Source organism: Elaeis guineensis, chromosome 8 (genome assembly GCF_000442705.2).
Source record: "Elaeis guineensis isolate ETL-2024a chromosome 8, EG11, whole genome shotgun sequence".
Taxonomy (NCBI): domain Eukaryota; kingdom Viridiplantae; phylum Streptophyta; class Magnoliopsida; order Arecales; family Arecaceae; genus Elaeis; species Elaeis guineensis.
In genome coordinates this window covers 134,478,480-134,550,568 of record NC_026000.2, presented here as the reverse complement: position 1 = coordinate 134,550,568, position 72,089 = coordinate 134,478,480, and the positions used below count along the sequence as shown (strand labels likewise).

Here is a 72,089-nt window from a genome sequence, read left to right as displayed (position 1 = left end):
CTCTAAGATATATTTTTAATATTATTTTATGTATTTATGTGGATATTTTTTATGTATTTATATGGATTGTATTTTCAATGTTGTTTTCTATCGAAGATGAACTGTATTGTGTGTTTAAGTTGTATTATATGATAATATTGTGTTTAAAATATATTTCTTATAAAATTAATGGCTATCATATTTTTTATGCTCTAATACACTTGAGATAATATCATTATTTTAGATTCATTAGCATACTATGGCTTACGATCTGTAATATCCAGGTCCTCGAGACACGAGTATTTTTTCATTACAAAGCACCATCGGTCACAGACTATTTTAGATGATGGCGTAAGCATTCCAATCCTACTCTTACTATTAATATTTTTTTAAAATTATATACATCATCTAATTATTATATCTTATTGTAGGAGCCCAGACACCTTAGACTATGACGATCCGATGCTGACTTTTAGAGTACAAAGTATATCCCACTCAGAGTGGTAGATTATTTACGATATCTTGATTCTATGAGTGTATCGATTGATCGCATACAGATGGACGTTGGTCTTATTACTGCTTGCTTGAGAGATTGCATCCAGAGATATACATGTTTCATCTTTCATTCGGTGAGACGACCATCACGTTATAGAATGTCAGCATTCTTACGGACTACAGGTTGATGGCGATCCAGTTACCAGAGTTGATCCCACGCTTACCATTTCAGAGTGGCAGGCTTTATGCTTACAATTGCTAGGGTTTGAGCCCGACGTCCAGTTTTTCGATCATTCACAACTCAGAATAGAGTGTTTGGATGATCGTTATCGATATTTTTACATTGGAGATGATGCACCAGAGGAGATGGTGCAGTAGTATGTCAGGGGTCAGGTGCTGCGGTTGTTAGGTGGTTTTTATTACTTGATATTTCATCGAACAAGATGAAGTTGATGTTTTTGTCATTATTGGAGGATTTAGAGTTCATTCGTAGGCTCAATTAGAGTAGTGCAGTACTAGCTTGCCTGTACAGGACTATATGCGAGTTCTTATATCGATCAGAATGAGATTGGTGGTTATCTTGTATTACTAAGGTATATGAATTAAAAATTTATATTTTTAATTTTTTAAAAATTTAATATTGTAACTCTAATTTGATATATCAGGTATGATTTTTTTGAAATTTGAATATTTTGACATAGGAGAGGATGTCAACTATTAGTCCATTATGACGACAGTTACTCGAGATGCCACCAAAGCAGCATGACCTGATATTTCATTCAGACTAGACGGACTATTGGGATATAGGTATAAAAATATTGCTTCATTTATTTAAAATTTAGTATTGTTTTAAATCTGAAAAAATTTATTTAACATGAGTAGATTGTCAAGCAGATGGAACGTTGCATTCAACATTCATTATATATCGACGAGAGTGGCACGGATTTATAGGTGCCAGCTGGATACATTAGTTGATATATATAGATGGATAAATTTTATTTATTTATAAATTTATTTTACAATATTCATAATTTATTAAAATTTTAACTTACTAATTTTTTTATTTTAACTCTGTCAGTTTTTATGGGAGCCATATACATATGAGATATTGGCTATATTGCCGCAGATGTGTACAGTTGGACATGACATATGGACTGCTAAAGTACCACTTATTTATTTTGATGTGGTAGAGTAGCATCTTTCCGATCGTGTCCTGCGGTAGTTTGGTCAGATTCAGGGTATCTCAGAGCAGTTTGATACCAGCCAGCAACTTCATCGTATTGATCAACGAGGGAGAGCTCGTATTGACTGGTGTATCAGACATACAGAGTACATCGATATTTGGGATGCATGTCGAGATCACATTGTTCATGGTGATCCTATTTTGAGAGGTCGTCCATATATCGAGGACTACATGGTTTGATTTTTTAGCATTACAGTGCGAGTCATTAGACAGCCTCGGTATGCAGTTCAAGATACGAGGGCGAGAGTTCTGCTGTGCGTCTTTTGATAAGATCATAAAAATTATATTTTATATCAATATCTTTACTTCTAATAATTAAGTTTGAAAAATAGTTTATATTGTTTGTGTTATATTTTTATTTTATATTTTATAGTATATTATTAATTTTATTTTTATTATGTAGACTGATTCTATGTCGAATCTTGTGTTGGATACTCGTCGTGCTTTATCTACAACTGATGAGGACGAGCGGATTTGGATTCTGCATGAGATAGAGAGAATAAGTTTGGAAACATTGGTAGCGATTGGTATTGATTGTATTGATCCAGATAGCTGTGCACCTTGGTATGGAGCAGCCGATGTGCCAGATATGAGATATACACCATCACCATATATTCCACATATGCCATCATCGCATATTCCGCAGATGTCATCACTATATACTACACAGATGCCGCCATCTTTTGATTCACAGATGGCAGTGCCTTCTTTTTCCTACATCCCCCAGATGACATCATCGGGTACCTGTTGGCCACATGAGTATGATACTTTCTTTTCAGGTCCATCCGTATATCCAGATGAGAGGGTTGAGGGGGTCATTCAGTTCGTAGATGATCCGATAGCATCAGTTATTTCTGAGCAGCATGACCAACAAACTTTCACTGATGTAGAAGAGAAGCCATCACAGCAGATATAGGAGCAGCCGTTGAGGACCTTCTTGAGAATGTCCAAGCGACCATGGACACCACGATGTTCTTGTGGGACTTAGTATTTTTTAGATTTATATTTAATATTTTTAAATTTTTTATTGTATTATTTTTTGTACACTTGATATTTTTATTCTATTTTATATTATTAATTATTGATTCTATTTTATATTATTTAATTTCAAGTGATCGGATATTATACTTTGTGCACATGGATATACATAGTCTAATGTGTCTCAGAATATTAGGAAAGAAAAAGTTATGCTAAAAGAGCTATAAAATTATAACATAAATAATAATAATATATCAATAATTTAATTATATTTCTTAAAATATCTAAAAATAAGCTAAATCAGATAAGTCGGTGGGGAACCAGCAAAGTTCGAGTGATTTTTCGATAAATGAGATGAATCGGATCGCATTGGTACATCTTGATCTGCTACGGGCACGAACAGCTACGAATGGTGTGTATAGGCCGGTATAGATCGATAAGGCTCCGATATATTATGGTGCTTTTACCAACCCTCGGTGCGATGCGGTTTGGACTGCTATAAGTTGATACGGAGATGATACGGATTGATTTTTTATTTTTTTTCTTTTTTTAAATTTATTTAAATTAAATTTAAATTTTTATTTTATTTTTTTTTGAATTAAAATTTATTTTAATTAAATTTAAAATTTTTATTTTTTTAAATTTAAAATTATAATTTTTATTTTTTTTTCTATTTTTTATTTTTATTTTTATTTTTTATTTTTAAAATTTAAAATTTATATTTTTTTATTTTTTTGTATTTAAGCTTATTTTTGAAAATTTCATTTCAAAGGATCGGATATTATGCTTTGTGGACTTGGATATACATAGTCTCATGTGTCTCAGAATTAAAATTTTTATTTCTTTTAAAATTTAAAATTTTAATTTTAATTTTTTTTATTTTTTATGATATTTTTTATTTTATTTATTTTTTAACATATTTTTTCTTTTTTGAGGTATTTTATTAAAAAATTAATTTAAATGGAGAAAGTAATTTAAATGATATTTTTTGAATTAAAATTAAATTTTTATTTTTTTATAATTTAAAATTTTAATTTTTTCTCATTTTTTACTATTTTTTTATTTTTATGATATTTTTAAGATATTTTATTCTTTTTTAGGATATTTTTTGAAAAAATTAATTTGAAATGGGGAAAGTAATTTGAAATGGTGTTTTTTATTTGAATTAAATTAAAATTTTTATTTTTTAAAATTTAAAATTTTATTTTTATTTTTTTAATTTTTTCCTTTTTATGGTATTTTTTATTTTTTTATTTTTTGAGGTACTTTTTTCTTTTTTGGGATATTTTTTTAAAAAATTAATTTGAAATGGGAATACTAATTGAAATGGTGATTTTTATTTGAATTAAAATTAATTTTTTTAAAAAAATTTTAAAATTATTGTTTTTATTTTTTTTCTCATTTTTTCAGTTTTTTTTTATGGTGTTTTCTATTTTTTTATTTTTTTGAGGTATTTTTTTGGGATATTTTAAAAAAAATTAATTTGAAATAGGGATTGTAATTGAAAATGATGATTTTTATTTGAATTAAAATTAAAATTTTTATTTTATTAAAATTTAGAATTATAATTTTTTTCATTCTTTTCTCCTTTTTTTTCTTTTTTATGGCATTTTTTATTTTTTTAGATCCATTTTTTTTTTTTTGGGATATTTTTTTAAAAAAATAATTTAAAATGGGGATACTAATTTGAAATGATGATTTTTATTTGAATCAAAATTAAAATTTTATTTTAAAAAAAATTAAAATTAAATTTTTATTTTTTTTTCATTTTTTTCTTTTTTTTGGAAGTAAATAAGTAAAGTCGCCATTTAAATGGTATTTTCAAAAATACCATTTCAAATGGCAACTTTAATTTTTTTTTTTGGTCGTCCACGTAGAGCAGAGAGGGTGGTGAGGTGGATACTATAAAACATCATTTCAAATGATATTTTATATATTTACATTACTTTTATAAATAAGTCAAAAAGTATATTATTTTAGCAAATAATTTTTTTTTAAATTACTTAAGTAATGAACTCGCATTAAATTAATAACAATAGGATTGTGCACCAGATGCATAAATTAAAAATAACTATTCATTCTGACTGAAATAATTTTTATATTTTTTTAAATATTATAATATTATATTATCATAATATAATATTTTTTTATAATAAGCTAGTATTACATTATATTAGTCTAGTATTATTTTATAATAATACAGTATTACTTTATCATATTATACTAGTACAATATTTTTTTATAATAAGATAGTATTATATTATATTAATGTAATATTTTTTGATAATAATATAGTATTATTTTATTATATTATATTAATATAATATTTTTTTTACAATAAGATAGTATTATATTATCATAGTGTAGTATTCTTTTATTGTAGTATTACTTTACAACAATATAGTGTTCTTTATAATAGTATAGTATAATTTTATAATAATATATTATTAGTTTATAATAGTACAGTGTTTATAATTATAAGAATAATTGGATCATTTTATCCCCATTTAGCTAGTTACTTGTAAGTTATGTTTTAAATGGATAGCTGCTTTTACTTGAAACTTAAATAATTTTTTTGAATTCAAATTAAATTTTTATTTTTTTTATAATTTAAAATTTTAATTTTAATTTTTTCTATTTTTTACTATTTTTTATTTTTATGATATTTTTAAGATATTTTTTTAGATTTTTTGAAAAAAATTAATTTGAAATAGGGAAAGTAATTTGAAATGGTTTTTTTATTTGAATTAAAATTAAATTTTTATTTTTTTAAATTTAAAATTATAATTTTTATTTTTTTCATTTTTTTCTTTTTTATGATGTTTTTTATTTTTTTATTTTTTGGAAGGTACTTTTTTTTGGGATATTTTTTTAAAAATTAATTTGAAATGGGGATACTAATTTGAAATGTAATTTTTATTTGAATTAAAATTATTTTTTTAAAAAAATTAGAATTATAATTTTATTTTTTCCCATTTTTTTCAGTTTTTTCCTTTTTTTATGGTGTTTTCTATTTTTTTTAAGATATTTTTTTGGAATATTTTAAAAAAAATTAATTTGAAATAAGGATTATAATTGAAAATGATGATTTTTATTTGAATTAAAATTAAAATTTTTATTTTTTTAAATTTAAAATTATAATTTTTATTTTTCTCATTCTTTTCTTCTTTTTTTCTTTTTTTATGGCATTTTTTATTTTTTTAGATCCATTTTTTTGGGATATTTTTTTAAAAAATAATTTAAAATGGGTATACTAATTTGAAATGATGATTTTTATTTGAATCAAAATCAAAATTTTTATTTATTTATTTATTTATTTATTTTTAAATACCATTTCAAATGGTGACTTAATTTTTTTTTTTGGTCGTCCACGTAGAGCAGAGAGGGTGGTGAGGTGGATACTATAAAATATCATTTTAAATGGTATTTTATAGATTTACATTACTTTTATAAATAAATTAAAAAATATATAATTTTAGTAAATAATTTTTTTTTTAATTACTTAGGTAATGAACTCGCATTAAATTAATAACAACAGGATTGTGCACCAGATGCATAAATTAAAAATAACCATTCATTATAACTGAAATAATTTTTATATTTTTTAAAATATTATAATATTATATTATCATAATATAATATTTTTTATAATAAGCTAGTATTACATTATATTATTTTTAATAATATAGTGTTATTTATTGTATTATACTAGTACAGTATTCTTTTATAATAAGATAGTATTATATTATATTAATATAATATTTTTTAATAATAATACAGTGTTTTTTATTGTATTATATTAATATAATATTTTTTTACAATAAGATAGCATTATATTATCATAGTGTAGTATTCTTTTATTGTAGTATTACTTTACAACAATATAGTGTTGCTTTATAATAGTACAGTATAATTTTATAATAATATATTATTAGTTTATAATAGTACAGTGTTGCTTTATAATTGCAAGAATAATTGGATCATTTTATCCCCATTTAGCTAGTTACTTGTAAGTTATGTTTTAAATGGATAGCTACTTTTACTTGAAATTTAAATGAATAGTTACTTTTAAGTTTAAATTTAAATAGATTATTTTTTTCTAGTTTATCCTTAAAAATTTCTATAGAACTATTTTTTCTTCCTGTGATCGAAAAACTAAGATTTAAATTGGACTTGGATGAGCTTTTAGAAGGGACAAAATAGACAGGTCAAGATTCCCATAGAATTTTTAATCCAATTCCATACGAAAATCCAAATAGATTCTAATATGAAATTAATCCTATCCTCAAGGTGGCATGGGAAATAGAAGCTGTTTGAATTTGTACCATAACTTAGGGCCAAGGATATCACAGTGCCATTCAAATTTATTGAATTTCCAACTACTAATTGAGCTAACTCCATGCCTTTGCAAGAGAAAAAATGTGTAATATATTTGTGCATTTATAAAACACAAAGTAATACGTCTTTTAATCTATATATAAAATATAATATTATTAATTATGTTGCCTGTCCCATACGTACTGAAATATATCATGGGCTTTTTGTGATCAAGTGTCATCATGGTGCCAATGACAAATTAATGGACTACCTCCTTGATCCTAAATTATAGGTGTGAGTTATCTAAAGGACACGAAACCTTAACAAAACAGGAAAAAAAGAGTAAGAAATGGAAGCTTTGCATCAAGAAATTCGACATATACATATCAGGAAACACGATCCACTCAGATCATGAAAACGTAATTCTTTGGCGCTAGTGTAAGATGAAAATATCTATTATAAGCATGAAAAGTAGATGGTAGGTCATTGGGGAGTCACAACTTGTCCATGGTTCACAACTTTGCAATTTTTTTTTTTTTTTTTCAAGAAGCAAGGGATATCCTCTATATTCTTCTTAAGTAGATGCAACCTTGAGCATCAGAATATGAGGAAATTGAGAAAGCCATGAGGAAGTACTTGGGTGACCATGAGCCAAATGTGCAAGAAGATATTGTCCCACTTTTCCCTTTCGCAAAGTCTTGTTGGTCTAAGGTTCCTAGCTACTTTACCAACTTCACAACTAGTTAGGAGGACTTAATCTTCAAAAAAAAACTCATTAGGAGGACTAGTTTTCTCTGCTTAAATAGCAATAGTAGAGTAATACAAATTTAAAAAAGACCTCACTTGTTAAAGGATCTATCATAAATAGAAATTTTATTCATAATTAAGAAAAAATATTAAGTTCATAGATATATCGTTCCTTATATATAAAACCATCAGAATAATTCCTAAATCAAATAGAATACCTATAGAACATTCCCAACCAAAACCGTATCATTTAAAACTCTTAATTAATCAAAATTAAATAAAAAAAAGTCTCTCATGAAACAACTCAAACTTAACAATAATCCTATTTATAAACTCCGAGCCAAATTTTGATCCTGATGATAAATAAATGAGCTAAAATTCATAATTAAAACTTTGCAAGGCCGGAGTTAGCTTCAAAATGAGTATCCATCATCTAATTGGGCATGCATACCTCAAGTTATGTCTTAGAAAAGAAAGCTGACTTAGAAGACCAAAATAAATAATATAATCATAGGTACATTAATTCACATCATGAAAAAAAGAGAAACTTGCAAAGGTATAATATAGTAATTATTTGTTCTGGAACAGGACTAACATTCATCATTACCTACTAACAACAAAAGAGATCGCTAGCCAACCCTACACCAAAGTTAAAGCTATCGCTAGCTACATAAAACATCATTCTAAATGAAAATGGAAGTTCAATTCTAGAGGGATCTTACATGCTGACTTACCAGGGCCTCTTTGGCAAACTAGCAAAGAAAGAAAAAGAGACAGATGATCAAAATGATTGCTCATTTAGGCAGTACAACATATGAAGACTTTGCTCATGATAGGATTCTATTCATGAGATGTTGGACATCATAAAGCCAAACATTATTGGTGGCAAAATCAACATGTCATGGACATGCTTTGATCGGTTATGCTCTTTCTCCACTATTATTGTTCCTATAATTTCTGACATAGCCTCTTTTGTATGAGGCACCATACCCATTTCTAAAACTACCACCACCACCATTTCCTGTTGTTGACCCTTTGCACCTATGTTTATAAGAAAAAAATTTGTAGTCAAAAAGATCGAGAAATCATACTAATCTAGTATGAATACATGCAACAAAAAAAAAAAAGGATGATGGAGGGGGCAATCGAAACCATTGACCATTCGGTCCAAAAAATATTCTTAGAATGCTCCGCAATATTGGAAGCCATCCAATTCATAGCCCCATTGACAATGAACCTTTCAAATGCAACAAAATCCAAAAGTAAAGAGGCGACAGTTATTTTCGTTGCCTATTACTGCATTGGGCTTAGGATAAAGGGTGGCCTATTACTACATTGGGCTTAGGATAGGGACACTTGTGCAGTGCCAGATTGCGGAAAAAATGCTGCCACGAAGGATGGAAGGGAGGAGAATGGACCTTTCTCTGATCATGTCTCTAGAGTCTGGATAGAGATCCTTTTGAGAGGTAGGCATGCCTTGGAAAGTGAATTAGGGCTCTAAGTTGACTCCTTGATCCACAAAGTGCACAGCTATTTTAGTGACCCTTTGGGCTGTGAACCGAAGGAAGGCCCATTACCTAAAGAACATGAAATCCCGGCTGAGCTCACCAAGGACAAATAAGTAACACAGTGTGCTCCATCTGGAACTTTACCTGATCAGTTTGTAGCCCATAGTTTCAAATTTTGTTGCACCAACCCCCCATTACTGCTGGAATTGTCCATCTGCTTTTGGAGCCTCGAACTATAAAATCACATGCGCCTACAGAACTTCAAGCTGGCATGTCCAATTTGTCGCCGAGAGGTGTGAGATATTCCTGCTTCTATTTTTTGGTACGTTATATTACTACTAGTTTAAAAACAATGCCTCTGAAGTCGCATATCTGATCACCGGTGTATTTTTTGAAATTGAGATGTAATTTAATATGTCATATATTATAAAAAAAATTATCTATACATATTGGATGGATCTGAAATTATTTTTAAGTGTCTGAACTTTTAAATTGAATAAAAAATCTCTAAATGCTAAAAATTATTTTTAGATTCCTGCCGTCCACACAGATTGGTTCCACTGGTTTATATTCTGGTTACACAGATTTATGTTCAAATTATACGGATTTATGTTTAAGTTATATTCTGATTACATGATTTATGTTCAGATTAAGTAGGTTATCTAATTTCAATATCTGATTATGCACGTTCATGTTTAATTATATAAGTATGTATTTTGATTATATAAAAATAATTTTTTAATATTTCAAAAAAAAATATTTAATTTAAAAAATTTAAAAATTTAAAAATAATTTTGATCTATTTAAATAATTTTTTCTATATCATAAAATTTTTAGTTGGATCAGAACCACCGTTGAGTTGGTAAACAATTCAATCATGAACTAATATGTATATATATATATATATATATATATATATATATATATATATATATAGTTATATATAATATATATAATATATATATATTATATATATATATATATATATACTGCTTTGAGGTTGGATTGATCCAATGAATAGATGTTATTCTTTTTTTTTTTTTTTCATACAAATTTATTGTTAAATTATACGATAATTATTTTGAGACCAATGCAAAAAATATGCATTCGGGATAATTTTAGTGTGATTGAACGATTGACGTTGTAAAAAAGATCAATCATTCTTTCTCACGAAAAATGCTACCAAACATACAACCCGGACCCTCGTGCCACCAGCGTCCACTTTTTTTATCACAAGATTTTTTTAACCATCGTGGCTGCGTACTATCAAACAATGGCCTTTGGATACACCTCATCATGCTTTCAAGATCAAAAATAACAAACAAACTCTTGATGGGAGGGCTATGACCAGACAGCAGGCCCATCATCGTGACGACTCCGATTGAACGGACCAGGAATTTGCCGAAATAATTTTGGCAACTTCTGTGGGTGCCTCCCAATCTCTAATTCTCGCGTCACAATCACGAGGGAAAATGAAAAAGAAAAAAAAGTGGCGCGCGCGCCAGAGCTGCCTGTTTCGCTCTCCCGCGGACTCCCGGTCAACCCGCCAGCTGCCGACACTGCCCGCAGCCCCATCATCTCATCACCGATCCCCACTGCCCGCTGCCCGTTTTGACCTCACATCTGTGAAGCCGAGCCATGGTACCAAACCGTGTCCTCCCAGCTGTCAAGCCACGTTTCGTTACAACGTGTGATTTTGGTTATAAACACCAATAGGATTGTGGCACGTCAAACCCAGATATCAAAAGAACCGATTGGGTACTGTAGTTGGGCTCCTTACCAACTAAAGTTATTATTTAGTATAATCCTTATATAATTTTATAGACGACAATGGTAAATAGTAAATTTAATTTTATAATCAACTTGGGTGGCAGCAGAGACACGGGACAGCGACGCCGCCACGTGGAGATTAACTGGTCCTCAGAAACAGTTTTTGGTTAATGAAATGAAAGGATATAAAATAAATAAAGAAAGGTCGAGGCGAAGCCGAGTTGTCGGCAAGGGAAGTCCGGAACCCAGCCAGGCTGTAACGAGAGATCGACCGTTGGACTCGTGGATCAGACGGTCACCATCGGTCCATGCCGAGCTGGATCCCTCCAAGGCACGGGCCCACCGTCGTCCTGCTCTCTTATTTGTTTTGATATTGTCATGCCGGTTTTTGTATAATGTACTGCCTGGGCCCCCAAAGGAACCGGACAACGCTGGGATCAAAGGGCAAGGTTGCCGTTGGGGTGTCAGTGGTGGAGTGGGCTCCGATCAGTCTTTGTAAACTCTTGCTCCGCCACTACTTCGTGTGTCTCGTTCCTTTCGTTCCTCCTCTCCATGCTTTCACCAACCTTTTAATGCTCTGAGGCCCTTTCTAGAGTCCTTTGTTTCAGGTTGACATCCTCTTCATGTCTTTTTTCTATGATAATAACAGCAATATCACTTCAAATGCTTATAAAATGATAGTTTTGATGATTTCTTTGGTACATTTTACGCTATAATTTATGAAAACATGATATCATAGTCCTTAATGTGGCAATTTTCTTCACCAAGATTGGTGCTAATGATAGGAATGGGAAAGCTTCGCAGTTGGATCCAGTTCCTGTCTTCACCTGATAAAATAACCAAGAAGATTGGCACTAATGACTCGCTAAACTTTGGTGTAAAAACAAAAGCAAGAGTCCTCTTTTTGCAAAAATAAAAGTGGAGACCGGATTTTGGCAAATATTTTTATACTAGCAGTAGAAGAAAAAAAAAAAAAAAAAAAAAAAAAAAAAACCTAAAAAAATGGGGTAGCTTGACAAGGAGTGGGACGAGGGGACCGACTGAATTAAATGAGTAGTCAGTGTCAGGATTGTAGGTTGGGCTTTCATTATCATCATCACCCAAACTTGCACGCATATAATTTGGTTTTACACGCACTGTTATGAGTCCTAAATCACTTGGGACTCTTATTTATGATCTTTATCCATATTCTTTTCATAGATTTCTTCTCCCGGCCGAGTTACGGAGTTGTTAAAACTCAATTGAGGGGTCGTTGTCAAGGAAAAAAATAATCAGGAAGGCTCTATTTGGTAAATGATGCTATCCAACATTGGATTGATCATTGTTGAACTATTGATATAGCATTATCTAATGGTAAGTAGGTACCAGAAAAACATAAAAGTTGGCGGCTTTAATGATGGGAGCTGAAAAAGACATAAGGGAATTAGGTTTGGATTGTATTTTTCATTTGAAAGAAAAGTTGATTTTTTTTTTTTTTTACAGCATCAATCATTAATCATATTTTGTACAACTTTCGAAGTACTTCAATCTCTTTTTTCATCTCTCTGTATGGATATAATAATAGCTATTGCACGATTCAATAATAGCATCATTTTTTGATATAAAAGATACAATCCAAACTCGAGAAGGTTAATTTTGTGCATGCGAAAAGTCAAATTAAAGATATGTAGAGGTGTATAAAAAATTAATAACAACAAAGGAAAAAGTTAAACTAGCTTTTATGCCACTGATTGCAGAATCTTCTTGGGAAACTTCTATCAGTAGTGGGAATGGCAATTATTGGGACACCCCAAATCCACTTTCCTCATACTAATCTTTGGTCTCTAGGCTCTCCTTTATCAATGACCATGTGGCATGCATAAAAGGAGGATATATCCCCAAGCAAAGAGAACAGGCACACGAGACATGACACTGGGCTAACAGGGCTGTGCTGAATCGCTAGAATCCAGAATTGCATGCTATTTGTTGCTTGCTGTGCCTTCGAAAGCTGGGCCTAGCTTTTAGAGCATGAACTGGGGACTTTCACCATAACATAAGCAGCACCAGCGACGAGATTTTTAACCATCCAAGTCATTGAAAGAAAAATAATGACTACTGTTTGCTCAGATTGATCATTTTTGATCTTTCATAATCAATAAAAAAGAATCATCTGGGTTGCAGAGGATGTTGGATGTGTGTCCCAATTGCACAACCAATGGAAATATGTCATTTATCTTGAAAATAGAAATTCCTACAATAATTATTATAACAATTATCATTAGTTATTGCAACTATATGTATTAGAGGATACTATAACAAAAAGAATGGGAGTTGTTTTTTGATATAATGAGCAACTAAAAAACAAATAAGGGCCTTGATCTTTTATATGACGGTCAATTTAGTTCTATAAATGTAACAAATGGTGAGGGGCCTGAAGCTAAAAGTGGGGCGAGATTGATTGGATATGTTCGCTTCCTGGAGCTACAGTTGAATAGGTTTCCCCTCCGTAGAAGTGGTGTCGGTGCGGCCTCTATAATAAGCAGAAAAAAGCACAGCCAAGCAAGCAAGGGGAATCTAATGCAGTTTCCAGATCTCGATAATTTTATGGCCCCTGTCTGCAGCTGGCTTTTAGGACCTGGGAATAAATGAACTGCATATATAATAAAGAGATGCCGAGCTGAATGCTCCACTACTGTGGAAATGTTGTTTTCTAAACCGTACATTTAGTTGCAAGCAGAACCATACATAAATTATGCTGCATGTTAGAATGTTCTGGTTCAAGTCTTTGCCAAGGGGGTGGGAGGAAAGATGGTGAAAAGAAAGAATAATGCGGGAAAGTGTTCCACCCCTGTTAAATAATATTTTCGATTAATTTTTTTAAATAAAAATTTAAATTATAATAAATGATATCAGAGCGGATTCAGCACATGATCTATATGAATTATGGGATATTGCAATATGAACCTATTTAGATCAACTATGAGTTGACTATAATGTTAGTCATTGGATCTTTAAAATGAAAAAGTATGCAATAATCTATACAGATGTTTGTTTAGTCTCACATCGATTATTCATCAAAAAAATTTTAGATATTTATACAGAATTAAAGAATCTCAATAATATTTTTTGAATAATTTTTTTAGTTGAGATCCTACGTTATCACTATTATCTAATTTTAATCTCATTATTTTTTCACTCCTGTCATTCTTATTTGTCAATAAAGTTAAGGTGGTCGTTAAAACTTTCCAAAGCTAGAAGAATGCAATGTAAATTAGAGAGAGAGAGAGAGAGAGAGAGAGAGAGAGCTAATATACGTGGCATTTATTTTTTTTGTGTGCATCATGCTGGTACGATATAGGGCCAGCGCACCACCAAAGAATCCTTTCGCTTTTAAGAGGATCAGTGCGAGACCGGCTACCAACCAAGCTTCCTTGTCTCGATGCCACCTAATTAGGGCCAGACGCACAAGCATGCATGGCAGCGGGCTTTACTAAGTAGAGAGATGGGAGTCCCAGAAAAAAGGCTAATAGGAGACTATTGTGATAACAAGATAACATTTAGTAAGAAAGCCACGATAAGAAATCCCCGCATCATGCCCATTAAATAAAGCCAATAAAGCACCTGCCCCTTTTGCTCTACTTCCATCCTTTTCCCTTCTCATGGGGTCGTCCAAAATATAAGATGATCTAGGTATACTTTACAGTGTGCGAAAATTAGTTTTGATAATTGATTGCAGTATCTTGGCGATGTCCCTCTCTACCTAATTCCATGGCATATTATTTTCTAATGACTAATTGAGCTTTGGTCCAACTGTGAAGGTTGATCAATCATATTCATGACATTAAAAGACATTATATGCAATAGCTTTGCTGCAGTCCTCCATTCAGTAAAGGAGTCTTTCTGGCAAGCCCGTCTCTCTCTCTCTCCCTCTCTTGGAAGAATTGGAATCTAACAACCTCTAGCTAACGCATATTAGACAAGGCTATAATTCGTGGTAGCCAATTGGATACTATCATATGGTGCACCCACCTCCTAATTTGATCCAATTAAGTGGAGTCGAATTGTTTCATGTTATTTAATAAACTAGAGTATTCTGAAAATATCGGTCGATATGGTACTGATATATCATTTGAGATCTTTCATTCTTCTTACTACTGTTCAATGACGTTCTTAATCATCAAATGCAAAGATCGATACCTAAAATAACAATTACCATTTTAAACTTATGATTTAATCAATATACTGATACATCATCTACTATAGGTGTCCTATAGGTAAAGATATGATTCACAAGGGTCACCAAACCATGTCATGAGGCATGTGCAAAAGTGATTCCATGTCATGTTGTTTTTAACTTCTCCTCAAATTTTACCCTTTTAGCTGGTGCATACTGGATGAGAATATGAGTTGTAAAGGTTGGTGAGCCGGAAGTCCAACAACCCCCTTGGATAGCACCTTCTCCTACTGGCACGTGCTAAACAAGTCCATGACTCAAAAGAGTGAATGGATATTATTATGATGTGCATCCACCTCCTAACTCAATGGGTCACAACAATTTTGAGTTATCTCAATAGTATATAGATCAATATATTTCAAGAACATCAAGCGACACTGGTGGTAAAATATTAGCAGATATCCTTTTAATCTTTGTACTACTATCTCAACTAGATTCTTGATAATTGATCAAAAAAAAAAATCAAAATCTAAAATAATAACTATGATCTCAATTATGATATTGGTTAACTTATTGATGTATTAATCTTGTGCATTGCATATGATTCACAAACAAAAATGAATCTCACCAGAGGATATATGTATGTATGTGCGCACACGCGCGTGTGAATATTTTGCTTATGTATTCTTTTATAATAAAATATTATAAATTTTTTTTAAGATATTATACATTATTGTTTTTCCGCATCACCCTCTTTTCTGTGGCCTGCGTCACCTCTCCTCCCCATCGGACCATCCAGGTGCCACCAACCCCCATCCCCCACGGCCAGCAGAGAACCCCCCTACGTAGCCCGTGCCGCCTCCCCTCTCGATCGTGCCCTCTGCGCACCACCACCCCCCATCCCCGCAACCCGCAAAGAAACCCCCCACAACCACAAACCCACCCCCCCGGGCCCGCGCCACCTCCCCTCTTGCTTGCGTCCTCTGCACCACCATCCCCATTCCCTTGCGGCTCGTGCTGCCTCCCCTCTCAATCACAACCTCTGCACCCTTCACCTAGCATCACGACTCCTCTGTATGTCCTTGTCCCCCCTTCCCACCCAGCATGGTGGGTCCTCGGCACGCCTTTGTCCCCCTTCTCTACAGTGCCGATGCTCCTCAGCCTACCGCCCACCCCACCTCCCCCCCATGGCGTAGCCCAGGGCTTCTCTGCGCCCCCACACTGCAAGCCCGCGGCTTTTCCATGGTTCATCCCCACCCTCACCTGATGCGACCTGGGGCTTCTTCATGCTGCAGCCGCCACCGCCCTCTCCTGCCACCTCGCATGGCCCGCAACTTCTCCTCGATACATCCCTGTCCGCTTGCACCCCCGCTCTCCCCACTCCACCCGCGGCAGCCCGCGGTTTCTTCATAGTCATCCCCCTATCCCCACCCCCGCACACCTCCTTTATCAGAGAACAGTTTTTACAAAAAAATAATTTAATTATTATATAAATATTATTTTTTGAAATATTTATCGTACTAGTCATACACCTAGATCCCTTGTCTACTTGAAAATTACATGACACAAATTTAATCTGATAATTAAAAATAAATAAAAAAATAAAAAATAAAAATATCTTTTAGAGAATTGGAACAAAATTCTCTCTCTCTCTCTCTCTCTCTCTCTCTATATATATATATATATATATATATATAAGAAATTCTATATATATATATATAGCCGGTTGTCCCTCTAGCTGTCGCACACTGAAATATGACTTAGTAAACGTTGAGGAATCCTGTTATAACATAAATACGTTGAAAAGTGAATATGTATCATAAGAAATAAAACAACCTCCTTGAATCACATCCTATTCAGGTAATGCTGAATAGAAACACCACTCGTTGGAGCCTATGGTATCATGTCTTGTTGTGCATCCACCTTCGAATTTAATCATACCGAGTTAAAACTTTCCATGCTCAGTTAGTGTAAGTTTATATATATGTTCCAAAAATATCAATAAACATGTCAATGATATATCATTTGAGACCTTTTTAATCTTGTTATTGCTATCTTAATGACTTTTTCACTCATCAAACACCAAAATCAATATATAAAACAATTGATTGTAATCTCTATCTCATCGTACCAATTAGTGTATTGGTTGTTGGATAGTTATATTGTATGGGTAAATAGTTCTATATATAAAATTTTCAAGACTCAAGCCTTTATATAAGGAGGCCCATCTCATTTTATAAAATTATCTAATATTTATTGATTAAATTGTGTGTTATAATATATATATATATATATATATATATATATATATATATATATATATATATATATATATATATATATATTATGTCATAGTAAATCCAACAAGCCTCCTTAAAATCCATCTCCTCTAGCCAGGGTGTGCGTATTCCCAAGTTCCCCTTATATTTCACTGCTTAAACTAGCGTACGCTAGATGAGGGTACGACTCATGAAGCTAGCAAATCATGCCATAATGTAGCATATCGAAAAGTTTAATCTGTCCTTTTACCAAAAAAAAAGTTTAATCTGTCACAACAAATCCAACATGTCCCCTCGACTTGCATTTTCTCCATCTAGCACACGTTTGACAAAACTATGATTCACAGGAGCTAGCTGGACACTGCCATGATGCAGTTTTGCCTCTTGATCTAATATAATCTAATCAGTAATGTAGTCAAAATCATTTTCTCTCACTCCACCCCGTATAGCTCAAAACACCCCAAAAACACCAACCAATTTTGTGATAATACGTCAGTCTAGATCTTTAATCTTTTTGTTACTTTCTTAATGGGTTTCTAGCTGGTTGAACCTAAAAATCAATACTTAAAATAACTGTTAGGGATGAGTTGTACTTTTGGACAAAGGTATAAGAATCCTTTTCTTAGAATGAATCCACTGATGGATTTTGTGTTGCTTCGAGATCTATACATGCATTGAATGAAAAAATTCAGAAACTTAGAGATCCATCGAAGTGTGATTCAACGGCGATATTATAACAAATCATATTCTTTAAACATACAGCACAATCCCTAATCGTCAATATTTTTCTAACCAAATCAACAAAACTATCAAGATATTCCACATCTATATAGCTTATCCAAGTTGATATCCTTAGCCAAGATTCCAATCCTACGAGCCAAGATAGCCCCAATTGAAGCCTTACACTTTCTCACGATGGATTAAAAGACTAACTCTTTATTTGATACGAAGGATAGATAAAAAAAATAATAAAATTTTTTTATCTATCTTCTCATATATTTGATAAAATATGAAAAAATTAATGTAAATGATTCTCTCTTCTGTTTGATTTAGAAAAAAAAAAAAGATTGATAGATAATATTTGTATAATATTTTTATTAAATTATTATTTAATAAAAAAATATTATTATTATCATTGTCAATTTATAATACTTATTTATACTAAAGAAATAATATATAAACTTATAATTTTTATAATATATAATTTTATAAAAAATTATATTAATAATTTAATTTAATTTAATAAATAATTTTGTAAACTAATTATACTTTATTTATATATCAATTATATAAATAATTAATTAAAATAGTTAACTAAAAATAGTAAATATAAAAAATAAAAAATAATTTTAATTATTTATTTATAATATTAAAAATATGTACTAAATAAAATAATTAATAATAAAATTTAACATGATTAATGGTATAAATAAAATAAAAATATATATGAATAAAATGAATAAAAAATATTATAATATTATTAAAAAATTAATAAAGTAAAATTGTTCATATAAAAATTTATCCCTCAAACATTTCATTCATCATTCACTGTATCCCTTTGAAAGGATCCAAAGTGATAGATCATAATGGATGAATATTTTTTTTTAATTTAAATTAAATGATGAACGAAGATAATCCATCTATTCTCTTATGATCCCAATAAATTGGGAGTGTTGCGGCCAATCCCCTCATCGTCTGGTCGCTGGGAAAAATGCCTGCAAAAGAAAGTCCACACTGATCGGAGGCGGCTCCGGCGGGGACTTCCGACGGTCAAGTCAGAGAGGAGACTGGCAACAGTGAAATGAAAACAGAGAGCTCAGCGAGTGAGAGAGAGCTAGAGAGGAGGGAGTTCAGGGGTTTCGAATCGACCTCTAGCACTGTTGTCTTCTCCGATATATATAGTGGAGCATGGTATGACGTCGTTATTAATGGCGCGAACAATTGAAGTATTGTCAACTCACTGAGGACTGTCAGAGCCACCGTGAGGGTGTCAAATCGCTAGGGTTGACCATGCCTTAGATGGAATAATACCTCTGGGCGGCAGTGCCGCATGCCGTTGTCAGACTGACAGTCTCTGGTAGTAGTACGGCGATTGGAGGAGCCGACCGACCGTAGGTCGGTGGCCAGTTGAGGGGCGTCGGGCGAAGATCTGGGCTCCTCCGACAGTCAGTCGGCACATTACAGGAGTCGGCGTCGAACTCCATGATGCAGTCGGTTGGGAGAGCGAAAAGATATGTCCGACCGACGTATCCTCGATCGGTCGATAGCCACCGATCGATCGGTAATGGACTCGTCTGTCGATAACGATTATCGTCAGTCGGTCGGTAATGGCTTTTTCGATCGATCGATCGATAAAATGGATGTTGAATATGTAGATCCGATGATGAGTCGATGTGATGTGATCGATCGATATTCTCAGTAGGGGTAAGAGCCGGGGTGGTGGGATCAGAGGGAGACTGATAGGGAGAAGCACACAGGAAACAGACGTGACCGCTGAAGCCCACATGTGCGTGGTGAACTGGAGCTGCCCTTTGGATTTCGGTAGTAACAGCAGTAATGGCAGCGGTAGTTCCCTTTTTTTTTATTTTTTATTTTGTTAATCCCACTTTTAAGCCACCTTCCACCCTCTTTCGCTCGTTTTGGATCTTTTGCACGCTCTCCTCTTTCTCCCTCCATAACTTCACCTCTCCACCGCTCTTCCTCCTTACCGTCTCCTTTCCCCAATTCCCTTTTGCTTTTATCCCGAATAAGTCTGTGGCCGTTTCGGGATTAAGAAGTCCACGGGGCGCTCTCGGTTTATCCTTTTCCTCCCCCGCGGCTCCACCTCAACCTCCCCCTCTCTCTCCTGGCATTATGAGAGAGGGTTGGTTTTGACGCCATTAGCCGTGTCGGCGGAGGCATTGAGATAAAAACTATCGTAGAAGGGTCCGGTGAGAGATGTGAAAGTGATAGAGAGCAGATAGGGAAAGCAAGGAGAGAGAAGAGAGAGGAATGTGTGTGTGTGTGAGAGAGAGAGAGAGAGAGAATATTCTTATAATTTGTTCTATTATTTTTATCAGTTTAGGTTGCTCCCAATCCCAGCTACTGGCAATAGTATAATTTCGTGCTTTTTTTGGGAATTAAGCTCTATTTCCGCTGGTTGCCAGGGGTTTCTCAAGTTTTTTCACTGAAAGTTGGGTTTTTTATTTTTTCCCCCCTTCACGTCGGTCTCTCTGTCTTTTTCCCACGTCGAGGAGTGGTAAGAAGCAAGGAATAATAAGAGAGAGAAGAGGGCAGGGGCATCCTGCCATCTCTCCCGCAAGGCTTCCCCATCTTAGGGGTACTCTGATGGGGGAACTTTGATATCGGCCCTGGGTGCCAAAAGGGAGCTCCTTTCTCGGAATCGAGGGATAAAAATCACTTCTTGCTTCGGTTCTCGCTCCCATTCCTCGAAAAAGTTTGCATCTTGTAGTTGGTTTGCGGAGAAAATCGGAAGATCGAGAGGGATTTTGGGTTATTTTGGAGTGGAAGGGAAGCATCTCTCCGGCTCTTTCTATTTTCGCGGAGATGGAAGCGAGCGCTGGTCTAGTCGCCGGCTCTCACAACAGGAACGAGCTCGTCGTCATCCGTCGCGACGGGGAATCGGGGGTAAGTGCGGGTCTTCGTGTGGGTTTTAGGGCTTTGTAGGGCCGCTGCATTCTTGGGCTTCGGGTTGAATCAAGCGGAGGGCATTTCAAGGGTTTCTTCTTTTCTCTTCCTCATCCTTTCTTTCTGGTCTTGCAGCCGAAGCCCTTGCACCAACTCAGTGGGCAAATCTGCCAGATTTGTGGCGACGATGTCGGCCTCACCGCCGACGGCGAGCTCTTCGTCGCCTGCAACGAGTGTGCCTTCCCTGTCTGCCGGACTTGCTACGAGTACGAGCGCCAGGAGGGTAGCCAGGTCTGTCCACAATGCAAGACCAGGTTCAAGCGTCTCAAGGGTAAATGCCTGCCTTCGAGATCTTAGTCTTTAATTAAGCTTTTTAATCTCATACAATTTTGCAGCTTTTTTTTTGGTTGTCGCCAAGTCCTTAGGAATTGTTTGTGTTCACAGGGTGTGCTCGAGTTGCTGGCGATGAGGAAGAGGATGACATCGATGATCTTGAGAACGAGTTTAATTTTGCTGGGAGGTCTAAGGAGGACATACAGTACATGGCCGAAGCCATGTTGCAGGGCCACATGAGCTATGGCCGAGGGGGTGATGTCGATATGCCTCAAGTTGTCCACACAATGCCTCAAGTCCCTCTGCTCACCAATGGCGAGATGGTACCCAGCTTGTTTCACTCTTTCCATTGCCAATTGGTTGGATCTTTTTCTCCTGCTGGATTACTCATGAAGGGGTTTTCTTCCTTTCAGGTTGATGATATTCCTCCGGAACAGCACGCTCTCGTCCCTTCCTTCATGGGTGGGGAGGAAAGAGGATTCATCCACTTCCCTTTGCGGATCCCAGTCTTCCAGGTATATGGATTTTACAGTCAAAATTGGATCTTTTGTTCTTAGATTTGCGTAGAAAAAATTTGACAGATGTGCCCTCTTTTGAAGCTTAAGTCCTGATCCACTTGGCATTCTAGTTTATAGTCTCTCACTGAAAAAAAAAAATCTTTTCTTGCAGTGCAACCCCGTTCCATGGATCCTTCTAAGGATCTTGCCGCTTATGGCTATGGAAGTGTGGCATGGAAGGAGAGGATGGAGAATTGGAAGCAGAAGCAGGAGAAAATGCATATGAGGAATGATAATGATGGTAAAGATTGGGATAATGAGGGCGATGGGCCAGATCTACCACTGTAAGCTCCTGAAGCCTCTTTGGTATTAGATAACTTGATGAATCACTTTGAGATTGGTTTATAGTGATGGTGTTTTGTTGTCACCAACTTCCGTAGCCATTTTGCGTTTATTAGATGATAATGTATATTAGACCACAGCAGATCTTGAAAGAGCTTATAGAGTTGAATAGGCCTGGAAATATATCTTTCAGCTGGTTCATTCTGTTACAAATGATAATTGAACTTCATTGCATCAATTTTTTTTTTTGGGGAATAAAATTCCTATGGAGTGCCAGGAACATGGTAGCACAATGGCATATGCCTTACCACTTGATTTTTCTTCTGAAGTTATAGACAATCTGGCACACTTTGTACCTGCAACTCCGTGCATAATTTCTAGATAGCTTAATGATTCTCATAACAACCATGTGAATTCCTATTGTTTTCGCTGTTTGTGTGGTTATGGTCATTTTCATATATCTTTAATTGTTCTGGCTTTTGTGTGGTCATGGACTCTTCAAACCTTCTTCAATTTTTCAATTGAGACCTTCAATTTTTCAAAATAAAGCTTCTCTGGCTTTTCAAAGTGGTAGATGTATATTTTTTATATTTCTTATAGTAGAAATCTATTAAGGGAATGATGGAATGTGGTGGAGACATTGTTCAGGAGGCAATTCATATTTAATGATTTGGCTAGAAACTAGTGGCAGAATGAACTTGTTCAGTGGGCCAAATTTATTTGACCATGACCTGCTGGTTATATGTAATGAAGCAGTGAGGACAGACAGTAGATGTTTTGTCATAATATATGCTATGAATTATTTATGATATTTAGGGCAATGATGATTTCTCATTTGCCATTTTCTTGCATCAAAAATTTAGTTTAACTAATATATGCTTCAATATTGATAAGTTACAATATTCATTTTTTTCCTTTCTGTTTTCTAATTCAAGCTACTGTTCCTGATACTAAAGTATCTGTCTTGGTATTTCTCTTGTCTAGAATGGATGCAGCTAGACAACCATTATCGAGAAAGCTGCCTGTTCCTTCTAGCCAAATCAACCCATACAGAATGATTATCATAATCCGGCTGGTGGTTCTTGGTTTCTTCTTTCATTACCGAATCATGAATCCTACTCCTGATGCATACCCATTGTGGCTCATATCTGTAATCTGTGAAATCTGGTTTGCTATTTCGTGGATTCTTGACCAGTTCCCAAAGTGGAGCCCAATTGAAAGGGAAACTTATCTTGACAGACTGTCATTAAGGTTAGTTGTAGTTACCAGCTTCATTATTCTCATTTGCTTTAGGTAGTTGCTTGAACTATGTGCCTGATTTATTGCATCTCTCTTCAGGTATGAGAAGGAAGGCCAGCCTTCCAAACTAGCTGCAATTGACTTATTTGTGAGTACAGTGGATCCTCTGAAGGAACCTCCTCTTGTCACAGCGAACACTGTTCTCTCCATTCTTGCAGTAGATTACCCAGTTGAGAAAGTATCCTGCTATGTTTCTGATGATGGTGCTGCAATGCTGACATTTGAAGCACTATCTGAAACATCTGAATTTGCAAAGAAATGGGTTCCTTTCTGTAAGAAATACAATGTGGAGCCACGTGCACCAGAATGGTATTTCCAGCAGAAGATAGATTATCTGATGGATAAGGTCTTACCATCATTTGTTAAGGAACGGAGAGCGATGAAGGTATTCAAAAAAGCTGAGTGATCCTTCAATTTTTTTTTCTGTTACAGTTCTGCAATGATTCTTATAATTGATATACTGCATGTTGTTCTGATTGCAGAGAGAATATGAGGAATTCAAGGTACGAATCAATGCTTTGGTTGCAAAAGCTCAAAAGGTTCCAGAGGAAGGGTGGACAATGCAGGATGGAACTCCATGGCCTGGAAATAATGTCCGTGATCATCCGGGATGATTCAGGTCTGCAGTTTATATATTCTTGCATTCAGCCTCTCAAGCAACAATCATTGTTGCTCCTTTCTCCGCAGTTTCAACTGAACATTTCATTGCTATCTGAACTATCAGGTCTTTTTGGGCCAAAGTGGTGGGCATGATATGGAAGGAAACGAACTGCCACGCTTGGTTTATGTCTCTAGAGAAAAAAGGCCTGGGTTCAATCACCACAAGAAGGCTGGTGCTATGAATGCTCTGGTAAAAACCTGTCTGTCATACTTGTTTTTCTTTATTTGATTAATTTAGTGATGACAACTTTCTTTTTTTTTTGCTGTTATTGGTCTTGACAGGTTAGAGTGTCTGCTGTACTCACCAATGCACCTTATCTGTTGAACTTGGATTGTGACCATTACATCAACAACAGCAAGGCCCTAAGAGAGGCAATGTGTTTCATGATGGATCCGCTAGTGGGAAAGAACGTATGCTATGTGCAATTCCCACAGAGGTTTGATGGTATTGATCGACATGATCGATATGCTAACCGAAACATAGTGTTCTTTGATGTAAGCATGAATATTCCAGCTCTTTGACCATCATGTTATTTCCTCTTTTGAATTTTTAGTTTCTGTTTCAATATTTATACACGGGCTATACATGGAAGAATTACACCAAGCTTTATGATACAGATCAACATGAAAGGTCTGGATGGTATTCAAGGGCCAATTTATGTTGGAACTGGATGCGTTTTCAGAAGACAGGCACTTTATGGTTATGATGCTCCAAAGTCTAAGAAGCCACCAACAAGGACTTGCAACTGCTGGCCTAAGTGGTGCTGCTGTGGGTGCTGCTGCTCTGGGAGGAAGAAGAAGAAGAGCACAAAAGCTAAACAGGAAAAGAAAAAGAAGGGTTTCAGGAGAGGAGACAATCAACCGCCTGCATTTACTCTGGAGCGTATTGAAGAGGGCATTGAAGGTATATCTGCATTTTGTTTTTTAACTAAAAAAATTCCTTCACGTTTTGTTATCTGATGAATTGTTCATTGCAATAACCCTGTCTTAGAATCATTGTTTAGATATATATTAGTGACCTGCTGCTTTTTCTTTTTATCTGATGTACCTTTTTCGATTTCTTGTAAACATGTTTTCTGATTACTTATACGTTCAGCACTTTAATGGGTGCTACTTGGTCTAGCATTTAGACAAAAAACAATTAGAATTTGCATTGTCTGTTAAAGAATTTTATGAACTTACAGAAAATGAACTTAAGTAGATAAGCCTCGTCTGTTCCAAATCGCAATAAAGGCTGCTTTATGCATCTACTCTTGCTTTTAAGTTGCACGTAGGAGACTGCTGTGCTCTTAAAGATTATTTGTTAGACCAGATTCACTATACTTTGAAAGTTCTGAAAGTGCTTTGAGCCAAGAATGAGCTGTCCCGTTGAGATCTTTTTGGCTGATGTTTATTTTTTATTGCAATTTTTGCTGATGTTTATTTCTTTATTCCTTCTTTGCATTAGGGATCCCTGTATATAGCATACCGGTAGTACCCAATGTTTGTCAAACATATAAATGTTTGTCCTTGGTCTTTCATTCATAAATTTCAGCTTATTAACTTTCATATAACATTCACAGGAATTGAGAACGAGAAATCAATTCTGTCTGAACAAAAGTTGGAGAAGAAGTTTGGACAGTCTCCTGTTTTTGTAGCTTCTACTTTACTCGAGAATGGTGGGACCCTGAAAGGTGCTACTCCAGCTTCACTGTTGAAGGAAGCTATCCATGTCATTAGCTGTGGCTATGAAGATAAAACAGACTGGGGAAAAGAGGTTATTATTCTGAACGGACATTAATTCTTTGATAATGATCTCCAAATGTCTGAAGATGTGCTCTTAATTAACTGTTCTGTTCTCTATATAGGTTGGTTGGATCTATGGTTCGGTCACAGAAGATATATTGACTGGCTTTAAAATGCACTGTCATGGATGGCGGTCGATCTATTGCGTACCAGACAGGCCTGCATTTAAAGGTTCTGCACCTCTCAATCTTTCGGATCGTCTTCACCAAGTTCTTAGGTGGGCCCTTGGGTCGGTGAAATTTTCTTGAGCAGACATTGCCCTCTCTGGTATGGATATAGGGGTGGGCTGAAATCACTGGAGCGTTTCTCATACATAAATGCTACTGTTTATCCTTGGACATCGATTCCACTTCTGGCTTACTGTACCTTACCTGCTGTTTGCTTGCTCACGGGAAATTTATCACCCCAGAGGTATGATTTTTTGACAATTTAAACAGAACTCCTAATTTTGCATCTGCTCTGCATTCTCACACTCGCTGTTCCCTGCAGCTGAGCAATGTCGCTAGCCTGTGGTTTCTGTCGCTTTTCATATGCATCTTTGCAACGAGTATACTGGAAATGAGGTGGAGTGGCATTGGCATTGATGACTGGTGGAGAAATGAGCAGTTTTGGGTTATTGGAGGTGTTTCTTCGCATCTCTTTGCGGTGTTTCAGGGTCTTTTGAAGGTCCTTGCTGGTATAGATACCAACTTCACTGTGACGTCGAAGGCTGGTGATGATGAAGAGTTTTCGGAGCTCTACACATTTAAATGGACCACATTGCTTATCCCTCCTACCACGCTTCTTATCGTAAACATCATTGGTGTGGTGGCTGGTGTCTCGAATGCGATAACAATGGATATGAATCTTGGGGACCTCTATTTGGCAAGCTCTTCTTCTCATTCTGGGTGATCGTCCACCTTTATCCTTTCCTCAAAGGTCTGGTTGGTCGGCAGAACAGAACACCTACAATCATCATTGTCTGGTCCATTCTCCTTGCCTCCATCTTCTCTCTATTGTGGGTGCGGATTGATCCATTCCTGGCGAAGTCGGATGGCCCTCTTCTGGAGGAGTGTGGATTGGACTGTAACTAAGCACCGACTGGTTGCATTCAGATGCCATGACCTGCAACTTTTCTGTTCCCATAGCACATTACAGAGAGGTAGACATCGTCTGGAGTTTTCCCCAAGTACGAGAAGGAATTCTGTACTCAGCTGTAGATACAAATGCGTGTTGCCCTGCATTTTTTTGTTTCTCCATGGTTTGAGTCCAGCTCTTGGCTCCAGTCAGGAATCAGGAAGTTGGGTCACCCTGTGTAGTTTGTTCTTAGAAGATAGGTGGTCGCAGCTTTAATTCTTTATTACTTGGATGAGATGGGGGAGGAAGGATCAACATTGTCCATGTACCATTGCAGTTGATCTCTATATATTGGTTCTTCACAATAAAGCAGGCCTTGCCTGCAACCTAGACATGAAGAAGGTTGAGAGGAAAAAAAAAAAAAAAGAGAAGTGTTCAGTTGATTCTATTTATTCCATTTTGGCCTACATGTTTATCCCTGCTATCTCGAGCAGTACATTTGCAGATAATGGAAAGCAAGGGGCTAAAAATTGTCATTGCATCAGATGGGAAGATCCCTGTGATTTCATAGGCATGTTTGTAGAGCCTCCATGGGGTCTCCCTTGAGATGCTTCAGGGTGTGTAATAATAGTGTTGTTGTCCTTGTTCACAAGATACTTTTGTAATGATATAGTAATCTAATGTTGCTCCATTTTGTTTCTACTTTGAGATCATGCTCCCATCCATCTTTACTCTTTCTACCTCGCTTGCCATGGTCTGCTGTTCCTTTTTCAAGTTCCTTCAACTCGAGATTCTTACTTGTTGTAATCCATCTCTTTTGGTGTTAAGCCAATAACTTTACAGGCCAGGCATGGACATGGAAGCAATGAACCGTGGATCCTTTTCTTTGATGAGCTGTAGTATGAGTGGATTTTTTTAAAACTTTAAGTGGCATTTGGTACGTAATAAGAATCAGAATAAAATAAAAATTGAAATGATTTGAAATTGAAATCGGAATAATCAAATTTTCAAAATATTTGGTTTATAATCGAAATCGAAATAAAAAATTAAATTCATAGAGGAGAGTAGGAATTGTGTTTTATATACATTGATTCATTTTCATTTGGAAATCAAAATGAGATACTTTTCAACTAAATGATTGGAATGAGAGTCATCCATTTTGATTTTAGATCTCATCTCTTCCAATCAAATATTTCTAAAAGTAGAGAATAAAATTCTTTCAATCAAATATCTTCTAAAAGCAGAGAATGAAACGGCTGGATGGAGTGGTGCCCATGTCTTCTTGTTATCTCATACCCTGTGCTCTCCTTCCTATTGGACCACTGCTTTATATACTCATTTATCTGGAAGTTTTGCTAACCCGTGACCAGAATCGCAGCTTGCTAATTGAGAGTTCAGAAACGGGAAAGCTTTTTCTCTGCCATTCCCCGTGGGAGCTCATTGGTACCCAACCCAACACGTACGTTATCTTCTCAGGTGGTGGTGGGTGATGGCTCGGCATGCATGATGATGGCTCCGGGCCAATGGCCATGCCTTTGGCCCCTCCTATGTGAGACCCTTTACATCATCTGAATCGAGTTAGACGATATGCCTTCTGTGTATTACGTCATTTTGTGGCTTCTCGTGCGTCTGTGGTCACCCACAGTATGCATACCTTATTTTTATTATATTAATATGTTTCCGTTCTCCTCCCAAGGTGTCAAGTGGCCTTGTTCACTGAATCACGGGGATGTACTACTTGACACTTTACGGTGTTCTCGTGTGAGCACGTGTTGGGGTTGGAGTTTGGACCATTCCGAGTCCACGTGAGATGAGGTAGTGTTTTCTACTTCGGGGGCGGTGAACACAACGGTGGGATGGGAAGAACAAAATCACTGCCTTCCCTCGCACTGACAAAAAAAAAAAAAAAAGTCGGTGGTGGGCAGGCGTCCCATGTGACGAGGGGAATTAATTAATTAATCAATTAAATAGGAGGAAATATAAGAGAGAGAGAAGGAAAAAAAAGGCCGAGCCCAAACGAGGGGGAGTGAGTGCACCGGTAAATGATCGAAGGTGATTGGCTTCCCCTTTGGATTCCATTTCTTCATCTCCAAGAGAGGAGAGAGATGGAGGTTTTAGAGATTCCAAAGCATTGAGATCCTGTTTGGGATGACCATTAAAAATTTTAAAGCTCTCGAGGATCCATTTGATTGGAAGTAAAATAGTATAAAAAAATAAATTTAAATTATCATTTTTAATATAAAAAAATAATAAAAAAATTGATGAATCTTATATTTATTTTTGAAAAGAGAAGATAAAATAAATACTATGAGAGATTGGTATTTGATAAATTTTCAAGTGATGGTAATCCATGCTTGACAAAAATACCTCCAATAAAACTGTATGTGTAATCATTAAATTTATCCTAATATATTTTTAAATATATTAAATAAAAAATTTTATAAAAAAATTAATATAAAAATAAAATTATATAAAAAATTATGTAATTATAATTATTATATAAAAACTAATTGAACATGATAATGCTAGCTTAGTATTAAAAAAAAATTATGTTCAAAGATATATTTGTAAATTTGATCATATTTTTATATAGATTTATCTTCAATCAAATATAATAATTTTTTTTAGTATTATTTTTTTTGAAATAATTTTTTCACCAATCAAATATAGTAAAAATTATTTTTTAATTATTTTTTTAGATAAATAATTTTTAAAAATTATTAGATTATCTCATACTCTAACATGCTCCGATCAAACAGATCTTGAAAGTAGAGCTTTCGAAAATAGAGATTTTATAAAATATTATTTATTATTTGATAATTATATTTATAAAATATTTTAAAAATTATTATCTTTTCTTGCACTAATAAAAAAAAAATCGGTGATGGACAAACTTCCTCGGCAATGAAGAGAATTAATTAATTAATCAATTAAATAGGAAAGAATAATAGAGAGAGAAAAAGAGAAGAAAGAAAGCCGAGCCAAAACGAGGGGGAGTGGGTATCAAGGCTTCAATAAAAGTTACGAGCACCGATAAATGATCTACGGTGATCGGCTTCCCCTTGGATTCCATTTCCTCGTCTCCAAGAGAAGCAGCAAAAGGAGGAAGGTGAAGGTTTCGAAGATTCCAAAGCATTGAATCTTCCCGTTCCCGCCACCCTTTTACCATAAAATAAAGATACGAACTACGGATCAATTAGAGAGATATATTATCATAACAAACTCAAAAAATGTAACCAAGCAAACCACATAAACCGCACCTGGACAGTATCCGCCACTTCAAGTGCACATTCCATGTCTTGCCAGCTTTTCAGTCACGAAAAGAGAGACCAAGTCCACCGTCAAGTTCAAAGCTTATTTTACGTGTGCTACAACAAATGCCCATACATAGCCTACAAGTTGACAAGTATGCATATGCCATTGGGTAATGTCTATAGATATTGGCAATAACAATTTCGATCAGTATAGAGAAAGGTGCTGAGCCAGTACATTGTGAAGTCACTGACCTCATATGTTGGTAGTCTGTTGGTGGTTGTATTAGAAATGGGTGTGGCTAGGGGTGAGCACGATCCGATTAATCAAATCATTGCTCAAATTTTTAACTTAAATTAAATTTATCGATTTTTTCAAATCATAAATCGTAATCGATCCGTTTGATATGGTTAACTGATTATTGATTAATTGTATTAAATGAATCGATTAATCGATTAATTAATTTTTTTCATCTATACATAAAAATATTAAATAATTTCATATCATAATAAAATCTTCTTGATAATATCCACCATAATAATATCATAATCTTCATGATAAAATGCATTTATGATAAAATAAAAGACTACAATTGGTGGGTATTGAAGAGTTAGTAAGGAATGAAGCTAAGCATTTTTTAGGTTTTTAAATAAAAAAATTATAATAAAATAAATATGTGAAGCTATAATTCGAACTCTGAGTCCGCCAGTTATCTTTAACAAAAACAACCAAGTCAACTACATATTATATATGAATTATATTTTTTATATATTATATATCTATAATGGTCGGTTCGGTTAATCATTATTTTTTTTTAAAAAAAAATTAAACTCGAACCGAAACTGAAATTTTTTTAAACAATCCAAATCGAAACTGAAACCGACGGTTTAATTAACCATATTTTTTGGACTGATTTTTTGGTTTCGGATCAGTTAATCAATTTTTCGGATATTTTTGCTCACCGCTGAGTGTGGCAATGCTTGCAGCATTTAACATGGTTAATATGTCGCAATCCATTATAAATTGGATCGAGTTACTTTTTCAATAAAATAGTCGAGTTTCAAATTTAAATTTTTGATCCACTTGATAAAAATATCAGATTTGGATTAACATATTTTTGATCTACTCGATGTATCCGATCCAATCTGTATTTCATCTGATTGTCACCTTGATCAGAAATCTATGATCGGATAACTTCTCAAAGTTCGTGGATATGGACTCATATCTAGGCCAAATTATTAATGCGTTTTGCATACATAACTATCCAACAGAAAAAGTTGGCATGCATTTAGGCACCCATTATGCTTTGATTTTGAAGGGACACCTACCTAATTCTTGGTGTTATATGTAGGGTCATCAAGGCAACCGAAGTGACTTGGTGCACACTGTCATGCCCCGAAAGGGGCCACAGGGTGGGAGACAGACAAGTCATGAATATTTCTTAGCCATTCAATGGTTCACGCGTTTGCCCGGAGACAGCTACCCAACTGTCGTCCATTCACATTAATAATTCTAGAAGTCTTGATTTGGTTATGATCCAAAGAGGTGATATTAACACATGCATCATCGCACGAACTGAGCATGACGAGATGTGGTGATACCATGGCCGAAGACTCATTACTCGAGCTTCACTGGAGTACAGCAATCACATGCAATGCCTGAATTGTAGGCCACATGAATGGAGGCATGACTACATGTTGCAGCTGTGTTGCCAAATTTTATATTGTCTCGAGTGACTTCACCAAGCAAGTTTTTTCTTTTCTTCTTCTTCTTCCTCCTCCTTTTTTTTTTTTATTTTTTTATTTTTTATGCAAGGGAAAGTAAGTTTAAGTGTCAAACCTATGGTAATTCAACAAGCAAGTTTAAGTGTCAAATCTATGAGAACGTATCGTAACATGCGGAGATCGTAGAAAATTCATGTGCTAATCACCTGTTTCTAATCTCTGGGGGTTGCAGCTCAACAATGCTCAACAACTATCTCGCTCTAATAAGAGATCTGGACCCACCAACCCTCACAATAATACTACTTTATTATGGTCATCACCAATCAACTAGTATGAACTCATTCTGTCGTGTTTGATTTACAAAACTTGGATAGCAATTTTTGTGACCTGACAACCAGCTATTAACAATCCGTAATTCAGAAGAGCAGAACATGGTCATAACCAACCAAGAGACCCCACTTTGCGGTTCAGGATGTATCTTTCACGTGAAAGAATGATTGATCTTCTTTTATGGTGTTGACCATGGGATTGCACTCCACACACATCTCCAAGCACTCTGAGCTCCATTCATCCACCTACACAGATCTTGGAGCGATCATTGTATGATCCAACGGTGGATTCGCATGAAGGAAGGTGAATCCTCCTTTTGTGCAAAAGATAGAATACCTGTCCCACACTTTGTTGCACCATGCACAATTAAAGTTTGCTTTCAACTTGATATGAAAAAATAAGAGATGTTTTGAATGGAAAGCTGACAGATATTGTGATTCAGGGCGAGAGCATTTCTAAGCATCCAACCTTGTTTGAAGGCAAGTTTGATCTACTATCTTATTAAAGGTACGCATGGACTTTTCTTCAAAAAAAGGAGGATCCTGTATGCATAAGAGAGGTGGTGGACAGCTTTCAGGTAGAACCACTTCTCTGTTAGCACATTGAGCAGTAATGGGCATTGGCAAGCCGCAACTAACGTGCTGAAGATGTTCTGACATGATCAGTTTGTTAAGGAGAAATCAGCAGCAGAGTTTTTGTGGTCAGGCTCCGTTGCGGCTTGCAGCAAATCAACCGAGAGCCGTATTACCTGACAAAACTCTAGTGAAGTTATGGTGCTACTGTTGACTTTTACCTTTTCGGGCTTTCCATCTCTACTGATTCTTTAGTTGCAGAGAAATTCTTTAGCTGCAGCAGCGCTGGATAACATATAGGAAAGGAAAAGCCACAGATATCAGTTGCAGGGGGAAAGAATTTTCTGTGTATCATGGTTGCTAAATTTATAAGATTTAGTACACCTCCCCCCCATGAATGTCTATTACTCCATGGAAACTACAGGGGTTAATCAGGAAAATTACCTGCAAGCAATGCTGATACATTCCCTATCTAGCAGACCAACCAAATCTCTTCTCTCGTGTCTGTTGATGTGCTCTGAAACTACAGGGAGCCGATTCACCCCATGAGCATCCATGATCCTTTCAGCAGTAAGAACTGTCATGTCAGGTGTTGCAGTCCATACTTTACAATTATTTCCCTTCAGGTGGCAGATGTCAGACACCAGAGTCCTGTCTACCTGCTAGACGACAACAATATTAATTGACTACATAAGGGCCAGAGAGAGATCTGTCCGTAGATCTGAACTAATGGCAGTATCTAACAAAAAAACAAGAATTTCATAGTTTGTGACATTATGCCCATGGAACACACCTAGTTTAAGTGGCACCAATGCAATCAATGGAAGAAATGTGGAGTTATTATTGGTCTTTATCTTTTCCCTTTTTGTTTTGTTACAAGAGAAACTGTACATATGAAGGCTAAACATGATTCTCCATTTCAACCAGTGCAAATGGAAAAGAAAGACCACAAGGATGATGCAGATTCAAGCTTCATTTTGTTTAACTCATGGTCTCACAAGCTGGCATAACGTTTATGACAGAGAGATTTAAAATATATTAAATGCCAAAAACAATAGCATGCTGAGATGGAAAAGAGTTGCATATTTCATCATTCCGTGCTTAAGAATTTATGATAGCTTTTCATGACAATGTACCGACAAGGAAGCAAAGGGATACATGACAAGTTTTTACACCTGATGGAATGATATAATCTTAATCCGCCCAAATTTGTCCAGTCCTCCCAAAGACAACATAGCCCTAATCAAAGGACTTAGGGAAAATTATCTAAATCATAACAGGTAATACTTCTATCATATAAAGTTCCCATGGTCCAATTCAGAATGCATAGAGCCCTTTTGATGGACACAACCTCAGAAAATAGGGGTCCTAATGAGGACCTAGTTGAACTACATTCTCTCAGATTAACAATCAATAACACCACTTGTAATGGAGCCACACGATCTAATCCAAATTGCATTTTTACCATTTTCCACATCCTAAGAGAGTCATGTCATCAAGGTAGACATCAACATAAACAAAGACAACAAAATCCAGTTCTCACTACCTTATGTTTTGATTTTCATCCAAGTTCCCATCTAACATGTCTCTTCCTCTGGTGGAAGAACGTGATGCCAGCAGCCCTCAAGTGAACCACGAACTAAGCACGTAAAAACAATTATGAACTAAAATAAGATATCATTTCCAGAATCAAGTTCACATGCAAGCCAGTTCTGGCATGAATCCTCTGAGGAAAGGAGATCAAACAAGGCCACAATCTTAACACATCTCAATACCTTTCAATTTCCACATTCATTAATACCAGAATTTTGTTCTTAACACAATGACACCATTTCAGATTTCACCACAAAGAAATTATAGTCAAATTTTATTCTAAACAATATATAATTGAATCATGTAAATCAAATGGTCAAATATAACAAGGATCTCTCTAAGTGACCATCAACACAAATTTCTCAAAGAAGCAGTTAACAAAGCAACTTATAGCAAGGAGGAAGAGCCGGCTAGTAATTTTACTGATGTAAAAACTCATGATAGGGTACCATGGGAGCATGCTTGGTTGGAGATGCGAATGAAGGACATCAAGTGAGCATAGTGGCACTACTGATATTTTAACACGCCAGGGAACAATGTCAAGCATGTGGCCCACTTGTGCATATAGAATAGGGAGTTCTTAGTGGCCATAGGCCTTCACAAGAACACTTGCAATCCTTGTCTTTTAAACTTTCTACAAACACAACTAAAAGGCATTTCTTGGTGCATGTTACATATATATGAAAGTACTTTTTCATGTGATAAGGAAAAAGTGAGATAAAATAAAATCTAAAAGGGTAAAGGTTAACAAACCTAGTGGACCAAATCTGTCCAGAGTGCAACTAAAGTGGGAGAATATGTTTAGTGATGCAATTGAAATATGGAATCTCAAACAATACACACACACACAGACACAGAGAGAGAGAGAGAGAGAGATAGTCATGCTGGTCCAGCCCAATTGACAGCCATAGCAGGCAAACTGAATTTAAATTAAAAAGTATAAAACATATGTTTTTCTATTACCTCATTTTGCATGACTCTTGTTCTAGTGACTCTGCTGAAGTTTTGGATGTCTTCAAGTTCTAGCAGTCCTACTAAGGAACCATTCTCATCAATAATCACTGCATAAGATTGCTTCTCATCAAGCATTAGAGTGACTGCTTCCACTATTGAAGTGCTCATCAAGACAGTAACATATTTTGTTTTCATAGCTTGTGCAACTGTCATCCTTTCTGCCCAATTTCCGACTCCATCGCCGGCATCATACACACAAAGAGAACTCTCAATCTTGCATAAATCAGCAGTATCAGATGCTTCAGCAGAAACTGCTAGATAATTAACTTCCTGGCTTTGATATAATGGGTCTTTAGGTTGTTGACTGTTTCCTTCTACTTTTAAGTTGTCCAACTTATCTGCAGCATCTCTTTTTTTATTTTGGCTAGATGAGATCCACGATGATAACCCTACAGCTCCAAGCAATGGTAAAACTATGCGATAGTCCTGTGTTAGCTCAAATAGGAGCAGAACTGATGTCAGGGGTACTTGACATACACCTGCCAGAGTAGCAGCCATGCCCACCTGCCAGAAGAAAAAAAAGTTAGTGAAGGACAACAGAGAGAAAACAACCAGTATAAATTGTGTTACATGTATCCTAGTTGGTTGAAGGCTCTATATAACAGTGGCTGGCCCAAGATTTTGTTAAAGGGGCATGTATGTTGTTTTTTCATTTTTTTGGTTTTGTTTGGGTTGGGGGGGGGGGGGAGGGGTGCTGCCTGCAATAAATCAAAAGAACTCCTAATTGTTATCCATCACTAGATATAGATTAATTCTCATTTTTTAAAATCTAAGGTATCAAACTTTTGAGAAGTATATGGTAGAAATAAAAGTATACACAAGTGATACATAAAAGTTGCAACAAAGTTGCATACATACTGAAATGTAACACAATGCCTATGATTTCATTCTACCAGTGCACATCTCCCATAATAGCTATAAGTCCTTTCATGGTCTCACCATCAAGTCACAACCTACACAAAGAACTCGTTGTCTTTTTCTACAATATCCAAGCCATCCTTGTTCATGTAATTATCTAGAATGACAAATAAACCTACTTGCATATTGGTAAAATTCAGTATATAAGAAACCTTTAATTACCATGTATGGTTCCCTTTCGTATGAGTACTGCTTAAAGTGTCCACTTCTATCATTGCTTGTGGCTCATGCTAAATGTGACCAACTCGATGACCCCATTGTAACCCAGATCATGTTGGCCATTCCATGAATCAAAGGAAATCCCAAGATGACATCTTGTACAACCCCATGTTTTCTCTGGCTTATCTTATTACCTTAAGGTAGCAGAAAATTGAAATAAGATTGGTAAAAGATTCTAAGGGTTTCAAAGGATCTGACTTGTCCTCCCTCACCCCAAATCTGGCTCTGCCCATGTCTATATGTACAAGGAAACTGATTAGATTGTATCAACAAGTAGCAGGACAACAGAAGCATGATATATGCATTTATTTGGTTATAAACAATGTAAGAATCATAAATATAATATTGTTAAACACTGCACACACTTTTCTTTTATAAAATGAAATATATGCCTTTCTTTTACTCATGATATCAAACATAGCCTTGCTGAATAATAAATATAATAAAAATGATGAAAGTTTCCTTATAATTGTGCCACTATGCTCATGTATAACCATCTTTTAGAAAAAGGAGGCACCTGATTTCTTGAAAGATTAAGATGTGAAAACATTTATAATACTGAATATCTATGTGCAGTATCAAACATATACCCTGAAGTAATCCATGTGAAATTAAGTACTATTGTATTGCTAACATAGAAATCAAAAGGAAAGGGAAGGAAAATCTAGAGATGAGTTTATACATACAAGACAAGAAAATAATTGAGGCATATTCCTTCAGTATGTTGTCAAAAATAAAATGAAAGTAGACAGATATTTCACATAAAAATGTTACCAGACCATATGCTTGAGGTGATGCCACTTCTAAGATAGAGAGGTGAAACAACGGATTGGGGCCACAGAGTGTTGACCTCATAAATTTTCCATATGCCATCCCTGTTGCTGCACCAATAAAGAGAGATGGTGCATAGTAGCCTCCCACCAATCCAGAAGCTCGACTCAAGGATGTAGCAAGTATTTTTACCCCGACTAACTGAAACAAGATACCAGTGGGGAGGCCATCAACAAAAGGTCGCGATTCCAATAAAATGTCCACATTTTCAAAGCCCCAATATAGAACCTCAGGGTAAGCTAAAGCCATCAAACCAACAGCCAGACCACCCAATGCCGGAAATATGGCCCTTGTAATTCCTGTGGTCCTTTGAAAATTATCAACTACTTCCAAAGCAAATGATGTGCAACCGGAGAGGGTTATTGACACCAACCCGCAAAGGATACCCAGCAAAAGATACAATGGAAGTTCTGAAAATGTATTGAATCACATAAACACCTTCAAATTTTGTCAAGCTCTGTAGCAGGAGAAACATGGCTTAAAAGATAGCATCATTAACTTATTTTCTTCTACCCACTAATAAAGAACTATAGCTTATTTCAAATCACCTTATAGAAAGTAAATTTCAAAAATGGAAGAAAAACAGTTGAAAACAAAATGTGATCATCTAAAACTTAGACATTATCTAAAAACTAATGCATTAGAAAGATTAATTGGTTAATAGATAATTTGAACAATATTCTACAAAACAAGCTTGCTATATTTAAAAATATGAGCCTGACTCCAGAACCTGACTGACAGTACCATGGAATATCTAGCATCCCCTTTGTGTAAACAAAGAAATTGAACTTACCACTTGGAGAACGAAAATCATACTCTGGGACTGTGAAAGCTGGATCAGAACCAAGACCGATTTCTGAAATAACAGATGCTATGACTGAACTGAGTATCACCATGGGTGTTGAATTCGAAAGAGATGAGAATGAATCAGCAGGAGAAGGCCACAAGACAGATTCCACAGCAAAAAAGCATCCAGCAACAGCAGCATTAAAACCTACAATGCACAACATTTACTTAGGCTATAAGCAAAATCATATTCGAGTGAAAATCATAAAACTGATGAAACAATTTGGCAAAGTCCATCAACTACATAAAGTAAACATAGCAACAACCAAACAAGCCTACTTCTTTAATTAGTTTGAGATCGGCTTTATTCTTTTGGTGATAAGAGATCATCTCTATTTTTTGGATCACAAGAGATCATCCCTATAAATCTTTCTTTGGCTCCATTTTTAAATCGCTTGAACTAAAGGAAGAAATAGAAGGCCCTTTGCATATGTCTAGACAACTAAATTTAGCCAATATATCTTTGACTTCCTGACTGAACATCTTACAGAACCTACTAGCACTTGCCAATTAACTTACAGACAAGGTCGCTTGAGGCAGGAGATTGGTTTAGCATTGACTGCCATCCAAACAAGAGAACCCTCCAATATCTTATACACCTCTGTTGTTGATCTATATTCCTTCAAAATATTGTTTTTCATGGCTTCATTACTTGCATTGCTGAGAATAGAAACATGTCCTAAACACTGTTTGTCACTGTTTCATTACTTGCATTGCTGAGACAAGTACACGTGTACACAGGCAACAAATGCATAGTGTTAGAGTTCTTGAAACCTGAAAAGCTTTGAGTTTCATTCGAAATCTTAGATACCACTAGATATTGCTTCTTGGCCTTTTCCACACCTTTTCATGATAGATTTCAATATCTTTTCCCAAATTAACAACATGCGCATGCAACCCCAAAATTCAGCTCCAGCTCAAACACCAATCTTCACTGATCTTCCAATTAAAATTAGATTCCTTAGGAACAAAATATACTGTAAATACTTATAATCAGATTTTCGGGCAGTAATTTTGAAAATTTTGAAAAAAACACACACATTCTGTCCCATTCCTAGCAACAGGAAAGCAAGCCAATTTGCTAACTGAACCATAATTTAGCTCTGTCTATGCATACTGCAAGCCATCCCCAATGGGATCTGCAACAATAAGCCAATCTCTCTGATGGTGATTTGAATACAGAATGGCAAATGGCCTTGAAGTCTACCATAGGAAAGTAACAAGTCAATAAATAGCACCACATACAATATGAAAATGCTACAATTGAGTAGAGAAGACAAAAATATTGCAGATGACAATAGAAAGAGAACAAGCAAGAGAAGGATGGGAGGAAAAGAGATATGGTGCACGATCAAATACCCAACCATGTGGTAATTGAACAAAGTAACTCTAGTGTAGTGTAGTCAAGGTTTGCAATCTCAGTATCAGGTACTGAATCGGTACGTTATCGATTCGGTCTGGTACAGATCAGTATGGTTAACAGTACACCACATCCGATACCAAGACGGCTCTTAAGTCAATTTTCTCACTTTTTGTCTCGGTACATCTCAGTATAGGTCAGTATCAGTATGCACCCTGGTTCACCTTATTATTCCTCGGTACAAGTCAGTGTGGGGCCTACACCGATCTGAATATGATTTTCATACTGGTTCTAACCCAGTATAGTATGATATGCCCCAAACCAAGAAATTCAGGATGATCTAACGGTCCATGGTGTCAGTTATTAAGACACACTACAATGGTATAGCCTATGCTACAAGGCCCCATGAAGGTCCAAGCACATTTAATCAATAAAACAGCACAGTTCCAATATGATTTCCATTATAAATTTATTTTTAAGATTCCTAAACTTGGTGCTCTTCAATTGTTAACCATCAATTAAAACTAGCACTATGCATGTTATGGGATGTTATATTTAATACAAGCACATGATTTTAATTAAAGATTTGGTCAATGCAGGTCTCTTGTTTTTCTTTCTTAAAGACTATATACTGAACCAAAAGGGGTATAATTTTAAACAGTAGACACATGGTGGTACCTTTAGACCAACAGAAAAGAAGCCAGCGGCCAAAAATGTGATTCCTTCTGCGATACAAAGGGGAGGAGGAAAAAGGTGAAATTTCAGCACTTTGTTTGAATCTAAAACTGCCAAAATATTTAAATCAAGTTCTATGTTTTTTGTAAGAAATGATAGCATTCTAGAGGCAAGAAGTGGGTTGGGCCAATATGAATCTGATAATTTCACATCTGTAGCTTGATATTCAGACCCACACGTTAGGTACTGTTTTTAAGCCAAGAAGCAGAATTTCACTAGGTGGGTTATTGACCCAGAAAATTAAATCCAATCCGATTAAACCAGATAAGAATTACTTAGATGGAACAAAAAGTAAGTTTAGGTTCCAGCTTATAGATATTAAATCCAATTTCAGCCTGGCCTACAAAAGAACACAGCTAAGCCAATCTTGCCAAGTGAATCCATCAAAATTTGGTTCAAGTCCAGCACATTAGTTAGCTGCAAATAGACCTAGGGTAACTTAGTTATCTGACAAGGTATTGGAGATCAATGATAGTTCAGCGAAACTTATCAAGAATGATATGAAAACAGAAGATTCTATGGCAACTTGTTTCATATTGTGAATGGGAAAATAATATTGTGTCGTAAAGCAACAAACTGGAATTCTAATTTCATGAAATCCAGGAGTAAATAATCGTATGTTGCACTGTGTCACAGAAACAAAAGAGAAATATATGTTTACAAAGGACTTGTACCTATAAGCAAGATGACACACCATGCTTGCATATATGAAATCCATGCACAAACTATCATGAAAAATCTACGTAAAAAGTTAAATGCAAAAAGGGGAAAAAATCAGTCATGACTTGTGAGCATAGCATATGAACATTTGCGGCTATGCTGTGAATAAATATATAGAGCACAACTATGAGAAGTATGGTTTGCTGAATCGGAACAAACTGCCTGGTTCACCCGTATCGAGTGAAACCGTTCTAGGCCGGCTCGATTTGGCCCTATTTTTTGAAACCACCCCCAAACCATCCGTACCATACTAAAACGAAGCGTACCAAGATAAAAATTGAAAAAAATGGTTTAACTTGGTTTGCTGAATCAGACTGAACCGTCTGGTTCACCCTGTACCAAGCTAAACCGGCCGCCGATCAGTACAGGTCTCAGTAGTGCTTCTGTAGACCTTGATGAGAAGATTCCATGTTTGCATATATGAAATCCTTGTTCAAACTATTATGCCAAATCCATGCAAGGCTTGTGTGAATGAAGAAAACTGACATATGCATATAGCAATATTACAATGTGTGCTATAGTACTAAAAACAAAGTTTAAGTTTTGACTTAAGCCAAAATTTGGTTTCAGCTAGATTCAAGCCGAAACTGACCTAAAGTTTTGGGTTCCCACCAATCATCCATTTTCAAAGGTTTCAACTAGTTTTAGCTGAACTCACATGAAGTAATATGAACAGTATTTTTTAATTATTTTGCCTCTAGTATCAATTTATGACCATTTATTCATTTTCTCAAGTAGTGTTATTCTGGGTCCTTTTTTTTTTTTTGAGATAAAAAGAAGGAATTCTAGCTTACAGTAGCATGTCTTGTCTGAATTACTCATTCCACTAATCATCGACAATTGAAGCCTTCAATTTTATGCATAAATATGTATAAATAAATAAATAGATATATATCCGCCTAAGCCGCAGAAATATATAGGTAAATGAAGAAAAAAGATTACTTAAGATTGATAAAATATATAATAAAATAAAAATACAAGGAAAAGATCATCTGAACATATTTTTTTTTTACTCAAAAATTTAAGGGTGGAATTAACATAAATAATATGTTATTCAGCATTTGGATAACAGCTGCCTAGGAGTGCTACTATTGACTCATAAGTTATAAATCTAACCTTGAGAACAATTTTATTAGATTAAACATACATTTACTACAAGTTTTGAGAATATTGGAAGCAACTAGCAGTCTCGTTTCAAGAAATTCAAGATAAAGTTTTTTTTTTTAGATCTATGAGATTTTTTTTAAAATTTTGAGAGATTTTGTAAGGAAAAAGAAGATAGAAGAGCATATGAAGTCAATCAAGCTGCCCCTCCCCCTATCCTAAGTAGGGTATTTACAATAATTGAGCTTGGAATTACATTTGAGGATCTTATAAGAAGTTAGATTAGCTATATCTAATTGCAATCTTATTATTAAACTTTATATTTATATGTTGGGTATTTAGTATTTGATAGTTGATAGCATGGTAAATTTGTTAATCATGTAACAAGTTTTTGTATAGGGTTTGCAATCTCGATACTGGAACCCATACCGGTACCATCTTGGTGTAGTGTTGCTATGATTGTTATGAGGGTTGGTTTGGCATACCGATAATCAGTACACCTTCATACTGTGTACCAATTCGGTATTACTATGGTACACTATGCTTGGTATGAACCGATATGGACCAATATGTTGTGCCATGTGCTTGTACATTTGCTGTTTTATACATATATTTTTGGTCATATACATATTTATTTACTGATTTATCAGATAACAGGATTTATCAAACAACTCAATTATAAGTCATACTTCAACTGCAACATAATTTTCAAGCATTTTATTTATAATTTTTTTATGGTCCCAAACTTTTACTCTGGAGCACTGAACCATACATCCAATAAGTCCAAAAAATATGTACTCTAAATTTTTGTGATATGTGTTTTATTGTCTTGCTATCATTTTCTATCATTTTTTTCTTGTCTTCAGAAATTCAAAACTTCAATTAAACAACAGAAAACAAAGCACAACAAGCTTAATGAAACCAATCCGAGATTGGGTTTCAACACCTTGATTAAGTACATGTTAGCTATTAAATTCTTTTTAAAAGCTCTCTTCAGTCTTCTCCATTGACTTTAGAAATTTAAACATCCCATAATGGCAAACGATACTTTAGCGTATCATCTACCTTCCCAAAAAAGATGATGTGAAAGCCATTAACTGATCAGCAGATTGTGCAAAAGCCATCATTAATTATATTTATTATATTTTTAATCATGTAACAGCTACACTTTGGCGATGACACTTGTATATTTACTAAAAATCTATCTAACAAGAGAAAGTGACATCAGTCATCCCCAATTCTGCTTGAGACTTTAAAAACTTTTGAAAGTATTTGCTTAAAATGGAGAATCAAAGTTAAAATAGATGGCACTGAAAGCAACCATCCTTTTTCTTGGAAACCAAAAGCAAGTGACATATTCAAGAACGAATAACTGATCTAATCATGAGTTTTCTCAAAATCAAAATGATAAAAATGTTTTTGTGAATAATATAAAGTCTAAATATCAATACTCAAAAATAAGACAAAGTCTTAAAAGTTCTTGTTTCTCTTTGCAGAATATTTTTTGGAGAAAACTTTTTATATGATATTTAATATGTGAAAAACTAAGTAGCAAATACATCGACCCATTCAATCAAGATCATCCAAAAACAGAAGGTGTTCCAGCTTGTGAGTGATCCTTATCTCATGAGAGAAATTTCATTCCCAAATTCCTTGTCACATGTCTGAATGGCAGAACAATTATACTATGTTTTGTATAAGGTGTAGATACACTTTATAAGGTAATTATAACATGTTAGAGTATTTACAGAAGAAAAATGGCTACTGATAGAATCAGCAAATACGTAGGTAAAACAAAGGTTTATAATATGCCTGTTCCATGTTATATTGGCTATCAAACATGTCTCATGTGTTCAGGATGGACCATCTCCTGCAATAGGTTTAGGTTAAAGGATGCAGAATTCTGATGACAGCTTTTACATAAACAGAAAACATGCAAGAGCACCAAAGATAGAAAAAGGACCTGATGAAATTCCAGCTGCAGATCCAGAAGCTATTAGAGACAACCTTTTATCCCCACGCCACTCAAAAACATGACCAACTCCTTTGGCTATGGAAGAACCTATTTCAACACTAGGACCCTCAGGCCCTAGGGAATTCCCAGTTCCAAGAGTAACAGAAGCAGCTATGGCCTTCAAGAATGGTCTCAATGCACCCCTTAAGTTAGATAGCATTCCCTCTGATGGGGCTTGCAAAGAACTTTGTAGGCTGTTCAACATGCCAACTATCACACCCCCACAAAGAGGTACCAGTACCACTTTCTGCCAAACTTCCTCAAGAGGCTCCTCCCTCAACCATGAGGTGCCCCGAGAAGGTAAACCATCCCAAAAGAAGTCCCGTATTTCATGCACCTAAGGAAAAAAAGAGACAAATTTTTAACACCAAAACAAGTTTGCAATACCAATTTCAAAAGGGGCAGAAATAACCTAAAGCCAGGAAGCTAATTTATGATTTCAATTAGCATTCATGGTGTCATGATTTGTTTTTAAGTTGATGACATAATGTTGCATCGAGTTTCAAATTTTTCTTGGATACGCTTGACTACAATACACCGATTCTTAACCCAACTATCTGGCCATTCACTAACATCACATCTGATGACCTTCTGAGGGCAAGCCTTGGCGCAATGTTATGGTTGCTCCATTGTGACATGTGCATCATGGGTTCGAGACATAGAAACAACCTCTCCACAAGGGTAAGGCTGACCACAGTTGACCCTCCCTAGACCCTCTAGTAGTGGGAGCCATGTGTGCTAGTCCACCCTTTAAATCTAATGACCTTCTTCACAGAACCATCTTCGGTTACTTCTGTCAAGACTTCACTTAAAGTTCTTCTGGATGCCTCACTGTGACCACTACTTAGTACCGTACGTTTTGGCATCAGAAAATCCACTTCCTAGCAGTACACTTACATGCACACCAAGCCTCCCATTTGCCCAACACTCGAACAAGATACTGTGGCAATGCAAGCATGCATTGTATTGATTTTACTGCGTTCTCATTTCCTGTGTCATCTGCGTGAACATCAACTTTTCATATGGATCAATTTCGAACTTCTTTACGGTTGACAAAAATATCTTTCCTCAGGAAAAAAAAAAAGGGTTCATGTTCTCATTATATTTCTTGTTCGCAATTATTGCAATGATGCCAGAGATGAGGAAAGAAGAAAATAAACTCCAACAAGCAATAATGGCTCCTTCCACTCATATATTCTTTACGGAAATCAATAACAACGAAAAACAAAAACTTTTTCCTTTAGTTTTCGGAAGGTAGACGGATCAGATATGGATAGAGAAATTAGCAAACGTAGGGTATGGCAATTAATTTTAGAAAGCGCGGAGAGATAATTCGCCTACGGCATTGTTGAAGAGGACGACTCCAATGCCGGTGAGGAGGCCGACGACGCAGGCGGCGATTGTGACGAAATCCCTGGTGGGCATCGAATCCTCTATGGCGGTAGCCATCCCGCTCCCAAACTTCCCTTCCTCGGCGACATCTCCACCCAATCTCTCTTCTTGCTCTCTACCCGTGCTGGAATTGGACTCTCTGGATCCGGGAAGGCTGGCCAGAGACGCAACGCTTGAGCTGCGTCTTGGAAGGAACCAAGAAGAAGAGGAGGAGGAGGAGGAAAAGGAGGGAAGAGGAGGGATGGGAGTTTTGGGTAAAGGGCGGAGGGGAGAAGATACTCTGATGCAGAGCGCCAAAGCCATCTTTGCTCAAAAATAGATTGATTAATAATATACTATGGAGGAGAAGAGGATTTGTTTATTTCTTCTTTCTCTTCTAAGAGAATGACGAGGGGTGTGGATAAGGCTTAGGCGATGCTGCCCGCTGCCGCTGCCGCTGGAGAAGAACGGAAAGGAAGAGTACTCCAGGGAAGATGCACAGGCTCCTGCAACCGTTGGATCTCTCCAGGGACAATTGCATTCGCACCGATGGATCGAGATCCAATGGTTGTCGAAGCCTTCATTGGACGTGCGGCGGCAGCCATTCCGTCTTCGGTTGGGTTGTTAGGATTTTTTTTAAAATAATAATTAAAATTTTAAATTTTTAAAATTTATAAATAAAATTTTAGGCGGACAATAAGCACCCCATCATTTTTTTTTTTTTTTTTATATACAACGGATGATAACACCAATTTGATATGAAAGCAGTCCAAAAAATTAAGATACAGAAAATCTCATAGTACCAATGAACCGTCATCTCTCTGCTTCTACAATCAATCACCGAAATACTAAACAATAAAAATCGCCACCCAATCTACTGCAGTATTTACCTCTCTATAGATATGTCAGATTTACACTGTAAATTGGTGAAGAAAAATTCAGACATCTCGAATAAATGGATAAACCTCGAGCAGCTTGACATCTTTCTAAATCTAAAAAATAATGATAGCAGAATCATCCTCCAGAAAGATCTTCTTAGCATGAAGTTACTGTCTAATAAAAATGACGTCAGTCCAAACAACATAAAGCTCTGTCGTTGGAATTGAAGGTTTGAAAAAATTAGACCCATCAGCCACCAAAAATCTTCTATCCGATCCATGGGTGACGAATGCCATTCTGCATCTTTCGTTTTTGATACTGTCATCAAAGTTAACTTTAATAAATTTTGGAGGAAGAGGCTTTCAAAAAATAGATAGAATCCAATGGCTCGCTGCCGAGGCACACAGAGCGCTTCAAAAATTATTTTTTTTAATATAAAAATTAAAAAAAAAGAAAAGAATCTTTTGGTGGGATATTTTCAAAAGTCAATATTTAGAGTTTCACAGCCACCATCCTCTACCATGAAAAATGCAGTAAATTTACAAAGGTACCCATCATATGTGCCAAGTGTTGCTCAGTATTTATATATGCTAAGTGTTACTTACTGTTCAGAGACAGAATACAGAATTTATAAAAAAATTCATATATTCTGAAATATATATTTAAATTATAAATTTATAAAATTTCAAAAGAAAAAAGGTCAACATATTTTGAGAGGTACATTTTCTTGTTTTTCATTCAAAGAGACTATTTTTCTTCTCGTCTCAGCAGCCTATCGAGTTTTTGTTTACTAATGTATTCCAAATTTTTAGAGTGGTTTCCTAAAAAAACAAAGCATAATCAGGGAACAAAAACCTAAACAACAAATCAAGTACAAAATAAAATCTACTACTTACATGAACTTTTTAACACCAATAAAATACTAACATAGAGAATCCAAGAGTAATAGCTCCAAATGGATGCAAGCAAAGAAGAGAAAAAGCATCGCACAAATGCTTTTGTAATCTATGATTTATCAAAAGATATAAAAATGTATGCAAGAACTTTATATGCAAATCCCTTGCCAAAATTTTCACCAGTAGCTCAAAAGGAAAAATCAATCTCATATGAGCGAATTAACTTGATAATAATGAATATTTCCACATTAACCCTTCCATTTATACTGCTACCCGCTGCAAGTGTTTGCCTTTGATGAATTAGACTATCAACATGAAAATTGGCAAAGCAGGTTTGACATTTGAGTTTGTTTGTTGCTTGTACTTTTAAAGAGTGATCCCAAATAATCACATCTATTTAGGATCTTAAATCAAAAATTTTTGCAATACATTCGATTTTTTGATAATCACAAACGGTAAAACTTTTGCCACCCCAATGCAACAATGCAAGCAAATGGGGAGATGCTTTGAGGCATGTCATGGGTCACCCGTGCACAGTCGGGAAGGATTTCCGGAAGAATAGAGATAGAGAGAGACCCGGCCCCTACGATCCTACTTTCTCTCCTCATAGTCCGGATTTTGGTGGCAGGGGCATCCACGTAGAGATGAAAGTTTCACAGCCTCATCAACCTCCACCATTCTGCTGCTGCTCTTGAAGGTTGAGACACCACAAAAGGTATCAAGAATTAGGACACAGAGAGGTTGAGACACCACAAAAGCTATCAAGACTTGGGACACAGAGAGGCGCAGAGAGAGAGATGGGTGACTTACGAGGGGCCGAGAGGCGTCTACTGGTTGCTCAAGCAGGGGCTTGCACTCTTCCTTCATCCGAGACGCTGCTTGGAGGCCGGACCAGATCGACCACCGTTGTGCGTGCTTGAATGCAAACAGATGCTGTGTGTGCGTCTCTCTCTCAAGCTCTTGAATTGATTAAGATGGACATGCAAAATTAACGTTAGCCATAGCACCCAATTCCATCTGAACTGGAGTATTTCTGTCCGATGCTGAATGCATGCAGCTAAGGCAGCTGGAGAAGCAACGGCGACCGGAAAGCTGCACGAGGAACACCCAACAGAGTGAACCTTTTATCACCAAGTGCTGAGTGGTAATCTGACATCCTTCATCTTCCATTCCTTCTGCTTGTGATTCACAGCTGAGCATCGAATTGGATAAGGTCAGTGGAGCTTTGTGCGAGCGCTGCCATGAGAATTGTGGTGCGGAGAAGCAGCAGGACGATAGCCTCATCTCCTGGAACAAAATGAAGGTGGGCTAGATGATTTCTAGGTGCCAGATTCTTTGACACTGCTACTGCAGGACTCATATTGGCATTCCTCATGTGCTCTATAGGTGAAGGAGCCAAAAGAAGCCATTGATGCTGTGGAGAAGAGGAGTGCCATGAACTGGAATGAGAAGAGGAGGCTGGAGCACACCCGGCTTCACAGGAGGTGGTTTCCAGTTGGATGCTGAAAGATGCTTCCATCCTCCTCTCTACTTTTCTCAAGTTCCTGGATTTATGTCTACCTGCAACGATTGTTAGCGGAAGTTGCAGGGTCTAAAATTGCTACAGTTATATGTATAATTCTGTTCCTGTGCAAATGGTGCATGAGCCTTCTCTAGAGGAACTTGGTAACTATGGTCTTGAAATGTTTTCTGGATCCAGCCATGACAAATCAACTTACCTCCTCATGCTTCCATTTATTAATTTAAGCAAAAATATTCTGCATCACCTAAGGTTGTTGAACACGTGAAATCACAGTGATGAGAGAACAAAACCAATGCAGCTTCAACAATCAATATCTGAATGTACTGACAATACTGAACAGACTAATATTACATACCACATTGATGAGCAGTTAAATCCACATATAAAATCAATCAACAGATAGAACCAATCAGGATAAAATATGGTAAACTATATAACGGGAGCAAAATTGCAGAAAGCCAAAGAAATGTCACTATAAGATTTAATCTTGAACATCTTATCACAGTGCCGATATGTGCAGATCATTCGGTGAATTGCAATTTAAGTTTTGTAAAATCAAGGTTACAAATAGACTCAACTGTAACATTAAATGGGTGAAAAGGTGGGAAAAAATCAGGCTCAAATATAAGCAAAATAAGAGGAAAAATCTCAAGCCGCTTCAGATCTTGATTTACGAAATGAAAGGATTTGGCCATGCTAACAAAAAAAAAAAAAAATGCTGCCTAAAAAATGGTCGCAACTGGACATGATAGGATTCCATTATCTATTTGAAGAAAGCTCCATTCAACTGGCACGTTTCTTGAACACATCATGCTTCAGATTGGATCGCTATATTACCAGCTACAGTTGTCACCCACTGGCTACAGGTAGTTTTAAAGATGAAGCCATTTCAGTTAAATGCTGTCCTGCAAGATTGGCAATAGATGCTATGGAAACAAATTGATCCAATGTCTTCTCATTGTTGTCTGATTTGAGGTTATACGCTTCTTGAAGCTCCCTTGTTTTGCATTCTGCACTTTCAGCCTCCTTAAGTAATATGTCACCTTCTTCTTCATCACCCATTTCAAGAGCTGCTGCCCTCTCTGCCCGAGCAGCAGCGGCTACCAACTGAAGCCTCTTAAAACTCGTCATTGCTGCCTCTTTTTCCTTTTGTGAAATCAGCACTTCGCTCTCTTGTATTTGGTCAAGGATACACTTGATCTCCTTCTCCAATTTTTCCAGCTCTGAAACAGCCTTCTCCATCCTATTTTGTAAGTCTTCCTTTTCAATATTCAGTGTCTTCGCCTCAGCAGCTATTCGCCCTGCTTCCTTGAAATTTCTTGCAGCAGCAGCAACTTTCTTTTCAGCCTCCAGCTCAGGGCCTCTTTTGTCAATAAAGCCTATTCTCTGCTTAAACGAAACAATATCTTCCTCAATGCTTGCCCTTGATGATGATAGTTCCTACAGAATTAAAACCAGTAGTTATAGGAAGGTGTCAACGTCCATCCACAAAAACCAAAGGTTGTTTAAGTGCAATCATGTGTCTGTGTCGAAGGTGAACATTGCATTTGCAAGTAAGATATGATTTGACAACATAGGGAGCATATATATTTTGTGGGGATGAAATGATTTATCTTCCTCAGATAGTATTGAAATGTGGGGACCTCATGTTAAATTAGTAGTCCACCTGCAGAGTCGTTCTTGAACCAGAGATTTGTTGTTTGAGTATTTGGATGTCCTCCAAAATTTTCTCTTCTGTCTTGGCCAGCCTCGCTTTATCTTCCCTGGACTTCAAAAAGGAAGAAGCCAAACTCTTTCTCAACCCCACCAAGTCCAGACAAGTTTTTGCTTCACCAGCAGAAACACTAGCAAGTTCTATCAGTTTCAACCTCTTTTGTTCTGCTAGATACATAAATTCATCAATTTCCTTCTTTTTTACTAATAATGCCTCACTTTCTGACTCAACCTTCAAAAGGGTTGCCTGCAGGTTATCATGCTTTGAATCAATACTAGATTGTGTCTCATGAAACTCCGTTACCACATTAGAAATTCTACTCTCGACTTCTTGGATTTGAGAATTATTCTCAGCAATCTCTGCTTCCTTCAATCTCACCAATGTTAATAGTTCATCCAATTCCTTTGCCAGAATATCCCCTTTTCTCTTCAGCATTTCTTTTTCCTTCTTGTCATCTTCAACTAAACTATCTATTGCATGCTCCAATCCCAGACGTGCCTCCGATGTTAGACATGATTCAATTTCCACCTCTAGCTTCTTAATCTCCAATGATTCCATTAATGATTGCCATTCTTCTAATTTTTTGGAAGATGTGTCTTCTGCATTTTTAAGAACAAGAGCCGCAGAATCAGCAGCATCCTAGAGGAAAAGAAAAAAAAAAAGAAGAGTTACAAATTGCAGCAATTCAATGCCAAAAAATGAAGAATTTTAAAGATGAAATAAACGACCAAAAATGAAAAATAAGTAAAAACGTTAATGTAGCATGTTTTACGTATATGCCAATGACCATCCATCATTCTGCTATAATATCATAATACCATTCTTTCTGGTGGAAGAATCCAAGTTTACTGGTTATAAAGTGTTATTTGCGAGAAAACATGCTAATTATTTAGGCTTCTACCTATAGAAAAAGTTTCTAACTGCAAAACATTCCCATACTCGAGGAAAAATAAATATGGCTAAGATTTTTATATGATTTCAACTTGATAAACAAAGCAGCTTCAATTTTTATTTCTTTCATACCATATCACCCATATATCTTGATTTTACAAAATATTGAAAACAAACTAATTTACAAAGCACAACTATTTGGAGACGTTAAGATTTACAGAGATCAATGGTTCTACATTGCATATGGAAATGCATTTAGGCTCTCCAAAACTGACATTCAGTGGTCTATAATATCTCCTCTGCGCCTTCAAGAAATAGATAAAATATTAATGCTACAGCTACTTGAAACAGTATACAGCAAAATTCTATACAATGAACATCTAGGTCATTTTTATACTGTGCCTCTAAACACCATGGCAATAACACTCCCAGCTTATCTATAAGACTGAGAGTTTGAAGATCAAGCTAACCAGAAACAAATCTACATGAGAATCTAGCAACTGAAAGTGAGACCTCAATAAAACTTGAGGTAATTCTAAAGCCACCGCAGGGAGCTCCCATGCAATGAAGCAATAAAATGGTATTCTAAAATGGCCAGAAACATTCCAGCAAATCAATATAATGGTTGCATGGCCACATGTTAGCTCACGGCCTGTAGCAGCAATGAGATTCCACCTGAGTGCTGCACATGCATTAATCAAACAAATAGGTGGGATCACAGGATCACAGAAAACCCTAGCCTACAGGTGCACCAAGACTTCACTTAAGCACCATCTGTCACCTCATGAGAGAACATGGTTCCATGTGACACACCAATCCAACCAGGCTTCATACATGCACACTGAGGGCCAATTAGTACTGCATGTTCCCATTCCTTTAGCTCAAGGCCTCGGTGGGACATCTGCAATGAACCCTTGTGAATGTTTGAGAGGAAGAAAGGCTCCAATGAGATTTGACCATAAGTACATCCTTGTCCAGTTTGTCAAACTAGGATCATACATTTGAAATTAGTGGACCATCATATCAAGGCCATAACAATAACCTCCTAATTATGCATTCCACAACAACAACTTTTTTTTGGTAAGTTCTCTGCAACTTCTTTCAATGCGGTCACATCAGGGACCCTTGTTCAAGAGGTCATCCTTATTTCAAACAGCTGAGTGAATTCTAGAAACATGACTTAGAATGTCATCAACCTTCACCTAGGGAGACCAAACTGAACAGTAGATCTGCATGTTGAACTAGGATCATGCGTTCAAAAGTAATGGACCACCATGTTAAGGCCAAAATAACAACCTCCTAATTATGCCTTCTACACCTTTAAATAACTACATCAGGCACCCATGTTCAAGAGGTCACCCTTATTTCAAACAGCTGAATGAATTCCAGAAAGTAGACTTAGAATGCCTTCAACCTCCACCGAGTGATCACCAGATCAAACATAAGGTAGACAACCAGAAAGTCCATTCTGTGAACAAGAAATTAAATAAAAAGTACAAGAGGGAAAATGTTAAGAGGGTTTACAATGTCATAATTATTTATGATAATATATGCTCCTTCAGCAATTCTCATTCCAGTCAAATATATTCTAGTTTTTCAATACGCATAACCCCAGGATCCAGCACAAAAAATGTAAAACCTACATAAGAAAATCCCAACCTGCCCTGATGGTTGCAATCAGTTAACAGCATAACTAAGATGATGCAAATTAAGATCAGATCAGGGCCATCATAATTATATCTATTTATCAGTTAAGTCATTAGAAAAACTCTTATATGGATTGGATCCCCTCTAGCCCTCTCTTTTTTATATTTTATATAATTGCACGTGATCAACAGAAACCATTTTGCTAACAAAAAGCAGGATTGTCCTCACCTAGACATCATGTGGGAACTGTACATAATCCCCCTTATGAGAGCACCGCATATACTTCAAATTGGGCCAATGGACAAGTGGGAGGAGGGTGCGGTTCCACAACATGTAGAAAATGAAAGACTACATGCACATGTACAAGCAGACATGTATTAAAAAAATAAATAAAAGTTATATTCACATTTGAACTGATGAATTAATTACTAAAGCATGCAAAACATCTAATTTTTAAGGAAGAAGTAAGCACATGGTCTGATAAATATAAAAATAGTGTTGATATAGATGCTGGGTTTGGGGTTGGGGATCTCAACTAATTTGATGAAAGTTTGTAATAAACAAAGTTATAGCTACAACTTAACATGCACATCACACCTTTGACCTTTAATTGGACAATAGCCCAACTCCATTGGTCTAATCCATAGATTGAACATGATTTCATCAAAACAAAATCAAGTTTAGCATTTAAATTTATCTGACTATAACCTCCTATTGTTCTAGCATTCCTCTTTTGCTTGTTATTTATTTTTTATATGTACCATGATCAACTGGACCAAACATAATTGAATCGAATGGTTTCATATATTCATCATATCAAAGCAAGGTATTTAATCTAATGCGGGTGACTACAGGGTAATGTTGAGGTGGGGTGTGCAATCAACATGCTTATTTGCATCTATATTTCTTTCTAATCAAAAATGGAAACTAAAAAGTAATCAACCCAACTTCAAAAACATAAAAATAGATGATAAATCTATATTCACTTTCTACATGCAGTGAACACACTGGCCAACTAAGATTCAAATCATGCCAAAGTGCACAAGACCGTGTCAGACTGCAAGAAGTTGTGGCCACTGAGCTGAAGCACATCAAATAATGCATAAGCCATGTGTCTAATTGCTACAAACCATGATGACATGTTAAATCACACAGCCTTGAACTAAACCATGCCAAACTGCACCATGTTAACTAACTGTTGAATCAATAAGTGTGGTGATGCAATTGAGGCCAAGATTGTGTTGGATCCATGATTGTCTAGGCAGAAGCCAAACACAACCCTCTTCACAAAACGAGGAGGGGCGTCACCATGGAGTTTCAACCTACTTATATAAATATGTAATTAGAAAATTGCATCTTCAGTGGAAACTTTGCAATCTCCCTCTCTCATTTAATATAACTCTTATATGGCTAAACAAACCTAAGAAACAAAAAAACAAAAAGGAACAAAAGAGAGCAGATAAAATATGCAAAATCTATCAAACTTACAAGAAAGTTACAAGTGAAAGAATCTTAGCATTTAAAAGTACTGAATAGAAGATAGAGCATTTTAAGAAGATTTACTGCAAACCCAAGAGGACAAGTTCCAGTTGGAATTGTTGGTCGCTTTGGTATTACATTCAGAACCATACTTGTGGATTGAAACTCTAGGTACTTATCAGGTGCAAATTGAGTTGGGAACCCATGGAATCTTGAGTAACTTGCATCTTACCTCAAACTAATAAGATAATGGACCTTAACAATATTACCCAAAAAAAAAAATCCAACATTTTCTGATGAGTTGAACCCACTTGCCTTGTAAGGCCCAAGTTATGTCAAACTACAACGAACCATCCTACTATGTTGAGCAAAGCTATGATGACACACATTAGATCGTACAGCCTTGGACTAAATTGCACGAACCCATGCCACCTGAATCGAGCCAGTGTTTAGCATGTGCTAGCAGCACAAGTTGTGTTTACAGTTAATAAACCATATCAAACTCTTGAATACCCTGTGCAGGGTTTCAAAAGGATAGGGCTGTGGTATATTGAAATGAAAGAGATGCAGGATGCCTGGCCCACCCCATGCATGAAAAGACATAGGTTGGGGCCTGCCATGGGCATAATAATGATGTCGACTAGCACCATGAGAAGAGATATTAACTAAGGACTACACGCCTCAAAAAAAAAAAAAAAAAAAAAAAGAAAAAAGAAAAGAAGAGAGAGAGAGAAAGAGAGAGAAAGATTGAAATTGTGATATGCAGAGGCTGAAGTGGGAATTGGAATGTTGGAGGCAAGATGAGAGATGTTGGATTTGGAATGTGCCTGTGGCAGAAGGGCAAGGGGAGAAAGCTAGAGCGGAAAGAGGAAGGTGAGTGAATTAGGGAGAGTGTCAAGGAAACCATCCAGATTACAGAAAGAAAGGCTTGTATAATTCTTTTAACGTACTCTATTAATTGGAAGGATGAAAAAACCAAATGAATGAACAGGAAGTTAAGGAAGCAGAGACGGGGAGAAGGAAATAGTAGATGCAGATCAAGGAGAGAGGCTACCATGACACTTTGATGGCATTAAAGGGAGAGAAGATTTTGCTTTTGCTATGAAAAACAAGAGAATTTTCTCTCTTTCCTCTGAGCTTTTTCCCACCTCCTGGTTGAGTATTAGATAGAAATGTGGTCATCACTAATGCTGATATGAGGGAACTCATTTTCTCCCACCTCAAAATGTAATAGGTTGATCAAGAGAATCTCTAAGCATTAAAAGGCTCAAAGTCATTATGTGCAGATCTTTCAATCTTCATCTTTGGACATGGGCTCACTAGGCCCACCTGACTTGCAGCATGGCTTGCTATGTAGAATGAGCACATTTTGCCCCTTAATGCATGAAGAATACATTAAGTAGTTTCTCATTTTACTAGCTCTAGTAAGAAGAATAAGAATACAAAAGTAGAAAGTTCCATCTCCTTTCCTCCACAATGAAGATAATCATCTTTAGATTCATTACCATTTTCATAAATTAAAAAAAGACTTTTCACTCATGCAAACACCAACGTTTACGAATATCTAGCAATCAAATATAATTCATGAACATGTATAGCTTCAATCTTCACTGACAAATCACGACTTAAAAAGATAAATGTATTGCATGACAAGGGATCATGCTTTCATATACACTAGTCATGCATGTGCCCTATAATTAAACTAAGGTGGTCCAAAAGCATAAGCAACTGCTTACACAAAGGACACCAAATGTGAATGGCCAAGGTCACTTTTATGACTCAATCATGGCATTTCTGAAGGGATAAGACCTGCTTCTTTCATACATGGGATATTTTTTGTATTTGAGATGTACCAAAAACAATCGGTCTGAATCAATAATTACAATAGGCTTTATTTTAATGGTTCAGTACAAACAAGTCAAATAATATGGTTTTTTCGAACCTGGTTCAGGAGTAATCTCTTTATGCACAATCAATGGATCTCTTGGTTGGTTACAAGATCTATTTGTGTACTTGTCTACTCTTCAGTCTAAAAATGAACTTAACGAAGTCAGATTGGGCTCAGGTAGCCAGACTTGAATAATAGGCAATATTGGTGATGAAGTGAATTTGTAGGCAAGTGAAGATGATACTGGGGTTAAAAAAACAAAGGAAAAATACATGGGCTCAGTATCTTGAAGCAATGGTAGCAAGGTCCAACAAGATCATGAGACCACATGCTAAAGTGATGATAATCTAGAGATCCACTAGAACAATTATGTTAACAATGGAGGCATGGAGAGAGAAAGCCACCAGCTGAATGTATTGGATCAACAGTATTGCAAGGAGCTTTGGTATTTATGAGTTCTTCCTTTAGTCAAACCACACTCAAAGAATCCTATGTCATCTAAGGGAAGTTCAGAGTTTGTTTTGTTTTGAATATGAACGTTGTGTTACTGATATTCTGGTGTTGGAAGAAATCTGATCCAACGATATTCATGATGTGTTTACGGGTGGATACCCTTCTAGATGCGTGCATTACATGATTTTGAGAACTTCCAAGCTAATTAGCTGCATGTCAAGGACATCACCGTCCCCTTCTGATCATGGAAAGACTCTTTTGCAATTGTAGACTTGCATAGAATTCCAGAACTATGGTGACGAATTTATCAACCTCACTAGGCCAATGGATACCATTGCAAGCACCACACCCAAGTGAGTATGTCACCAAACGGATTCACATGGATTGTATAATAAATGCTAAAACTAATATAAGCATACAAGAATGTATCTATAGACATAGGGCAGAAGACAATTTATTGTAATGTAAATTTATCTAATGTAGTAGTGCTACTATGCTAATCATGTCCACCAAGCTGAACAGATCTCTTTTTGCATATTCATAAGTTGATTGAGTAATTATTTAATGTCACTGATTAACTCAAGATTTCAAAATACATGCCTATCACAAGCCAAAGTGATCAAAGCTTTCAAGAGATACAAACCATATAATTGTTTACCAGCTAAGCTTAAGCTAAGTTGGGCCAACAGTACAAACAATAGATTTTGCAATACGTAAAGAAAATTGACATGACAAGAAGAGAAAAGCTTCTCGATACACCATACCTTAGCAAATTGCTCCAGCAGAACCGCACCTTCCTCCTCCGCCACTATCTGTGATTCCAGCATCTCCTGCATCTTTGACTCCACAGAATCACACTCCATCTCCACTTCCCTCAATCTGATCAGCAGCTCATCCTTCTCCTTCTCGACGGCCACAAGGCTCTCGCTGACCCTCTCCGCCCGCTCAAAATCCTCAGCCTCACAGGCCTCCTCGAGCTCCTTCTCCAGCTCCCTATACCTCTCTGACGCAAAATTCACACTCTCAGCTGCTTTCCTCCGCCTCCTCACCAGCTCCTTCCTCTCCGCTGCGACTGAAGCCAACTTTTGCCTAAGCAAATCCAGCTTTTTGGATATCCGCGCTCTCACCAGCTCCAATTTCTCCTCAATTGACCCAAAGGCGTCATCTTTCGTCGATGCCCAGTCTGCCGAAGGAACAATTTCTTCTTCGACCGACCGAAGATCCTTGTCCTGATCCTTGTCTTCTTCAAGAATCGAATCAGAGCTCTTGTCATCTGATTCTCCTCTGGACTGATCCGGCAACTCCGGAATTGCGTGATGCTGACACGAATCGATTTCAAGGGGAGACGGCGGGGACAATTCGGCCGGCGATGGGGTGGCGGCGATCACGGCGGGCTCCCCGGCGGAGAAGGGCAGGGGCCCGGGGAGGGGAGAGGGGGGGTCGTCGGGAGCGGCGGCGGCGTCGCGGGCGTAGCCTATCCGGACGGCGCGCTTCTTCTTGCGGGAGATCTGGCGGGAGGGGGGAGGGTGAAGGGGATGGGAATCAGCCGGGGCGGGGGCGGTGGGAGGGGGATCGGGGGAGAGGGGTTGGGGGGTTTGGAGGGTGAGATCGGAGAAGAGGTCTTCGTCGAGTGGTTGGGAGTGGGAGGGAGGAGGAGGAGGAGGAGGCGACACTGCCTGCGGCGGGGGCGAGGGGGAAGGTTCCGGCGGCGGGGACAGATCAGAGGGGCTGAAGAGGACCATGCCCTCGAAGAGGGAGACGTTGGAGTCGTCGCCTCCGCCGAATCCGACGCCATCTGTGCGAACGACGATAATGAAACTGATCAGAGAATTCTACACACGGACAGACAGCGACGGAGAGAGACGATGACGGTGAGATCGAAGAAGAGGGAGCTTAAGATGTGTCTGGGTTGCATTAGGAGCGTGAATTTTTCAGTTAACATATAATTTAGATAATAAGTTGGAGTTAAAAAAAAAAATTTGCGGGAGCATTTTTTTTATTATTTATTTTGGGAGGTGGGGTGGCGGAACAAAATATCACGTAGAGGAGTACGAAAAGAAAAATGATAGAATTCCAGAGATTATAGAACTTGAGTGATTGACCACGAAGGATGCCACGCAATCAAGTCACTTGTTTGCTTTTCGATAGATATGCTTAAATTTAAAGCCTCCAGGATGCACCAATTTCCTTGATATCCACGAAGAGGGGGTGAGCACACACCTTGAGCAGTTATAATTCTCGATCCAATTCATTATAGTCTTAGAATCTATTTTTCTGGCCCCCAAAATGGAAGTGGCATGGACAAGCCTTTCCTATGCTCCTCGAAGCTCAACCAAAAGAACAAAGATGTTGAACATATGTGAATCACTGTGGCATTCAAAGCAGAGCTCAGTCCTCTAATGACATAACCTGCACCCCCACTAGTTCGACTGATCACCATACTGTCGTTAAAAGTTTTTCTTGAGAAAACAAGGAGGTGGGAGCTCCCAAGTGCTTTGACTCACTTTAGATGGGGTTGAATTAGCAAGATAGGATACCTAGCTTTCTCTTGTTATCAAAGATCCCTCGTGTTTAGATGCTAATGAATTTATTTGAATGTGAGGCTTCATTTATGAGAATCATTAGTGAACTAAGCTTGATGTTATTGGAGATGTGCCTATTCCTAGCTCCCCAATTGTGATAAGCTATGTAGCACTTCCGAGTAGCATAGAGAGGCAGACCTCTACTAGAAAAGATCTGGGGATCCACTGGTAGTGGGAGATATCTCAAGAATAGCAGCCATGCGCTGCACTTGAGCAACTTTAGGAAACCCAAGGAGGATGTGGCATGTGGTGTATACAAGCTCTAGACAGCAATCATACAATGGTGAAACCTAAACTACTCTACCACGTAGAACACTTCGATGGGGAAGACGGTGCCATGCTACTTTCCGAAGAAACAAAGCCACTCTCGGATGAATCCTACCTCTCTACACTCAAGCCATGTTTCTGCACAAGAAGGAGCCATCCCAGTACAGTTGATAATCTCCAGCCCCGACTCTTGATGCTACTGAACCGCTTTATCCCAACCTATCAATAACCCACGGATTGCAAGAAATAAAATTCTTTGTGCTAAGTCCTCAAAGACCTGTCTAATAAAAGCTTCATCCCATCCCCTGGTTTCATTATTAATAAGGTCTTTAACCTTCATATTCTTCGCCATCAAGCAATCCACCAAAGTGGGAGAGAGATTGAGAGGAGTTTGAAAGATTCACAGGTCACTGAGAATGTTGAGGATCTTTCATTGCCTATGGATCTTTGAAGGACTGCGTTGGGCAAGGAGTACGAAAGATCCACCTTCATTGCATATTCTCCACCATCAAGAAAAAACCCATTGGATCAAAAATTTTGGCCATGGATCCGACTCGATTCAACCTCATCTTCTATTGGATTGGATCTGGATTCAATATTAAAACTTGATCAAAGAATTGAATTGGATTGGAGTTATCGATGATACAGTCCGATCCGACTTATTTGCACCCCTATCCAAATGATAAAAAAATAAGAAGAAAAGGACACCTCACATTATCGGAGGCATATTCCATATCCAGCTTTGTTGCCATAGTGTCATAAGAGGGGACTCTCACAAGATCATCCATCAATTTCTAAGCTAGAAGAATATTATCAAAATTATTTCTGCCCCTAATAAAAACTAACTAGGACTAAATAAGGAGCCCAACACAAACGGCATCCTGTAGGCCAAGACCTTTGTCACAATTTTATATAATGTGGTGCAAAGATTTTCCTCCAGCATTGCTATTAAGGCTGCTTCAATTTCCCCATCTGATTTTGGTTTCAGGAGCTACTCATTCTTTTGATCTAACATCACCTGGCCAGGAGAGTGTCTAACTCCAATGCAAGATCACTGTTATCCGTTCACCGAGCCCTGAAGAATTGCCAAATCTCCTGCCTGACAGTGGGATGGTTTCCCCCATCCCATCTCTCTTTACATTCCCTCTCTCTGAGGTGATATATACAGAGATAAGTAGCTGCAATAAAGTTTTCTTCTGAGGATTGGAGGTTCAATTGCTTCAAATTCTAGCACACTCTTGTAGTGATTGGGGTTCCATCCTCAGTCCTCAGGAGTTGTTTCGGTTCACCATCATCCTCCATAGGCCTCCACTATCTTACACTTGTGATAATCCTTCCAAAAGTATGCATTGTTTGAGTTAATTCCATGCATGCAAGTGGGCAGCAAGATAAGCAAGGATCTGAAGACAGATTGTTCATGAAATTGGAAATATCAGATGACAACTTACACTCGTGAGGTTTAATTCCTATGGTAGAGATTCTGATCAGGAGCTTCTAATGATTTAAATGGGCACAAGCAAGGCACGTTATTGAATGAGTCAACAGATTTATTTTTTTTGGTAAATAACAGACTATCATGTATTGACACATGAGATGTCTTTCACTTGGCCCAGAAGACATAATTTGTCTCTAAACCTGCAGACTAAACAAAGAGATCAAGAAAACAAGCAAGGCATCATACTTTCTTTGTTCCATGAATAAGGCTGGAATCAAGCATCAATCTTCTACACCTTTTCCTGCCCAATAGGATTCAAAAAAAAAAAAAAAAAAACAGAAAAAAAAAAGAGGATTAAGAGAACAAATAACTATTTTGCACCAATCCTATTTATTCATGAATTGCTGGAGGGTAGAGTAGCATTATTTCTTATTAACGAATAAAAATACCCTTGGCCCCGGAGCCATTCTAGCCAAGAGATTAAAAAGCTCTCGCCAAAAGAAACAGAAATCACTATATTTTTCATCCATAACAATTCAAACTTCCAAGATGAATGGTTGAATTGCACTTTTAGATGTTCACAAACCCAATCCAGCCTTTTTGATTATATTACTAACCACCCATCAATGAATTACAGTGCACCGACTACATTCTGATGATTAGACCACCTGATGATGACACATTTTTATCTTACTAAAATCATATGACACTCAAAAAAGCCTTCTTATAAGTTCTATAAACTTGATGCTGTGAAATGTGAAAGTACTCACCAATTGACAATAGCACCTGGAAACACTTTGATAGTCATAACGCAATATTCTAGACAGGTGCTTGATTCAGGGTGGCCAGGGGCCACACATATGAGGATAAAATATTCATAACATAGAGTACTCCTGAAACAAGTTCGAGCTACCCTTGGAGGCAGCTATGCACTTCAAGATAATAGTTCACCATTTTGAAACGAAAAACTTATGGTAAAAGTCATCACTTATCTCAACATCAAGAACAAACCAATTTAATTTCATAAAAAGGCTTTGCTAAATGTCAATGTATGTAGATAAAGATTACAGGGTTTGTGCAGGAAACTCTATCCTCCGTTGGAAACCATGCATGAACAAACAAATGAAATGCTGTGTCATGCAGCCTAGGATACTATAGTAGTGAAAAGATAACCTTTACATCTCCACCTCCTGATGTTGGCAACTACCCCAAAGAATCTGAACAATAGAAGAAGAAATGAGGCTGAACTTTCATGGGTCGAGTCACCCCATCTGTTGCAGCTATCATTGTAACATAGCAGATATTCAAGGCTCAACCAGACATAGCACAATATTGTATGCTTCATCAAACCACAAGCTACAGTTAGGCCTTTGTTTCCCCAAGCTCTACATCTTTTACAGGTGCATTTTCCACTCCATCTTTCAGAAGGCGGATTTCATCTTCAGTTAAGCTAGTTTTGGTAAGAGCAATCTTAGCACTCGCTTGTTTCTCCAACTCCACAGCCCAGCTGTAGACAACCATCCCTACAATGGCTATCACCATTCCCATTATGTTTTTCAGTGTCAGCTGTGAATCAAACAGTAGCCAACCAAGCATAAGGACGCAGACAGTTTTCATATGGCCCAGAACCTGGAATGAGGTTGCTGAGAAACGACCAATGCAAAGATACTGGCTCATGTTGCAGAATACGGCAAGAGCACATGAAAGAAGTATGAAGAACTGCATGATTTAGTTCAAGTGTTATCTTGTATTTCCTTATGACTGAAAAATAATAATATTAATAACAATAATAAAGCGAGATATATATTGAAACTTACAATTACACCAGAAGAAAAGTTGTACATTATTAAGGATTTGCCATTCAGGTAGTAATCTATGAAAGGTCCAAGAAACAGAAGAGAAAGGGCTTGTATTGGGGCCGTCTTACTCAGCAGTTCAAAAGAACCAATTGAATACTTCTTCTGCAAGGAACCAATTGACTGCATAGAAAGATCAGACAGACACAAATATGAGCTGAAAGGAATCAGAAAAGCCATAGTGCTAGCTGATAGAAAAGAATAATTCTTCTTAGTATTTATTATGTCATTTTAGAAAATTACACTTGACTACCATCAACCAAAAGTGTGCACAGAGGTGAATTTCATGCCAAAAGGATTCAGGCAAATATATAAGGATAACTAAAAGGGACCATAGGTCATTATGGAACAAGTATAATTGCCTATCTTTACAGGAGCAAAAATTTAATGATAAAAGAAACTGTAAGTTCCTTGAACGATAACACATTATTAACCTATAAGACAAGGATGGATATGCAAAATGGGAACTCCAAATAAATTTGGACAGTAAAGACTCTAAAATACAAAACAAACAAGGTATATTTGTTTCAAGAAATGCCCGCCATTTCTTGGCATAAAGTAGATTCAACATCAGGTTTACTCATTGCTCTTGAAATAAAAGCAATTTTAGTCTCACCGTTATGATCATAACAATAACTATCAAACCCTACACCCTTTGCAGTGTTCAAAATTATGAATCTCCACTCATTCCAGTCAGAGCAATGTGCCACATCCTCCATCAATGCAGGAGCATTGTCTTGGTCACCTTTCTTGCGAGATCCTTTCACTCATCTGGCTAGTAGTTGCCTTCCTCAGCCATTTTACATACTATCAGACAACCCCTAAGCAAATGAAGAAAATCCAACATATGACCATTCTGCTTCCTTAAAAAGAAAAACTCAACAAACAAAATCAAATCCACCTGCTTAGACTCAGCCGCAGCCATAAATTGTAGATTATTTACCTTGAGAAGAATGCATGATTGAAGATGTGAAACACAATAAGAGATAACATGAAGGATACCACTCCATCCCTTGTTAAACATGGTTCTGATCTTCATCAGAAGAAGAATGATGGTGGCACCAAACTACCACAAATGGCAATATCAAAATTAAAATAACACGAACCCCACCTCATATCATGAAAAGTGAATGCCCCAGGTCTTTGCTGCATCAAAAGTCAACCTGTGTGTTGGAGAGGGGAATGACACATGTATCCCTATTAGATTCAATTCATTCCTTGTTTTTAGTGATATATTTATGATCCCTTCTGAATGACCTCAATGGAATTATTCAGTCATCATCCAAAAAACATATTTGATAAACTTTTTTTTCTCAAAATAAAAAAAGAGATGAAAACACAGGGAACATGCTCAGGCATCCTTCAATTTACTTGCATGCCTGCCGCTCTCTGGTAAAATAAGCACCTGAACGTTCTTGTTTTAGATTAGCTATGGACAAGTTTTTATTAGCCAATGTTCAAAATCACACAACATTTACAGCTTCATTACTTCTACTGAAATCTTCCAAAGTGATGGCTATTAAAATCATCCAAAAAGTTATGCTGATGTTATGATTACAGAATGCTCTAAAAGTGCATTTTTACAACATCCATCCTCTCTAAAATATTGAAAACACCCTCATCTATTTACAAATCTAACATTCCTGTGGCAGTAATGAGGTTTCATGTTGAGGTATCTCCCGAACATCAGTTTACACTAAAACCTTGTCTACGTGTGTATTACCAGAAATTGCTAAATTATATAAGACAGTTAATCTAAATCTGTATCCCCTGTAGTGCCGATGATGTTGAAATAGAAGGGAGCAATCTGCAAAAAAAAAAAAAAATAGACCATAGGAAAAGCCTGAAAGAGGATAGCTACATTTATGTATAGTCACTAACGGCCTAATGCACAAGAATATAAAATCCATGAAGATATTTCTCAACCATATACTTTGATAGACTAAAAATTTTTTATTTAAAATGATGAAAATGGTCTCTAGTAGATCGCTTTTTCTTTTTTTTTTTTGTATTAAATGAACATTACCTTTTTGACTGAACATGCATTCTTATAATTAAGAAATACAAAAAAGTGAAAAAAGCCACTATAAATAAACATATTCCATAAAAAACTAAAGATCGACTATTAGCAAGCTTTAGTAAGACTCATACTTTGCTTGTCACTCATTTTAAGCAGACTAATAACATGTATTCCATGATCTCATCTCAATGACATGAGCAATGAGGTCTATTGTGTGCTGCAGAGCAGAGTCATTTAAGGGCACTTTTTTTTTTTTGAGTAATAAGAAAATATGAAATATAGATCTAATCAAAAAAGTTTGGATCCAAGTTTGTCTCCTCCTATATATTAGACAAGCTTCAGCTCTCTACCCCACCCTCCATTTACCAACAGCATTTGATTACAGCAGGTCTCACCATGAAGGATTGGCAGAGCTCCCTTCTGCCCTCACATGCCGTCCACTGAATGACTATGCAAATATATTTACTCATACAGTTCTCTATCCAAACAAGAAGTGCTTATGATGCCCAGTTCTTTGTGAAAGCAAGTCAACAAAAGAGATTGAACAACCCATTCAACCCCAAAATAATTAATGAAATCACTGCACTTTGACCTTCATTATTTAGGTATAAGGCAAGATGAAGGTACTCATGTAAACTGTGATTATAATATGCAAAAAAGCAATGTGGTTTTGCACCCCATTTTGTACATCTCCAAAAGTTTGCACTTGAAGCAGCTACAAAATTTTCAATACAATGTGGCTACAACATATTTCAAGATAACAAGCTTTGGGATAGAAGATTTTTTCTACAACTTGTGGTCGAACATTAAACCGTATCCATCATATTCTTACCAACTTCACACTATTTCTTTCAAAATCTTCAAGCACCTTTCATCGCAAAATCTTCATACTAATAGCCTTATTTCAACTGGTAGGAATACCATAAAAATGCAAGAAATCAAATTCAAAAATTAGCATATAACTTGTTATCGAGGAAAAATAACTGTGCTGTATGTAAGGATTGCATTAGCAAAAACATTCCCGAATCTACAAACCCAAAGATATTATGTTCTCCTACATGGGCCGTAAACTGAGGTAGCTGTCATTGAACAGCTTAGCTTCAGTTCGTTTAAGCTTGAATTATATAGAAGCCTCCAAGACTTCAAGTCCTTACCATTCCCTTAAATGGATTGTTCATGAACAGCTAAAACCCATCTCATACTTAATGACCACAGCTTGTGCATGGCCTAGTCCAAACTCAGCTTGATTGCAACTGTATCTCTTGCCAAGAACAAGAAGTTTTGAAGAGATGAAGATGAAGGGATGTATACAATCGCCAACTCAATAATAATGGTTCAGCAACACACAAATGTCATGACAGTTTCGATGAACTTGTCGAACATGAAGCTTCTATTGACCCACCAAACACACACGCCACATATTCTTACCCAAGAATGCAAATATTTGGTTAAGTAATTTGACCTTTACTCAGAGAACAAGATAAAGCCTTCTAGCAAACTATCACTTATTAATGTATGTAATGATCACTACCCAAGGAGTCAGAAGAAATCATTACATTCCAAGTGTTAACTTCTACTTAAAACAAAGATGGGAGGCACATCCAACGAAAAACATCTAGAAGAGACAACAATAAACTTCCACTGCTCGCCTTCCATCAAACAATAAATCTTGCCATGGATTTACTACATAATCCAAACAAGTAAAGAATCTTCTGATCTTATTTTGAATTCTTAACAAACTAGTAATCCAAGGCAACCAGATAGAATGGTGAGCCAATCACTCCAATCCTCTCGAAGTATAGGGACCCACATGACACAACCTACTAAGATGCAACACTAGCAACTTTATTCCTAGTAAATTAGCTCAAATTTGGTAAGCTCCATAACAATGCATTCTGAACCATTGGTCATGTAAAAAATCATAGTTTCAAAAGTTGATTTATTTTGTACCTAAAAAAAAGGTTGATTTGGTTTTCATATTCTCACTTTAAAACAAGAAACACCACTAGATCAAGACAGGTATCAAAAAACTCCTTCATTAGTACATTTGTTCATGATAATATCATTCAAAAAAGATGTTATGACTTCCTAGAATACAAAAACACTTTCCTGACAACAAAGCTTATCTCTCTTAGATTTGGCAGCCACACAACTAGCCTCCTTTGATCTACAACCCTGAGACCAAGCCAAGTGTTGACCACTTTATTGCCATTCTAGGACCAATCTATGGTAACCACTTTAATTTTGTGCATTCCAATCCTCAATTATCTTACAAGAAAAAAAACCATACAAAAGAGATCAATGCCTCCCACTGCATTTCCCCCTATTTAAGTAGAGATATCAACAACCCCAACAGATCGATCTCTTCTCAAAGTTCACTATTGATATCAATTAACATGCTTGCTCTGCAGGTGCCACTGTGGCATGCCCAATTGTATTAAGGGGTGTGGCTTCTTGTATTAACATGCTTGCTCTGCATGTGCCACTGTGGCATGCCCAATTGTATTAAGGGGTGTGGCTTCTTGTATTAAGGGGTATGACTTCTCTATAAACCACTTCTCACCAATATCATTACGTTAAAAGAAAATCTTTATTTCTTAAAGAAATTGCAGAAACTTGGCCGAGTAGATACTTAGTTAACCAAACTACATCAAAATTATAAGAACCCAAGTCCTTCAAAATTTACACCAATAAAAGCATAGTCCATATTATCATGAGAATCTCAAAGTTGAGTTTGCATGCTACTCCCTCATTATGCAACCAACATAGCAAAATGAAGCCATTCATGAGAGACTAGGTATTTGTCAAAGATAGTTTCCCCTTCTGCCAAAACAAATGGATTGTGCACGTGTCAAAATTGATTCTCACTTCTATATCAGGGCATATTGGAAAAGAATAGTCCTGTTTGCTGGACTTCTATTAAAAGAACCTTCCAGCACCTCCAGGCTTTCCCCCTTTAGACCCTACTAATCCACAAAAAGGAAAGTCCACACTCAAGATTTTTGAAATGCACAGCCTTCCAGCATCTCCAGGATCTCCAACTTATAGACCTCTACTAATCCACCAAAAGGGAAAATCTACACAATCTTTGTAACCTTTCATATCCGCCCCAACCTCCTTTTTGAATAAATGATTTCAATCACTTACAAAATATCATAAGGACAAGTAAGTTAGATCCTAATACAATGAGAAGCAACATCCATTAAAGCAACTAACATCATCTAGATACCAACAGCCTGGAGATGTAAGTTAGACCCTCGACAGCTATGGCAAATTCAATTCACATGGGATGGAAAGAAAATGCACATTTCCATTTAGAAGACCCTATTCCAAACAAGTAATTACTTATAATCATAATACCAGAATTACTAGATCATCGAAGGAAACAAAAAGAGTAACCGTTAGGCGAACAAATTGAGTGATGTGGCAATTAGAAGCACCTGTTTTGCAAGAATCAAACATGTTTGTTCCTTTTAATCCATCTGATTTCTAGACATCTAAGCAAGTATTTTCAGATACTGATAAATAATTAGCAGGTATCAAACAAGAGAACTTGGAATGCCCAAAATTGTAGATCACACATTTTGTTAGAAGCAACAAGAAATTACTCACAATTTGTTGCAAGGATGTTGACAATACTGCAATGCAAGCACACAAAAACCCCTTGGCATTAACTTTTACGTCTGTCACTGTGCAGACACCAACACCAACAACAACCACCACCACCGCCATCTTCACTTCTTTAGAATAGTGTTTGCTATGAAGGATCCACTCCATCACACAGACGACCGGAATCATGCTCAACTTTGAGATCTACAGCACAAGCAGCGAAATATCGCTCATTCTCAATGCCTTGATACATGTAATTTTATCAGAATGCAGAAGATGACACTCTATAGGCACCTGATAAAAGCCGACAGAGTTGAGCATGAGACTTAAGTTCATCCCAGTGATGGATGTGTTGGCAACAATAGAAAACCAGAGAAGCTCCCACAGTGGAACATGCTTTGAGGAAGAAAATCCAGTCGCATTTGACACGAACCCCACGAATGCAGTTACCGCGAAGTGAAACCCAGTCAGCGTGGTGGCTAAAGATCACAAACCCAATAGCAAACATTAACAAAAGGCAAGAAGACAAGAAGATAAATTAGGTTATACAGAATATATAGCAAGGGCATGTAGGACCTCAATGGCAAATCGGATTAGCTACTAACAACAAAAATTAAAAAAAATGCAGAGATGGATTTGTTTTAGAATAAACAATGGTTCAAAACAAAACATTAGGTGACCATAGAACAATATTAAACGCAGACCAGCACCAATGACGCATTGTAGCAAAACACAGTAAGAAAAAAAATATAAATCTGGCCCTGCAAAGCTCTGAGCGAGCACAACCATGCTTAGATAGAATGGGATAAAAGAAATTCAGAAGACACAGCATCAGATCGGACAATCTATCATAGTTTGGGGCAAAGACAAATGGATCGGCGAGTATCTAGCGGAAGAAAGCGAATCCCCACAAGACGATGCTCACACGACATCGATCGCAATAGATCGACAGATGTATGGATCGATCTCGTGAGAAAAATGATCACGGAATGGAAAGAAAAGAGCGCAAGGACAGATCCGACGCGATTACGATGCCATTGCGTGCGAATGTGGGGTGGTGGTGGGGATGACGGTTACCGACCGAAGGAGAAGGCGTAGCCGGCGGGGGACATGAGCTGCTTGTTGGCCATGATGATGCCCACGGAGCTGACGACGTTCATGGCCCACGCCCCGGCGTCCGACACCGCCGACTTCTTCCCCTCCTCCATCTCTGCTCTCTTCTCTCTTTCTTCCCTCTTTTACCAAGAAGCCACGAGGAAGAAGATGGGGTGAGAGCCCTAAAGAAGAAGTCGGTCGGTGACGACGGGCAAGCAACAGATGTCTGCAAAAGGGAAGGGATGAGAGGGCGGTTACACAAATTAAGCCGCTTAACAAATATATAATAACTCCTCCTCCTTTGTCTCTTTCTATTGCTTTAGCTCCTTTTATCCTTTCATTCCTCGCTCTCCCCTCGGATATTCTCCCCCTCCCCTCCTCTCCTCCCCCCACTTTTCCCTCCTCTTTAAGAAAGGGATTTAAAGCCTGGGAATAAGAGAGGGGATAGGAGGGAATAGGTGGGGAAGAGGTAGGTGGAGGGATGGCAAAGGAGGGTAAAGGAGATAAAGTGGTACTGGCTTTCAGCCCTTTCCTCTCGAGAGCAAGGGGACAAGCGAGGAGACGCGAGAGACCAAGGGGATAAAGAGAGGTTAGCGAGATTAAATAGCCGCCGGAAATGCCAAGGAGTTTGAAAAATATTGTTAAGAGTTGAAACGTTCGGGTTGTATCTTTTGCGCGAAGGAACGATTTCCCTCTTTCGCGACGTCAACCGTTGGATTGCGCAATGTTCGGCTTCGACAGCGCCGCTGGCGGATTGGAATGCTTTTGAAATCCGTCCAAGTAGCGATCCAACGGTTGATAGCGTCAAAAAAAGATCAGTCGTTTTTAACAGGAAGATACAACCCGAAGCCGCACTTGGCTTCAATTTTTTTATTTGTTTTTTCAATTCTGGCAGCGAGTCGTATTATCTCACGTAGACCTATGGTAAGAAGGACATGGATTTGATGTACAGGTGCAAACAGCAAACATGCAGATTTGTTCATCATGACCGTCCATAAGACTGATCAAAGGTGACTGATGGACTGAGAAAACGGGCACATATAGAATATAATTTGGTGGGCATAGCGAACGGGCCAGGGGTAGGCGGACTCTCCGATATTTTGATTTTTTTTAAAAATATTCGTTATGATTTATGTTTTAATGAAACTTTAACTAATCCAGAGACGGAGAACAAGGAAAGTCATAGATTTGAAATCAAACATGCTTTAAAAATACCAAACTTTGGACGCATGTTTACATTAAGCAGTCTTTGCTATCTACCATATATTTTATTTTACGTGCAATGAAGGAGTAAACGATAATGTCGTCACCGGCAGGCTTCGGAGAAATTTTGACGAGCTTCTCTAATGTCACCATCAAAACCATCATGTCCATCCATAGTGCCATCATGTGTAGGGAATTAGGAATTATTTTTCCACATAAGTGACATACAAGGGCAAATTAGATGGCTTAATGGAACTTGGAACTTGCATGAAAATTCCATGCATGCACCAAGAAAATAACCTTCTTTATAGTGTTCATTTTTGACCGGTCTAAATTCAAAGAGTTTAGCTGGTCTAATTGTGGAGAATCCTTCCTTGATAGATACAATCCAAATTAATGTTAATTGGTAAAATAACCGACGGTTGTCTACTAATTTTACAAAGATGAAGAAGTAAAACTTTGTTGTGACTAATGAAAGGGTTATGATTATCATCAACACGTGAATAACTGAAAGCTCCATAGTCAATTTATTGTAAATTATATTTTTTTGGCCCACTGTAGTATGCGAAGTTTCTCGTAATGTCGTACACTTACATTATATTTTAAATCCCGATAAGATAAAAGTGTGCTGGCTTTTCATCTCATTTTTTGAGAAAATAGGTTGGGACCTGATTGGGACATACTCAAAATCCATCTATGTGAAAAGAAGAAGAAAGAGGAAAAAAAAGGAAAAAAAAAAGAGAGAAGAAAAAAAAAGGGAAAAGAAGAAGAAAAGAAAAATAAGATAAAAGAGAAAAAGAAAAAATGGAGAAGAACATAAAGAAAAGAAATGAAGAGAAAAAAAAAAAACTAAAAAAGAAAGAAGGAAGAAAATGAATGATAATAGGGTGGGACACTAACACTAGAGTGTCCATTTTATTAAAAATTCAGAAAAACTCGGTCTCACATGATTTTAAAACTTGCATTATTTAGCAAACTATAG

General features: G+C 36.7%; 4 protein-coding genes across 4 annotated transcripts; 1 reads left to right on the top strand and 3 right to left on the bottom strand.

Annotated features, from left to right (window-relative positions):
- Positions 1-20,778: 20,778 nt before the first annotated feature.
- LOC105052901 (probable cellulose synthase A catalytic subunit 5 [UDP-forming]) lies at positions 20,779-27,307 on the top strand. Its single transcript, XM_073242900.1, is given in 18 exon segments — positions 20,779-21,096; positions 21,232-21,427; positions 21,541-21,752; positions 21,843-21,894; positions 21,897-21,944; positions 22,099-22,270; positions 23,253-23,519; positions 23,607-23,952; positions 24,050-24,193; positions 24,292-24,417; positions 24,510-24,722; positions 24,846-25,131; positions 25,790-25,983; positions 26,075-26,243; positions 26,246-26,398; positions 26,401-26,423; positions 26,502-26,838; positions 26,841-27,307. Coding segments are annotated over 18 exon segments (3,264 nt in total). The 5' UTR covers positions 20,779-21,015; the 3' UTR covers positions 27,086-27,307.
- Positions 27,308-32,181: 4,874 nt separating this feature from the next.
- LOC105049520 (chloride channel protein CLC-e) lies at positions 32,182-46,153 on the bottom strand. Its single transcript, XM_010929183.3, has 7 exons — positions 45,642-46,153; positions 44,250-44,637; positions 38,315-38,515; positions 37,465-37,931; positions 35,503-36,057; positions 33,391-33,605; positions 32,182-33,231 (listed from the first exon to the last, which is right to left on the bottom strand). Exons 1-7 carry the CDS (start codon positions 45,993-45,995, stop codon positions 33,198-33,200), a joined length of 2,214 nt encoding a protein of 737 aa, XP_010927485.2. The 5' UTR covers positions 45,996-46,153; the 3' UTR covers positions 32,182-33,197.
- A 3,249-nt stretch (positions 46,154-49,402) lies between these two features.
- Positions 49,403-59,029, bottom strand: LOC105049521 (uncharacterized). Its single transcript, XM_010929184.4, has 3 exons — positions 57,805-59,029; positions 50,635-51,321; positions 49,403-50,408 (listed from the first exon to the last, which is right to left on the bottom strand). Exons 1-3 carry the CDS (start codon positions 58,780-58,782, stop codon positions 49,818-49,820), a joined length of 2,256 nt encoding a protein of 751 aa, XP_010927486.2. The 5' UTR covers positions 58,783-59,029; the 3' UTR covers positions 49,403-49,817.
- Positions 59,030-62,323: 3,294 nt separating this feature from the next.
- Positions 62,324-70,473, bottom strand: LOC105049522 (UDP-rhamnose/UDP-galactose transporter 1). Its single transcript, XM_010929185.4, has 5 exons — positions 69,891-70,473; positions 69,104-69,288; positions 68,813-69,013; positions 63,142-63,303; positions 62,324-63,043 (listed from the first exon to the last, which is right to left on the bottom strand). Exons 1-5 carry the CDS (start codon positions 70,015-70,017, stop codon positions 62,687-62,689), a joined length of 1,032 nt encoding a protein of 343 aa, XP_010927487.1. The 5' UTR covers positions 70,018-70,473; the 3' UTR covers positions 62,324-62,686.
- Between the last annotated feature and the right edge of the window lie 1,616 nt (positions 70,474-72,089).

Bases quoted from the DNA above. Each gene is read 5' to 3' on its own strand.
- LOC105049520 (XM_010929183.3), bottom strand. From the start codon at position 45,995: ATGGCTTTGGCGCTCTGCATCAGAGTATCTTCTCCCCTCCGCCCTTTA. The intron at 44,638-45,641 runs GTAGGCGAATTA...TTTTTTCCTTAG, and splicing joins TCGTCCTCTTCAACAATGCC to GTGCATGAAATACGGGACTT. The intron at 33,606-35,502 runs GTAATAGAAAAA...GTCGTCTAGCAG, and splicing joins CAAGAGTCATGCAAAATGAG to GTAGACAGGACTCTGGTGTC.
- LOC105049521 (XM_010929184.4), bottom strand. From the start codon at position 58,782: ATGGTCCTCTTCAGCCCCTCTGATCTGTCCCCGCCGCCGGAACCTTCC. The intron at 51,322-57,804 runs GTATGGTGTATC...CTTTTCCTCTAG, and splicing joins TGCTGGAGCAATTTGCTAAG to GATGCTGCTGATTCTGCGGC. The intron at 50,409-50,634 runs GTGGACTACTAA...TTAATTCTGTAG, and splicing joins GTTCAAGAACGACTCTGCAG to GAACTATCATCATCAAGGGC.
- LOC105049522 (XM_010929185.4), bottom strand. From the start codon at position 70,017: ATGGAGGAGGGGAAGAAGTCGGCGGTGTCGGACGCCGGGGCGTGGGCC. The intron at 69,289-69,890 runs GTCGGTAACCGT...TGTGATCTTTAG, and splicing joins CGGCTACGCCTTCTCCTTCG to CCACCACGCTGACTGGGTTT. The intron at 63,044-63,141 runs GTAAGTTTCAAT...TAAATCATGCAG, and splicing joins ACTTTTCTTCTGGTGTAATT to TTCTTCATACTTCTTTCATG.